The 71,378-nt window shown below is 44.9% G+C and overlaps 2 protein-coding genes across 2 annotated transcripts in view; one reads left to right on the forward strand and one right to left on the reverse strand.

Moving 5' to 3' along the window:
• The first annotated feature begins 10,357 nt into the window (after positions 1 to 10,357).
• Positions 10,358 to 60,196, forward strand: LOC139533655 (gamma-secretase-activating protein-like). The gene is made up of 31 exons (XM_071331886.1): positions 10,358 to 10,782; positions 10,922 to 10,992; positions 11,615 to 11,671; positions 11,977 to 12,046; positions 12,459 to 12,506; positions 13,059 to 13,147; positions 13,309 to 13,378; positions 13,533 to 13,582; positions 13,674 to 13,778; positions 14,627 to 14,683; positions 14,776 to 14,822; positions 14,959 to 15,047; positions 15,864 to 15,941; positions 16,087 to 16,170; positions 17,177 to 17,269; positions 21,441 to 21,582; positions 22,308 to 22,386; positions 23,087 to 23,156; positions 23,242 to 23,402; positions 23,860 to 23,994; positions 31,808 to 31,866; positions 32,258 to 32,289; positions 45,234 to 45,295; positions 48,304 to 48,399; positions 49,289 to 49,359; positions 49,629 to 49,723; positions 49,952 to 50,071; positions 52,902 to 52,963; positions 58,610 to 58,714; positions 58,835 to 58,931; positions 59,077 to 60,196. Exons 1-31 carry the CDS (start codon positions 10,695 to 10,697, stop codon positions 59,175 to 59,177), a joined length of 2,583 nt encoding a protein of 860 aa, XP_071187987.1. The 5' UTR covers positions 10,358 to 10,694; the 3' UTR covers positions 59,178 to 60,196.
• Positions 60,197 to 62,494: 2,298 nt separating this feature from the next.
• Positions 62,495 to 71,378, reverse strand: part of ccdc146 (coiled-coil domain containing 146) — an 87,783-nt gene continuing 78,899 nt past the window's right edge. The window contains exons 17-21 of the mRNA XM_071331890.1: positions 67,307 to 67,435; positions 66,911 to 67,048; positions 64,486 to 64,587; positions 63,621 to 63,767; positions 62,495 to 63,245 (exon numbers count right to left, since the gene is read on the reverse strand). Of these exons, the coding sequence (XP_071187991.1) occupies positions 63,045 to 63,245; positions 63,621 to 63,767; positions 64,486 to 64,587; positions 66,911 to 67,048; positions 67,307 to 67,435 (717 nt within the window). The 3' untranslated portion in view covers positions 62,495 to 63,044. The remainder of the gene's footprint in view (positions 63,246 to 63,620; positions 63,768 to 64,485; positions 64,588 to 66,910; positions 67,049 to 67,306; positions 67,436 to 71,378) is intronic.

A 71,378-nucleotide genomic window follows, 5' to 3' on the forward strand; every position in this document is an offset into this window, starting at 1 on the left:
GATCCTCCAGTAACATGGTTATGGTGTGTTGACAGACAGTGGTCTAGACTGATCCTCCAGTAACATGGTTATTGTGTGTTGACAGACAGTGGTCTAGACTGATCCTTCAGTAACATGGTTATTGTGTGTTGACAGACAGTGTCTAGACTGATCCTTCAGTAACATGGTTATTGTGTGTTGACAGACAGTGTCTAGACTGATCCCTCAGTAACATGGTTATTGTGTGTTGACAGACAGTGGTCTAGTTGAGCGAAACACATGACACAAGGCAACAACACATGTGCTTCTGCCCTACAGGCATTCAGGGACAGATGAACATGGTTATTGCGTGTTGACAGACAGTGGTCTAGTCTGATTCTACAACTTGATTGGAGTCCACCTGTGGTAAATTCAATTGATTGGACATGATTTGGAAAGGCACACACCTGTCTATATAAGGTCTCACAGGTGACAGTGCATGTCAGAGCAAAAACCAAGTCATGAGGTGGAAGGAATTGTCCGTAGAGCTCCTAAACAGGATTGTGTCGAGGCACAGATCTGGGGAATATGTCTGCAGCGTTGAAGGTCCCCAAGAATACAGTGGCCTCCATCATTCTTAAATGGAGGAAGTTTAGAACCACCAAGACTCTTTCAAGAGCTGGCCGCCTGGCCAAACTAACCAATCGGGGAAGAAGGGCCTTGGTCAGGGAGGTGACCAAGTCCCGATGGTCACTCTAGAGTTCCTCTGCGGGGATGTGAGAACCTTCCAGAAAGAAAACCATCTCTGCAGCACTCCAACAATCAGGCCTCCATAGTAGAGTGGCCAGACGGAAGCCACTCCTCAGTAAAAGGCACTTGGAGTTTGCCAAAAGACACCTAAAGACTCTCAGACCATGAGAAACAAGATTCTCTGGTCTGATGAAACCAAGATTGAACTCTTTGGCCTGAATGTCAAGCGTCACGTCTGGAGGAAGCCTGGCACCATCCCTACGGTGAAGCATGGTGGTGGCAGCATCATGCTGTGGGGATATTTTTCCGCGGCATGGACTGGGAGACTTGTCAGGATCGAGGGAAAGATGAACAGAGCAAAGTACAGAGAGATCCTTGATGAAAACCTGCTCCAGAGCGCTCAGGACCTCAGACTGGTACGAAGGTTCACCTTCCAACAGGACAACGATGCTAAGCACACAGCTAAGACAACGCAGGAGCGGCTTCGGGACAAGTCTCAGAATGTCCTTGAGTGGCTCAGCCAGAGCCCGGACTTGAACCCGATCGAACATCTCTGGAGAGACCTGAAAATAGCTGTGCCGCAATGATCCCCATCCAACCTGGCAGAGCCTGAGAGGATCTGCAGAGAACTCCCCAAATACAGGTGTGCTAGCTTGTAGCATCATACCCAAGAAGACTTGAGGCTGTAATCACTGCCAAAGGTGCTTCAATAAAGTACTGAGTAAAGGGTCTGAATACTTCTGTAAATCTGATATTACATTATTTATACATTTTTTCTCAAAAATTTCTAAAAACCTGTTTTTGCTTTGTCATTATGGGGTATCGTGTGTAGATTGATGAGGGGAAAAAACGATTTAATATTTTTTTTTAATAAGGCTGTAACGTAATTTATTTTTCTAAAAAGTCAAGGGGTCTGAATACTTTCCGAATGTACAGTATCAATATAAAAATGAATGACACTATTCATATCTAAATATACATCAATTACAATATACCTAAATACACATCAATTACAATATACGTATCTATATACACATCAATTACACTATACCTATATACACATCAATTACACTATACGTATCTAAATACACATCAATTACACTATACCTATATACACATCAATTACAATATACCTATATACACATCAATTACACTATACCTATATACACATCAATTACACTATACGTATCTAAATACACATCAATTACACTATATCTATATACACATCAATTACAATATACCTATATACACATCAATTACACTATACCTATATACACATCAATTACACTATACGTATCTATATACACATCAATTACACTATACCTAAATACACATCAATTACAATATACTTGCAGTACAAACATAGAGACATTCAATGTGTCAACGCAGAGACACATAGGGTTCAGAATGGGCTCTCTGTAAATTATATCGCTACCAGATACAGAAGACTGTAGGAATATCAATGGTCCTGGAACTATCAAAAGATAGAAGAACGGTCAGCAAAGAGATGGAATCGGCTGCAACACTCCTAACCTTCACTGAGTCCAGGTGCCTTGAGTTGACAGAGGCCTCTGGAACAGAATCCTTTCTTGGTCATATTTTGGAAACCTAAACAGCATGGGAGTTCATATTCACCCACACAAAGAATAGAAACAACATGGGAGTCCATATTCACCCACACAAAGAATAGAAACAACATGGGAGTCCATATTCACCCACACAAATAATAGAAACAGCATGGGAGTCCATATTCACCCACACAAAGAATAGAAACAACATGGGAGTCCATATTCACCCACACAAATAATAGAAACAACATGGGAGTCCATATTCACCCACACAAAGAATAGAAACAGCATGGGAGTCCATATTCACCCACACAAAGAATAGAAACAGCATGGGAGTCCATATTCACCCACACAAAGAATAGAAACAACATGGGAGTCCATATTCACCCACACAAATAATAGAAACAGCATGGGAGTCCATATTCACCCACACAAATAATAGAAACAACATGGGAGTCCATATTCACCCACACAAAGAATAGAAACAACATGGGAGTCCATATTCACCCACACAAAGAATAGAAACAACATGGGAGTCCATATTCACCCACACAAAGAACAGAAAGAGAATGGGAGTCCATATTCACCCACACAAAGAATAGAAACAGCATGGGAGTCCATATTCACCCACACAAATAATAGAAACAACATGGGAGTCTATATTCACCCACACAAAGAATAGAAACAACATGGGAGTCCATATTCACCCACACAAAGAATAGAAACAATATGGGAGTCCATATTCACCCACACAAAGAATAGAAACAACATGGGAGTCCATATTCACCCACACAAAGAATAGAAACAACATGGGAGTCCATATTCACCCACACAAAGACTAGAAACAGCATGGGAGTCCATATTCACCCACACAAAGAATAGAAACAACATGGGAGTCCATATTCACCCACACAAAGAATAGAAACAACATGGGAGTCCATATTCACCCACACAAAGAATAGAAACAGAATGGGATTCCATATTCACCTACACAAAGACTAGAAACAACATGGGAGTCCATATTCACCCACACAAAGACTAGAAACAACATGGGAGTCCATATTCACCCACACAAAGAAAGGAAACAACATGGGAGTCCATATTCACCCACACAAAGAATATAAACAGCATGGGAGTCCATATTCACCCACACAAAGAATAGAAACAGAATGGGAGTCCATATTCACCCACACAAAGAATAGAAACAGCATGGGAGTCCATATTCACCCACACAAAGAATAGAAACAGCATGGGAGTCCATATTCACCCACACAAAGAATAGAAACAGAATGGGAGTTCATATTCACCCACACAAATAATAGAAACAGCATGGGAGTCCATATTCACCCACACAAAGAATATAAACAGAGGGGTAGTGGGAGCGTGGGTGTGGATAGGGCTTAGGGAGGGGTGCTGTGGCTTATGTGGCAGTGGGTGCTGTGTGTGTGTGTGTGTGTGTGTGTGTGTGTGTGTGTGTGTGTGTGTGTGTGTGTGTGTGTGTGTGTGTGTGTGTGTGTGTGTGTGTGTGTGTGTGTGTGTGTGTGTGTGTGTGTGTGTGTGTGTGTGTGTGTGTGTGTGTGTGTGTGTGTGTGTGTGTGTGTGTGTGTGTGTGACACCCTCTATGTGACCCTCATCAACCCCTCAGACTCCAGGCTGCCTGTCTCTGTCTCTGTCCCAAATCATATGTCTGTTTCATTCTTTACTCTTTGATTTTCACCACACACACACACACACACACACACACAACAGGGGCCTGTCCACCACGACTGTCTCTCCCATTCTGCTGAGCGCCAGATGGAGGCGGTCGGACTCTCTGTCAGATTTAGAACCTCCACATAATTGCTGTCCCGGCCTGTATGTGTGAGAGCTGTGTGTGTGTGTGTGTGTGTGTGTATCTGTGTGTGTGTGTGTGTTTGTGACCTGTGTGTGCGTGTATCTGTGTGTGTGTTTGTGAGCCGTGTGTGTGTGTGTGTGTGTGTGTGTGTGTGTCTGTGTGTGAGTGTAGGGGGTAAGCATTGAGAGTTGTTATTAGTTCCACAATTCATCTTAAAAATGAAAAGCACTCCTCTCTCTCTATCTCTCTATCTCTCTCTCTCTCTCTTCTCTCTCTCTCTATCTCTCTATCTCTCTCCCTCTCTCTCTCTCTACTCCCTCTTTCAAAGGGACTATACACAGCATCCAGTCAGTGATTGGGCAGAGGGCACATAGGGCCTTAATCAAAAAGTAGTGCACTATATAGGGAATAGTGTGCCATTGTAGATGCTGCCACAGACTATCCTGTCTTCGGGAAGCGCTGTCTGGTCGGCTGCAGCAGTGTTGTCCCTGGGTTAGCTGCTGTTAAGCTGTGACTCACCAACCTCATCTGGGGTGTGTTGGTCTCTGGGTCAGAGAAGACTTTGGTCTCTCTAGTCTTCTATGTCCAGTGAACACACATCTGCTTGAAATGCAGTGACGGGAGATTTTGGTTTTCATTAAACTGAGCAATATTTTCATAACATTCAACAGAGGTTGAATGAAAGGTCAAGTACATGTTATGAATGACAACTATAAAGATCTATATTTACATCTTAAATGGCATCCTATTCCCTAAATAGCATCCTATTCCCTAAATGGCATCCTATTCCCTAAATGGCATCCTATTCCCTAAATGGCATCCTATTCCCTAAATAGCATCCTATTCCCTAAATGGCATCCTATTCCCTAAATGGCATCCTATTCCCTGAATGGCACCCTATTACCTAAATAGCATCCTATTCCCTAAATAGCATCCTATTCCCTAAATCGCATCCTATTCCCTAAATGGCATCCTATTCCCTGAATGGCATCCTATTCCCTAAATGGCATCCTATTCCCTAAATAGCATCCTATTCCCTAAATGGCATCCTATTCCCTAAATGGCATCCTATTCCCTAAATGGCATCCTATTCCCTAAATAGCATCCTATTCCCTAAATGGCATCCTATTCCCTAAATGGCATCCTATTCCCTGAATGGCATCCTATTCCCTACATAGCATCATATCCCCTAAATGGCAACCTATCCCTAAATGGCACCCTATTCCCTAAATGGCATCCTATTCCCTAAATGGCATCCTATTACCTAAATGGCATCCTATTCCCTAAATGGCATCCTATTCCCTAAATGGCATCCTATTCCCTAAATGGCATCCTATTCCCTAAATGGCATCCTATTCGCTAAATGGCATCCTATTCCCTAAATGGCATCCTATTCCCTAAATGGCATCCTATTACCTAAATGGCATCCTATTCCCTAAATGGCATCCTATTCCCTAAATGGCATCCTATTCCCTAAATGGCATCCTATTCCCTAAATGGCATCCTATTCGCTAAATGGCATCCTATTCCCTAAATGGCATCCTATTCGCTAAATGGCATCCTATTCCCTAAATGGCATCCTATTCCCTAAATGGCATCCTATTCCCTAAATGGCATCCTATTCCCTAAATGGCATCCTATTCCCTAAATGGCATCCTATTCCCTAAATGGGACCCTATTCCCTAAATGGCATCCTATTCCCTAAATGGCATCCTATTCCCTAAATGGCATCCTATTCCCTAAATAGCATCCTATTCCCTAAATGGCATCCTATTCCCTAAATGGCATCCTATTCCCTAAATGGCATCCTATTCCCTAAATAGCATCCTATTCCCTAAATGGCATCCTATTCCCTAAATGGCATCCTATTCCCTGAATGGCATCCTATTCCCTACATAGCATCATATCCCCTAAATGGCAACCTATCCCTAAATGGCACCCTATTCCCTAAATGGCATCCTATTCCCTAAATGGCATCCTATTACCTAAATGGCATCCTATTCCCTAAATGGCATCCTATTCCCTAAATGGCATCCTATTCCCTAAATGGCATCCTATTCCCTAAATGGCATCCTATTCGCTAAATGGCATCCTATTCCCTAAATGGCATCCTATTCCCTAAATGGCATCCTATTACCTAAATGGCATCCTATTCCCTAAATGGCATCCTATTCCCTAAATGGCATCCTATTCCCTAAATGGCATCCTATTCCCTAAATGGCATCCTATTCGCTAAATGGCATCCTATTCCCTAAATGGCATCCTATTCGCTAAATGGCATCCTATTCCCTAAATGGCATCCTATTCCCTAAATGGCATCCTATTCCCTAAATGGCATCCTATTCCCTAAATGGCATCCTATTCCCTAAATGGCATCCTATTCCCTAAATGGGACCCTATTCCCTAAATGGCATCCTATTCCCTAAATGGCATCCTATTCCCTAAATGGCATCCTATTCCCTAAATGGCATCCTATTCCCTAAATGGCATCCTATTCCCTAAATAGCATCCTATTCCTTATACAGACAGGGATGTATCAAAGCCTGAAACACACTGGTCTGGTATGAAGGCTTGGCGGAAGGAAACTCACACTGACAGTATGTCCAGTCATAGTTACATTCAAATAAATTCCCTCCTAATGAGGACATTGACTCACAAAACCTACATGTAGGGGGCACTCAACATTCCCCACGTGCACAGTGAGTACCTGTCATAACTGAGTCACAGCAGCTCAACAATAGAATGGAGCCATGTCAAATGCAGGTACAGTACATTGTAGATCCACTCACCATCACTAGTATACACTGTAGATACACTTCCACACAAGCTGATCCTAGACCTGTGCCTACAGGAAACTACAACAATGTACACTCCCAGGGCCATCTCTAGGACCTCCCAGGAAGCCAACTATACACCAGGAAGAGGATGCTAATTACCGTAAGATAATTGGACATTGTACGAGTCATGTTGATGGTAACTCAGTTATAATGTGTCCAGAGTCATGTTGATGGTAACTCAGTTATAATGTGTCTAGAGTCATGTTGATGGTAACTCAGTTATAATGTGTCTAGAGTCATGTTGATGGTAACTCAGTTATAATGTGTCTAGAGTCATGTTGATGGTAACTCAGTTATAATGTGTCTAGAGTCATGTTGATGGTAACTCAGTTATAATGTGTCTAGAGTCATGTTGATGGTAACTCAGTTAGAGTCATGTTGATGGTAACTCAGTTATAATGTGTCTAGAGTCATGTTGATGGTAACTCAGTTATAATGTGTCTAGAGTCATGTTGATGGTAACTCAGTTATAATGTGTCTAGACTCATGTTGATGGTAACTCAGTTATAATGTGTCTAGAGTCATGTTGATGGTAACTCAGTTAGAGTCATGTTGATGGTAACTCAGTTATAATGTGTCTAGAGTCATGTTGATGGTAACTCAGTTATAATGTGTCTAGAGTCATGTTGATGGTAACTCAGTTATAATCTGTCTAGAGTCATGTTGATGGTAACTCAGTTATAATGTGTCTAGAGTCATGTTGATGGTAACTCAGTTATAATGTGTCTAGAGTCATGTTGATGGTAACTCAGTTATAATGTGTCTAGAGTCATGTTGATGGTAACTCAGTTATAATGTGTCTAGAGTCATGTTGATGGTAACTCAGTTATAATGTGTCTAGAGTCATGTTGATGGTAACTCAGTTATAATGTGTCTAGAGTCATGTTGATGGTAACTCAGTTATAATGTGTCTAGAGTCATGTTGATGGTAACTCAGTTATAATGTGTCTAGAGTCATGTTGATGGTAACTCAGTTATAATGTGTCTAGAGTCATGTTGATGGTAACTCAGTTATAATGTGTCTAGAGTCATGTTGATGGTAACTCAGTTATAATGTGTCTAGAGTCATGTTGATGGTAACTCAGTTATAATGTGTCTAGAGTCATGTTGATGGTAACTCAGTTATAATGTGTCTAGAGTCATGTTGATGGTAACTCAGTTATAATGTGTCTAGAGTCATGTTGATGGTAACTCAGTTATAATGTGTCTAGAGTCATGTTGATGGTAACTCAGTTATAATGTGTCTAGAGTCATGTTGATGGTAACTCAGTTATAATGTGTCTAGAGTCATGTTGATGGTAACTCAGTTATAATGTGTCTAGAGTCATGTTGATGGTAACTCAGTTATAATGTGTCTAGAGTCATGTTGATGGTAACTCAGTTATAATGTGTCTAGAGTCATGTTGATGGTAACTCAGTTATAATGTGTCTAGAGTCATGTTGATGGTAACTCAGTTATAATGTGTCTAGAGTCATGTTGATGGTAACTCAGTTATAATCTGTCTAGAGTCATGTTGATGGTAACTGAGTTATAATGTGTCTAGAGTCATGTTGATGGTAACTCAGTTATAATGTGTCTAGAGTCATGTTGATGGTAACTCAGTTATAATGTGTCCAGAGTCATGTTGATGGTAACTCAGTTATAATGTGTCTAGAGTCATGTTGATGGTAACTCAGTTATAATGTGTCTAGAGTCATGTTGATGGTAACTCAGTTATAATGTGTCTAGACTCATGTTGATGGTAACTCAGTTATAATGTGTCTAGAGTCATGTTGATGGTAACTCAGTTATAATGTGTCTAGAGTCATGTTGATGGTAACTCAGTTATAATGTGTCTAGAGTCATGTTGATGGTAACTCAGTTATAATGTGTCTAGAGTCATGTTGATGGTAACTCAGTTATAATGTGTCTAGAGTCATGTTGATGGTAACTCAGTTATAATGTGTCTAGAGTCATGTTGATGGTAACTCAGTTATAATGTGTCTAGAGTCATGTTGATGGTAACTCAGTTATAATGTGTCTAGAGTCATGTTGATGGTAACTCAGTTATAATGTGTCTAGAGTCATGTTGATGGTAACTCAGTTATAATGTGTCTAGAGTCATGTTGATGGTAACTCAGTTATAATGTGTCTAGAGTCATGTTGATGGTAACTCAGTTATAATGTGTCTAGAGTCATGTTGATGGTAACTCAGTTATAATGTGTCTAGACTCATGTTGATGGTAACTCAGTTATAATGTGTCTAGACTCATGTTGATGGTAACTCAGTTATAATGTGTCTAGAGTCATGTTGATGGTAACTCAGTTATAATGTGTCTAGAGTCATGTTGATGGTAACTCAGTTATAATGTGTCTAGAGTCATGTTGATGGTAACTCAGTTATAATGTGTCTAGAGTCATGTTGATGGTAACTCAGTTATAATGTGTCTAGAGTCATGTTGATGGTAACTCAGTTATAATGTGTCTAGAGTCATGTTGATGGTAACTCAGTTATAATGTGTCTAGAGTCATGTTGATGGTAACTCAGTTATAATGTGTCTAGAGTCATGTTGATGGTAACTCAGTTATAATGTGTCTAGAGTCATGTTGATGGTAACTCAGTAGCTGTAGCTGATGCAATATCTAATCGTTTCCATTGTAAATGTCTACATAATATAGGATGCATGGTGCAGTAATAAACTGCTTTGATATGTCCCTACTAAGTGCTAGAGGATTCACTACAGACACCCTGGTTAGATTCCAGGCTGTATCACAACAGGCCGTGATTGAGAGTCCCACAGGGTGGCGCACAATTGGCCCAGCGTCGTCCGTGTTCGGCCGGTGTAGGCCGTCATTGTAAATAAGAATTTGTTCTTAACTGACTTGCCTACTTAAGGAAAGGTTAAATAATTAATTTTATTATAAAATAAGCTACTGTAGGTTCATTCAGAACAGTGTCCGACTCGCATTAGGTTTTCTGTACACTACCGCCACCGTGTGGGTACAAAGCTAGATTGCAGATTTATGAAAATTGAACTTGAGACAGTGCTGATATAACTAGCCTAATTTATTGTGAGGTAGTATTATATAGCGCTATGACTAGTAGACTCAATGGTCAATTAGGTAGCCATATCAATAATAGGATACAATGCATGACGGACACAAAGACACCAACATAGCAAAACGAATATAAAGTGGGCTATTGTGAAAGGTAAATAAATAGCCTTCTGTGTTTGTTTATGTTTTACCCTCTAGTGGTCGCACAGCACCTCCATTCTTTTATGTTTTATGTTGTCCATAATCAGGTGACACACAGCCCAGGCAGGCAGCAAAGGCGGTGAGATATTCTGATCCACCGGAGTGATCGCTTGTCCGGCCTATCAGAGCGGGCGTCTCCGCTGTCTGACCCGATAAGGGCGGGCTCTATGAACAGGGCGCAGTGAGCTGTGAAAATTGTTCCGTGTAAAGTTGAGTAAATTGCTGTATGGCTGCAGATCTCAAGGGAAGTGATTCCCTTTCAAATCACGCCTTCTGCTTTGTTTTCGGTGCGTTAAACACTGCTTAAACGGCTTCTGGACTATCGTCAAAACGTTATTTACAACTATCACATGATGCTGCATTATATGACAAGTTGTAACTTCAGGCTATCTGGCATCTTCCGGATAGTGTGAAATCGCGGAGGCTCTAATTGAAGGGGTTTCATCATAAGTGTTTGATGTTTAACAGACGTGGAAATCAGTAAGTTGTGGAGGAGGTCATCCGCACACATGTTGCAACTAAGCGCAACATTCGATTTGCAGCAGGATGTGGTGTCAAGTATATTTAAGAAAGAGGCGACTGTAGGAAGAATCAAAGGTAAGAGCTATCTGGTTGTGTCGCTCGACCGATATCCAAAACCTATACGTTGTGCCTTTACGCACAAGGTGACAATGTGTGACAAATACCATGATAGTAGTGACACATTTAATGGCAAAATGTATGTTTTCCTCTACAGAATACTCAGGGATCGTTGACACTCGGATCCTCAACATTGAAAGGGATGGAGGAGTCCTCTACTCCTGGAAAGTAAGTGGACACTGGGCAAGGGGCATTCACATAGCATTATAATGGGTAGGTCAAGCTGACGTTCCACACATAACCAATAGTGCGCTCTTCGGGACGTGGTGGGAACGTTCTCTCTGTCTAGGGTGCATCCCAATGGCACCCTATTCCCTATAGTGCAGCATCCCAATGGCACCCTATTCCCTATAGTGCACTACTTTTGACCTGGACCCATAGGGATCTGGTCAAAAGAAGTGCACTATGTAGGGGATATGGTGCCATTGGGACGTAGGCTCCAAATAGAAGCCCAAAGACTCATGACAGACCACTGCAGCTGAATAAGATACTGGTTAAAAGCTACTGGTTAAAAGCTACTGGTTAAGAGCTACTGGTTAAGAGCTACTGGTTAAGAGGCATTCCGTTTCTTTATAACATAGAGTTGTTCATAAAGTATCCTCAGACTGTGAGGGAGTGTTAAGCCCTGCATAGACAGCTGAGATGTCATGGGCATAAGTATAGGTCATTACACACACACACACACACACACACAACACACCACACACACCACACACCACACACACCACACACCACACACCACACAGTCATTATGAGCCGTAATGGCTTTCCTCCTCCTCTCATCTCTCAGGGGGCAACAGGGACCACCAGGATCGGGAAATACGACCCCAATACCAGACAGAATAAGGTAGAGCTTTCCTCTGTGTGTGTGTGTGTGTGACTGAGTGAGTGGGTGGGTGAGTATGTGTGTATATGCCAGCACATAGTCTTAATGGAATGTGAGGTTACTCCTGGTACACTGCCTGATCACCACCAGCTGTTTGTAGTGTTCATCATGGGCCCTAACCCCTCTCCCCTGTCCCCTTACCCCTCTCACCTCTCCCCTAACCCCTGTCCCCTGTCCCCTTACCCCTCTCACCTCTCCCCTGTCCCCTTTCCCCTCTCACTCTCCCCTAACCCCTCTCCCCTAACCCCTCTCCCCTCTCTTCACAGCTCCTCTACACATTTGACAAGCAGGTGTGTGTCAGCAGCTGTTCTCTGAATAAGGAGGAGACTCTGCTGGGTAAGGACCTGTTCATGGACTTAGAAATAGAATGCGTAGAACATAGAGATACATTAATTGTTCTATTGAATTCTATGGTGTAGAACAGATAAAGCTCTAGAATCCATGGTATTCTAATTCTATGTGACACATATGCGTAGTACAAAGACACACAGACAGTGAAACAAGGATCCTCACTAAGTGTTGAGCCAGTGTCTCCTCCGCTAGTGTGTCAGTGTTAGACTAGATACAGGTTTTCCTACATATAGCGTACTGACATTTCCAGTCCAAGATTGGGATCACCCCGTGGGAGTATCTTGTCATCACGAGAGAGGAACAATGTCTTGTGACTGAGCCGACAGCCAAGAGCCGTTGTATTGAAGTCCCTGAACCCACATCAACTCACATACTTGTCTTTTAATCTCATTTTTAGCGGTCAGTTTGGCACAGAGGACAAGAACAGAGGAGCGCCTCAGATCAGGTACCTGTCTCCCCTTGGCCCCCCCCCCCCCCCGCCCCCCACACACACCTCCCAACGCTGATACAGACAAACACAGAAGCTGAAGATTAGAGAAACGCAACTAGACAGATAACCATGTAAATCTACAGTGTGTTATGAAGAGGGAAGTGGTAAGCTGCTGATAACTAGCTCTCTGTTTCCCTCTGTTTCTCTCTGGTTCTCTCTGTTTCCCTCTGGTTCTCTCTGGTTCTCTCTGAGCCAATAGGGAGACAGACCTGTGGCTGTATTCACTACAACTCTAATAGTCAGATGGGTAACATTCAGGATGTTATTAAGTATCTATCCACACATGCACCACACGTTTTTAAGTGTTTCAAGTGTACTCTACACGACAGGTTCAAACTGTACACAACTATTGGCTGTATGCCGCACTATATCGTTCACCTGTATGTGTTGGAATGAGTAGCAGTTATCACACGGGCAGCACAGGTGGTGAAGCAGTTTTCTGCTGTTTCAGGTCAGTGAAGTTAATCATTACCATATATAACACCTTTCCCCTTGTTCTACTCCTAGTTTCAAAATGTCTGACCCTCCTCATTGAGATCCATCCCATTAACAACACTAAGGTCCTGAAGGCTGTCGACTGCCGGGTCAGAGTTCAGGTATAGAGCTGTATTGTTTTGTACTGGACCCTACTGTACTCTTATCAGGAACACCTATTACAATAAGCTTCCCCTCGGTTGTTATTACATTGATGTAACAATGTGCTATAACATGGTTATACTACAAAGAATGTTAACCAGTCATCTTTGGTTTCATGCAGTTCATCCATCCAGACACAGAGAGGGACTCAGTGCTGGAGAGTCACCTGCTGCTGGTAGCAGAAGATGGCTGTGAGTATCTGGGATGTGAAGTGGTGTTAAATCTCTGAGGGTCACAGCTTTTAACTATGATAGTACAAAGACATTAGATGACACTGTTTTCTGGAGAGTTTGTCTACTGGGCCTTCAGGGTTTAGGCTTTGAACTTTGACCTTTGACCTTTCAGATGTGGAGCAGCTCCATGTGATGCTGGTCAGACAAGAGGGTTACAGAGTGGTAAGAAACACTGTCACAGACTATAGAGAGCTGGAATGGAATGCAACTGTTCCATAGTGACATCACTTCCTGTTGACTGGTGTTCTAACAGGTGATGTTGAACCCAGAGTGTCTGGCCAAAGACAGGGTGGCAGAGGAGTTCAGCTGGGTCCAGTGGGACAGCCAGACACAGAGACTCTTCTACTTCACACACAGGGTAACATACCATATATACAGTACCAGTCAAAAGTTTGGACACACCTACTCATTCAAGGGTTTTTCTTTATTTTTACTATTTTCTACATTGTAGAATAATAGTGAAGACATCAACACTATGAAATAACACATATGGAATCATGTAGTAACCAAAAAAGTGTTAAACAAATCTAAATATATTTGAGATTTGAGATTCTTCAAAGTAGCCAGCCTTTGCCTTGATGACAGCTTTGCACTGTTGGCATTCTCTCAACCAGCTTCACCTGGAATGCTTTTCCAACAGTCTTGAAGGAGTTCCCACATATGTTGAGCACTTGTTGGCTGCTTTTCCTTCACTCTGTGGTCCAACTCATCCCAAACCATCTCAATTGGGTTGAGGTCAGGTGATTGTGGAGGCCAGGTCATCTGATGCAGCACTTCATCACTCTCCTTGATCAAATAGCCCTTACACAGCCTTGGGGTGTGTTGGGTCATTGTCCTGTTGAAAAACAAATGATAGTCCCCATTAAGCACAAACCAAAGTAGGGTGGCTACTTTAAAGAATCTCAAATATAAAATATATTTGGATTTGTTTAACACTTATTTGGTTACTACATGATTCCATATGTGTTATTTCATAGTTTTGATGTCTTCACTATTCTACAATGTAGAAAATACTAAAATAAAGAAAAACCCTTGAATGAGAAGGTGTGTCCAAACTTTTGACTGGTACTGTAGGTAACACACTGTAGGCTCTGATCTGGGCAACAACACCTTAACCTAATATGTTCTATTTCTTTTGAATTGTGAAGACGAATGCAGAAATTCCTCCTGATAATGCAATAATGACCTCCCTTCTTTCTCTGTCAGGAAAAAGCGGTGCTGAAATGTGTGCAATTCTGCCATGACCACAACTGTGAGACCTTGGTGAGACTAGCAGCAGAAATCATTTAATCATCAACACTTTATGGGTAGAGTTTCAGGTCAGGCTACTTAATGCTTCCCCCTCTTTCCGACAGTTTGAGCTTGAACTGGAGTTGCCCTCTAACCCTTTCACCTGTATGAGGTAAGAATGAAAAGTAAAATTAAATTAAATAAGATAACTTTTCAGCTAAACTGTGTATTTCCTGAAAACAGTTCATCAATATTCAGTCATTTCTAGTGATGCTGTATGGATATCTCCTTGTGTGTTTGACCCTCAGGTTTGTTAACCTGGGCTTTGACCATCACCAAGAGACACAGCATGAACGGGAGGAGATGAGGATGGTGGTGATCACCAATAAAACAGGCACGTTTTGGTTAAACATTAACTGATTCACCTCCATACTGTATTGATAATGAACTATGCTCAGAGAACATTCCTCTCTCATTGAGTTTGTCATGGCTTTGTGTTTGACATGGGACGTGAATGGAAACAGAGGGTAAGTGCTGTAGCTGCTCTGATCTCGATGAACTGGGTCACTCCTTGATCAATGGACAGTTCAGTTCACCACCAGCACAATCACACTCACTTCACAGAGCCCAGATTTATAGAACTTCTCAATTCTCCAGATTGCATTAGTCAAGCTGCACAATTGGAAATGCTGCAGGCTTCCCAATCGTAAAAATAATGAGTGTTTCTTTGAAAGGCCTATCAAATCTAAAGATGGTTGACGACGGCCCAGGGCCAGGATCACAATCACTTCACTGTGCTACTTATTCCAAATGACATTCAAGATTCAACCAATAAAACACTGTTGCTTTTAATAAGACCCCAATCAATACCACATTGTTAAAATGCTATCCTTCTGCTTCTTCTTCTGGTTCTGCTTCTTCTGGTTCTGCTTCTTCTTCTTCTTCTGGTTCTGCTTTTTCTGGTTCTGCTTTTGCTTCTTCTTCTGGTTCTGCTTCTTCTTCTTCTTCTGGTTCTGCTTCTTCTGGTTCTGCTTCTTCTTCTGGTTCTGCTTTTTCTGGTTCTGCTTCTTCTTCTTCTTCTGGTTCTGCTTCTTCTTCTTCTGGTTCTTCTTCTTCTGGTTCTTCTTCTTCTTCTTCTGGTTCTTCTTTGTATTCATCTGTTGTTAGAGTGTAATTGGTTGTTTTAATACCTGATCCTTACTGTTGATTGCAGGGAGTATGTGTGTGTGTTACAGCCAGCCTGCTTGTGCCGACCAGGAGATCACATACACCATAGTCCTGGTGCACAGAGGTTCAGTATTATACGTCTTACCATGTTGCATTAGTTCCATACATTATTCACAAATGACTAATTAAGTTCCGTCAGGGAAAATCCAAATTTCTTCTAAGTTTCAAGTTGTACATTGTAACCAACAGAGCCTCTCTGCCCTCTACAGGCTGCAGTAAAACATTCTCAGTGGCTCTGGATGGCACCCCTAGTCCATGTAGTACAGATCTCCTCCCTCTCTTCATCCCTATAGGTCAGTCAACACATCTGTCTCACAGACATCCTGTCAATCCTATCACAACCCCTTCAGTGCCTACTGGAACACTCCCACACAGCCCATCCCCCTTCAGTACCTGCTGGAACACTCCCACACAGCCTGTCCATCCTATCACAGCCCCTTAGAACCTGCTGGAACACTCTCACACAGCCCATCCATCCTATCACAACCCCTTAGAACCTGCTGGAACACTCCCACACAGCCCATCCATCCTATCACAGCCCCTTAGAACCTGCTGGAACACTCCCACACAGCCCATCCATCCTATCACAGCCCCTTCAGAACCTGCTGGAACACTCTCACACAGCCCATCCCCCTTCAGTACCTGCTGGAACACTCTCACACAGCCCATCCCCCTTCAGTACCTGCTGGAACACTCCCACACAGCCCATCCATCCTATCACAACCCCTTCAGTACCTGCTGGAACACTCCCACACAACCCATCCATCCCATCACAGCCCCTTCAGTACCTGCTGGAACACTCCCAGACAGCCCATCCCCCTTCAGTACCTGCTGGAACACTCCCAGACAGCCCATCCCCCTTCAGTACCTGCTGGAACACTCCCAGACAGCCCATCCCCCTTCAGTACCTGCTGGAACACTCCCATACAGCCCATCCATCCTATCACAGCCCCTTCAGTACCCACTGGAACACTCCCATACAGCCCATCCATCCTATCACTACCCCTTCAGTACCCACTGGAACACTCCCATACAGCCCATCCATCCTATCACAGCCCCTTCAGTACCCACTGGAACACTCCCACACAGCCGATCCATCCTATCACAGCCCCTGATAGTGGTACTTCTACTTGGCACTGAGGAAGTGGTTTTAGGAGTTATTTGTGATCAGATGTTTATTATTATTGTACAGTAGACATTTACATAAGAGAACAAACAAATAAACCAACCAAAAACATTTGAGGTCATTCCAAGATAGCTGATGAATATACGTAGACTAGCCTGCTGTTCTCTGCCCAGGTTACTACGTGGTAGTCTACCTGTCTGGTCACTTCCTGCACTGCATCAACACCAGACAACAGGAGCTGCTCTGCCACAGTCTCTTCCTCTCAGGTAAGGCTGGACCTGGGGCATGTTCATCAGGACACACCGTAGCCAATTGTTTTGCAATGGAAAAGCAAATGTAGTTTTTTTTTTACGGTTGAGATACCTCTGTGTTTCACTCCATTACGTGGCTATGAACACGACCCTGGTTACCAACACAAGTGGACTATATGAGGAATAGGGAGTCATCTGAGATGCAGCCCAAGTGTGTGTTTGTTAAACTGGCCTCAGTATAACTGTGTTACAGGTGTTGATGATGGCCTCAGTATAACTGTGTTGCAGGTGTTGATGATGGCCTCAGTATAACTGTGTTACAGGTGTTGATGCAGAGCCTCAGTGTAACTGTGTTGCAGGTGTTGATGCAGAGCCTCAGTATAACTGTGTTACAGGTGTTGATGAGGGCCTCAGTGTAACTGTGTTACAGGTGTTGATGCAGAGCCTCAGTGTAACTGTGTTACAGGTGTTGATGAGGGCCTCAGTGTAACTGTGTTACAGGTGTTGATGATGGCCTCAGTATAACTGTGTTACAGGTGTTGATGCAGAGCCTCAGTATAACTGTGTTACAGGTGATGATGATGGCCTCAGTATAACTGTGTTACAGGTGATGATGATGGCCTCAGTATAACTGTGTTACAGGTGTTGATGATGGCCTCAGTATAACTGTGTTACAGGTGTTGATGAGGGCCTCAGTGTAACTGTGTTACAGGTGTTGATGCAGAGCCTCAGTATAACTGTGTTACAGGTGTTGATGATGGCCTCAGTATAACTGGTACAGGTGTTGATGATGGCCTCAGTATAACTGTGTTACAGGTGTTGATGAGGGCCTCAGTATAACTGTGTTACAGGTGTTGATGCAGAGCCTCAGTGTAACTGTGTTACAGGTGTTGATGAGGGCCTCAGTATAACTGTGTTACAGGTGTTGATGAGGGCCTCAGTGTAACTGTGTTACAGGTGTTGATGCAGAGCCTCAGTGTAACTGTGTTACAGGTGTTGATGAGGGCCTCAGTATAACTGTGTTACAGGTGTTGATGATGGCCTCAGTATAACTGGTACAGGTGTTGATGATGGCCTCAGTATAACTGTGTTACAGGTGTTGATGAGGGCCTCAGTATAACTGTGTTACAGGTGTTGATGCAGAGCCTCAGTATAACTGTGTTACAGGTGTTGATGATGGCCTCAGTATAACTGTGTTACAGGTGTTGATGCAGAGCCTCAGTATAACTGTGTTACAGGTGATGATGATGGCCTCAGTATAACTGTGTTACAGGTGATGATGATGGCCTCAGTATAACTGTGTTACAGGTGTTGATGATGGCCTCAGTATAACTGTGTTACAGGTGTTGATGAGGGCCTCAGTATAACTGTGTTACAGGTGTTGATGATGGCCTCAGTATAACTGGTACAGGTGTTGATGATGGCCTCAGTATAACTGTGTTACAGGTGTTGATGAGGGCCTCAGTATAACTGTGTTACAGGTGTTGATGCAGAGCCTCAGTGTAACTGTGTTACAGGTGTTGATGAGGGCCTCAGTATAACTGTGTTACAGGTGTTGATGATGGCCTCAGTATAACTGGTACAGGTGTTGATGATGGCCTCAGTATAACTGTGTTACAGGTGTTGATGAGGGCCTCAGTATAACTGTGTTACAGGTGTTGATGCAGAGCCTCAGTGTAACTGTGTTACAGGTGTTGATGCAGAGCCTCAGTGTAACTGTGTTACAGGTGTTGATGAGGGCCTCAGTATAACTGTGTTACAGGTGTTGATGATGGCCTCAGTGTAACTGTGTTACAGGTGTTGATGCAGAGCCTCACTATAACTGTGTTACAGGTGTTGATGATGGCCTCAGTATAACTGGTACAGGTGTTGATGATGGCCTCAGTATAACTGGTACAGGTGTTGATGATGGCCTCAGTATAACTGGTACAGGTGTTGATGATGGCCTCAGTGTAACTGTGTTACAGGTGTTGATGCAGAGCCTCAGTGTAACTGTGTTACAGGTGTTGATGAGGGCCTCAGTATAACTGTGTTACAGGTGTTGATGATGGCCTCAGTGTAACTGTGTTACAGGTGTTGATGCAGAGCCTCACTATAACTGTGTTACAGGTGTTGATGATGGCCTCAGTATAACTGGTACAGGTGGGGATGATGGCCTCAGTATAACTGGTACAGGTGTTGATGATGGCCTCAGTATAACTGTGTTACAGGTGTTGATGATGGCCTCAGTATAACTGTGTTACAGGTGTTGATGATGGCCTCAGTATAACTGTGTTACAGGTGTTGATGATGGCCTCAGTATAACTGTGTTACAGGTGTTGATGATGGCCTCAGTGTAACTGTGTTGCAGGTGTTGATGCAGAGCCTCAGTGTAACTGTGTTACAGGTGTTGATGAGGGCCTCAGTATAACTGTGTTACAGGTGTTGATGATGGCCTCAGTATAACTGTGTTACAGGTGTTGATGATGGCCTCAGTATAACTGTGTTACAGGTGTTGATGATGGCCTCAGTGTAACTGTGTTACAGGTGTTGATGCAGAGCCTCAGTATAACTGTGTTACAGGTGTTGATGAGGGCCTCAGTGTAACTGTGTTACAGGTGTTGATGATGGCCTCAGTGTAACTGTGTTACAGGTGTTGATGAGGGCCTCAGTATAACTGTGTTACAGGTGTTGATGATGGCCTCAGTATAACTGTGTTACAGGTGTTGATGAGGGCCTCAGTATAACTGTGTTACAGGTGTTGATGCAGAGCCTCAGTATAACTGTGTTACAGGTGTTGATGATGGCCTCAGTATAACTGGTACAGGTGTTGATGAGGGCCTCAGTATAACTGTGTTACAGGTGTTGATGAGGGCCTCAGTATAACTGTGTTACAGGTGTTGATGATGGCCTCAGTATAACTGGTACAGGTGTTGATGAGGGCCTCAGTGTAACTGTGTTACAGGTGTTGATGAGGGCCTCAGTATAACTGTGTTACAGGTGTTGATGAGGGCCTCAGTGTAACTGTGTTACAGGTGTTGATGAGGGCCTCAGTATAACTGTGTTACAGGTGTTGATGAGGGCCTCAGTGTAACTGTGTTACAGGTGTTGATGAGGGCCTCAGTATAACTGTGTTGCAGGTGTTGATGAGGGCCTCAGTGTAACTGTGTTACAGGTGTTGATGCAGAGCCTCAGTATAACTGTGTTACAGGTGTTGATGAGGGCCTCAGTATAACTGGTACAGGTGTTGATGATGGCCTCAGTATAACTGTGTTACAGGTGTTGATGAGGGCCTCAGTGTAACTGTGTTACAGGTGTTGATGAGGGCCTCAGTGTAACTGTGTTGCAGGTGTTGTTGATGGCCTCAGTGTAACTGTGTTACAGGTGTTGATGAGGGCCTCAGTATAACTGTGTTACAGGTGTTGATGCAGAGCCTCAGTGTAACTGTGTTGCAGGTGTTGATGAGGGCCTCAGTGTAACTGTGTTACAGGTGTTGATGATGGCCTCAGTGTAACTGTGTTACAGGTGTTGATGATGGCCTCAGTATAACTGTGTTGCAGGTGTTGATGGCCTCAGTGTAACTGTGTTGCAGGTGTTGATGAGGGCCTCAGTATAACTGTGTTGCAGGTGTTGATGCAGAGCCTCAGTATAACTGTGTTACAGGTGTTGATGAGGGCCTCAGTATAACTGTGTTACAGGTGTTGATGATGGCCTCAGTATAACTGTGTTACAGGTGTTGATGATGGCCTCAGTATAACTGTGTTACAGGTGTTGATGGCCTCAGTATAACTGTGTTACAGGTGTTGATGGCCTCAGTATAACTGTGTTACAGGTGTTGATGGCCTCAGTATAACTGTGTTGCAGGTGTTGATGCAGAGCCTCAGTATAACTGTGTTACAGGTGTTGATGAGGGCCTCAGTATAACTGTGTTACAGGTGTTGATGATGGCCTCAGTATAACTGTGTTACAGGTGTTGATGGCCTCAGTATAACTGTGTTACAGGTGTTGATGGCCTCAGTATAACTGTGTTACAGGTGTTGATGGCCTCAGTATAACTGTGTTGCAGGTGTTGATGCAGAGCCTCAGTATAACTGTGTTACAGGTGTTGATGAGGGCCTCAGTATAACTGTGTTACAGGTGTTGATGAGGGCCTCAGTATAACTGTGTTACAGGTGTTGATGATGGCCTCAGTGTAACTGTGTTACAGGTGTTGATGCAGAGCTGGGTGTGTTGGGATCAGACAGTGTGGTGTTGTCTCTACCTGAGTCCTCTCTGCTGGACCTGAACACAGGCAGGATGTTCACTGTAGACCTCAACCCCTCCTTCCTAATGGACCTACTGCACTGCAGGTAGAATGGACTAGAATGGACTAGAATGGAGTAGAATGGAATGGAATGGAATGGAATGGAATAGAATGGAATAGAATGGAATAGAATGGACTAGAATGGAGTATAATAGAATGGAATAGAATGGAGTAGAATGGAATAGAATAGAATGGAGTAGAATAGAATAGAATGGAATGGAATGGAATAGAATAGAATGGAATAGAATAGAATGGAATAGAATAGAATAGAATAGAATAGAATAGAATAGAATAGAATAGAATAGAATGGAATGGAGTAGAATGGAATAGAATGGAGTAGAATAGAATGGAATGGAATAGAATGGAGTAGAATAGAATGGAATGGAATAGAATAGAATGGAATAGAATAGAGTAGAATGGAATAGAATGGAGTAGAATAGAATAGAATGGAATAGAATGGAGTAGAATAGAATGGAATAGAATAGAATGGAATAGAATAGAATGGAATAGAATGGAATAGAATGGAGTAGAATGGAATAGAATGGAGTAGAATAGAATAGAATGGAATAGAATGGAATAGAATAGAATAACATAGATACAATATAGCTCAATCCATTGTTGAATGGAAAATGGTCTTGAGTGTTGGAGTGTGTATTTCATGCTTACTGCATGTAGAAAGTACTGGAGCATTAGGTATTATAGTGATGCTACACTTCACACTCTGTGTATGTAGTATTCATGACGTCTGTGTGCTCTGTGCTGTAACCACAGTAGACCTGACGCTCAACGCCTGGCTGCCCTGCACTGTCTGCTGCTCTACATGGGACCCAACGCTGCACTACAACTGAAGGTAGGAGATGCAAGCAAAACCCCTGAGGACACTTTGCTCAGAGAGAGAGAGAGCAAGAGAGACACAGAGGGTGTTTAAAAATATATTATTTAACCAGGTAGGCTAGTTGAGAACAAGTTCTCATTTACAACTGTGACCTGGCCAAGATAAAGCAAAGCAGTGCGACACAAACAACAACACAGAGTTACACATGGAATAAACATGGAATGACCTCAGTCATCCAAACTTCCGAATACTGCCCCCTATCCCTAAAAAGTTTTAACTTGGCTTTCGAAGACCTTAGAAAGGCAGGGTAGGATAGATATAGGTCCGTAGCAGTTTGGGTCTAGAGTGTCTCCCCCTTTTGAAGAGTGTGAGAGATAGAGAGAGAGATGTTTTGGAGGGAGAAGTTCAGGACTGGGTTCTGACCATGAGTCAAGTTGTTTATAACAGAGAAAGTGCTGCACTTGAAATTTCCATCTGCAGTACTTGTTCTAAATGGTGTCTCTGTGGCCATGACAACTCACTAACACAGTTAGAGAGGTAACCCGTCTTAGAGGTCCACGAGGACGAGGCTGCTGTGGTTTTATCAATTCTGTGGAAGCCCCTTACATAACATGGCTTTATATATGTGTGGTAACACTGGAATTACTATAGTAACAATACCAAGATGTTGTTACATAGCATAGCACGGATATTACTTCATGCGTTTTCTCTGCAGATCATAGATTGGATCTGTGACAATGTCATGCCGTTCGACACCTTCGATCAAATTCAGGAATTTATTCTGGGTAAGTGGAACAAGACAATATCATCATTTTAAAATCTATTTTTGTGGTGTTTTATGTAAGAATCATCGTCTCCCTTCAACGACAGCGTCACTGTACAGGCTCGTCTATAAGAAGTGTCTCAGTCTGGATGAAGTCCTACCCTACTCCTCTGTGTTTGAGAAGAAGAAGGTACCGCAGGGTCTCGACCAGGTCCCTGGTGTCACCTGCACCACGGAGCTCCATGCTGAACCAGTGTTCAAAGGAAAGGTAAGATATCTGTCACACACTCTAGCTATTCAACTACCCGATCAGTCATGTGTCATATTTAGTGATTTATTTCCAGGTTAGACACTAGGGGGCAGACATGAGTGGGAAGCAGATCCAGTGCTCAGTAACAGATAAAGAATGCATATCTAATGAATTCAATGAAGAAGAGTTGTGTTGAAAGAAGGGACGTGATAATATTATATAAACTGGGCTATTTCCAATGAAATACCCAGTGATTATTCTGTAGATGGAGGCCTTCTTTAATTAAAGGCAAAACATGAACCATTTGTTACAATCAAGTGCATTGTATTTAATGTAATGCAGTAGGAACCCCATGTCATAAATCATTTTGTTTCCAAGGAGGTCTCAAGATGACCATAACAGATGGACTTGTTTTGCACAAACAGTAAAAGTAGTAAACATCTGGTGTTTACTAGATGGTAATGTTTCGCTGCAGGTCAGGAGTCAACAGGGCTTTTGGGAAGAGCTGCAGTGGAGCACAGAAAAGATGAAGTACTTTGAGGCGGTTCCAAACCCACGATACAGAGCATCTCAGAACCTGCCAGACTGGACCAAGCTGCTCACTACCCTGGTGAGTTCTGTTCAGACCTAGAAATATGTAGCAGCATTGGTGAGTTCACACATATTAGAGGATCAAACTGAAGATCCAGAAACTCTAACAGTCTGCTAGACTGGACCACGCTGCTAACTACCCTGGTGAGTTCACACAGAGAGACTGGACTATAGAGGATCTCTGGGAGCTCAGTGCACCACAGGAACCATGGTCTCTCTCTCTGATCCCAAGCTTTATACTGCAGCTAGCAGTAGGACAGTATGGAACCATGGTCTCTCTCTCTGATCCCAAGCTTTATACTGCAGCTAGCAGTAGGACAGTATAGAACCATGGTCTCTCTCTGATCCCAAGCTTTATACTGCAGCTAGCAGTAGGACAGTATGGAACCACGGTCTCTCTGTCTGATCCCAAGCTTTATACTGCAGCTAGCAGTAGGACAGTATGGAACCACGGTCTCTCTGTCTGATCCCAAGCTTTATACTGCAGCTAGCAGTAGGACAGTATGGAACCATGGTCTCTCTGTCTGATCCCAAGCTTTATACTGCAGCTAGCAGTAGGACAGTATAGAACCATGGTCTCTCTCTCTGATCCCAAGCTTTATACTGCAGCTAGCAGTAGGACAGTATGGAACCATGGTCTCTGTCTGATCCCAAGCTTTATACTGCAGCTAGCAGTAGGACAGTATAGAACCATGGTCTCTCTCTCTGATCCCAAGCTTTATACTGCAGCTAGCAGTAGGACAGTATGAAAACATTCATCATTTCCAATTCCTGACATATTCTCTTATAGAACCACTTCAACAGGTTCCTAGCGTTTAAGAGCGTTGGGTCAGTAACCGAAAGGTCGCTGGCTCGAATCCCTGAGACAAATCTGTTGATGTTTCCTTGAGCAAGGCAATGAACCCTAATTGCTCTTGTAAGTTGCTCTGGATAAGAGCATCTGCTAAATCAGTGATTCCCAACCAGGGCTACTAGGACCCTGGGGGCACTTGGACTATCCACAGGGGTACTTGAGAAGACTCATGACACCATAGGTCTACTGGTAACATCCACATGAGGGGGTACTGCGGGCAGAGCAACATTTAGCTGTTGGTACAGTAACAGGTTGGGAACCACTGTGCTAAATGACTAACATGGACATGTAAAATGTAGTACAGTATACCTTCATAAGAGGAAGTCAGAGAACACATTCTACCCTCTGTCTGTTCCAGAAGTTAGAGAACACATTCCTCCCTCTGTCTGTTCCAGAAGTTAGAGAACACATTCCTCCCTCTGTCTGTTCCAGAAGTTAGAGAACACGTTCCTCCCTCTGTCTGTTCCAGAAGTTAGAGAACACGTTCTACCCTCTGTCTGTTCCAGAAGTTAGAGAACACGTTCCTCCCTCTGTCTGTTCCAGAAGTCAGAGAACACGTTCCTCCCTCTGTCTGTTCCAGAAGTCAGAGAACATGTTCCTCCCTCTGTCTGTTCCAGAAGTTAGAGAACACGTTCCTCCCTCTGTCTGTTCCAGAAGTTAGAGAACACGTTCCTCCCTCTGTCTGTTCCAGAAGTTAGAGAACACATTCCTCCCTCTGTCTGTTCCAGAAGTTAGAGAACACGTTCCTCCCTCTGTCTGTTTCAGAAGTTAGAGAACACATTCTTCCCTCTGTCTGTTCCAGAAGTCAGAGAACATGTTCCTCCCTCTGTATGTTCCAGAAGTTAGAGAACACGTTCTTCCCTCTGTCTGTTCCAGAAGTCAGAGAACATGTTCCTCCCTCTGTCTGTTCCAGAAGTCAGAGAACATGTTCCTCCCTCTGTCTGTTCCAGAAGTCAGAGAACATGTTCCTCCCTCTGTCTGTTCCAGAAGTTAGAGAACACGTTCCTCCCTCTGTCTGTTTCAGAAGTTAGAGAACACATTCTTCCCTCTGTCTGTTCCAGAAGTCAGAGAACATGTTCCTCCCTCTGTCTGTTCCAGAAGTCAGAGAACATGTTCCTCCCTCTGTCTGTTCCAGAAGTTAGAGAACACGTTCTACCCTCTGTCTGTTCCAGAAGTTAGAGAACACATTCTTCCCTCTGTCTGTTCCAGAAGTCAGAGAACATGTTCCTCCCTCTGTCTGTTCCAGAAGTTAGAGAACACATTCCTCCCTCTGTCTGTTCCAGAAGTTAGAGAACACGTTCCTCCCTCTGTCTGTTCCAGAAGTTAGAGAACACGTTCCTCCCTCTGTCTGTTCCAGAAGTTAGAGAACACGTTCCTCCCTCTGTCTGTTCCAGAAGTTAGAGAACACGTTCCTCCCTCTGTCTGTTCCAGAAGTTAGAGAACACATTCCTCCCTCTGTCTGTTCCAGAAGTTAGAGAACACGTTCCTCCCTCTGTCTGTTCCAGAAGTTAGAGAACACGTTCCTCCCTCTGTCTGTTCCAGAAGTTAGAGAACACGTTCTACCCTCTGTCTGTTCCAGAAGTTAGAGAACACGTTCCTCCCTCTGTCTGTTCCAGAAGTCAGAGAACACGTTCCTCCCTCTGTCTGTTCCAGAAGTCAGAGAACATGTTCCTCCCTCTGTCTGTTCCAGAAGTTAGAGAACACGTTCCTCCCTCTGTCTGTTCCAGAAGTTAGAGAACACATTCCTCCCTCTGTCTGTTCCAGAAGTTAGAGAACACATTCCTCCCTCTGTCTGTTCCAGAAGTTAGAGAACACATTCCTCCCTCTGTCTGTTCCAGAAGTTAGAGAACACGTTCTACCCTCTGTCTGTTCCAGAAGTTAGAGAACACGTTCCTCCCTCTGTCTGTTCCAGAAGTCAGAGAACACGTTCCTCCCTCTGTCTGTTCCAGAAGTTAGAGAACACGTTCCTCCCTCTGTCTGTTCCAGAAGTCAGAGAACACGTTCCTCCCTCTGTCTGTTCCAGAAGTCAGAGAACATGTTCCTCCCTCTGTCTGTTCCAGAAGTTAGAGAACACGTTCCTCCCTCTGTCTGTTCCAGAAGTTAGAGAACACATTCCTCCCTCTGTCTGTTCCAGAAGTCAGAGAACATGTTCCTCCCTCTGTCTGTTCCAGAAGTTAGAGAACACGTTCCTCCCTCTGTCTGTTTCAGAAGTTAGAGAACACATTCTTCCCTCTGTCTGTTCCAGAAGTCAGAGAACATGTTCCTCCCTCTGTCTGTTCCAGAAGTTAGAGAACACATTCTTCCCTCTGTCTGTTCCAGAAGTCAGAGAACACGTTCCTCCCTCTGTCTGTTCCAGAAGTTAGAGAACACATTCCTCCCTCTGTCTGTTCCAGAAGTTAGAGAACACATTCCTCCCTCTGTCTGTTCCAGAAGTTAGAGAACACATTCCTCCCTCTGTCTGTTCCAGAAGTTAGAGAACATGTTCCTCCCTCTGTCTGTTCCAGAAGTTAGAGAACACGTTCCTCCCTCTGTCTGTTCCAGAAGTTAGAGAACACGTTCCTCCCTCTGTCTGTTCCAGAAGTTAGAGAACACGTTCCTCCCTCTGTCTGTTCCAGAAGTTAGAGAACACATTCCTCCCTCTGTCTGTTCCAGAAGTTAGAGAACACATTCCTCCCTCTGTCTGTTCCAGAAGTTAGAGAACACGTTCCTCCCTCTGTCTGTTCCAGAAGTTAGAGAACACGTTCCTCCCTCTGTCTGTTTCAGAAGTTAGAGAACACGTTCTTCCCTCTGTCTGTTCCAGAAGTCAGAGAACATGTTCCTCCCTCTGTCTGTTCCAGAAGTTAGAGAACACGTTCTTCCCTCTGTCTGTTCCAGAAGTCAGAGAACATGTTCCTCCCTCTGTCTGTTCCAGAAGTCAGAGAACATGTTCCTCCCTCTGTCTGTTCCAGAAGTCAGAGAACATGTTCCTCCCTCTGTCTGTTCCAGAAGTTAGAGAACACGTTCCTCCCTCTGTCTGTTTCAGAAGTTAGAGAACACATTCTTCCCTCTGTCTGTTCCAGAAGTCAGAGAATATGTTCCTCCCTCTGTCTGTTCCAGAAGTTAGAGAACACATTCTTCCCTCTGTCTGTTCCAGAAGTCAGAGAACATGTTCCTCCCTCTGTCTGTTCCAGAAGTTAGAGAACACATTCCTCCCTCTGTCTGTTCCAGAAGTTAGAGAACACGTTCCTCCCTCTGTCTGTTCCAGAAGTTAGAGAACACGTTCCTCCCTCTGTCTGTTCCAGAAGTTAGAGAACACGTTCCTCCCTCTGTCTGTTCCAGAAGTTAGAGAACACGTTCCTCCCTCTGTCTGTTCCAGAAGTTAGAGAACACGTTCCTCCCTCTGTCTGTTCCAGAAGTTAGAGAACACGTTCCTCCCTCTGTCTGTTCCAGAAGTTAGAGAACACGTTCCTCCCTCTGTCTGTTCCAGAAGTTAGAGAACACGTTCTACCCTCTGTCTGTTCCAGAAGTTAGAGAACACGTTCCTCCCTCTGTCTGTTCCAGAAGTCAGAGAACATGTTCCTCCCTCTGTCTGTTCCAGAAGTTAGAGAACACGTTCCTCCCTCTGTCTATTCCAGAAGTTAGAGAACACATTCCTCCCTCTGTCTGTTCCAGAAGTTAGAGAACACATTCCTCCCTCTGTCTGTTCCAGAAGTTAGAGAACACATTCCTCCCTCTGTCTGTTCCAGAAGTTAGAGAACACGTTCTACCCTCTGTCTGTTCCAGAAGTTAGAGAACACGTTCCTCCCTCTGTCTGTTCCAGAAGTCAGAGAACACGTTCCTCCCTCTGTCTGTTCCAGAAGTTAGAGAACACGTTCCTCCCTCTGTCTGTTCCAGAAGTCAGAGAACACGTTCCTCCCTCTGTCTGTTCCAGAAGTCAGAGAACATGTTCCTCCCTCTGTCTGTTCCAGAAGTTAGAGAACACGTTCCTCCCTCTGTCTGTTCCAGAAGTTAGAGAACACGTTCCTCCCTCTGTCTGTTCCAGAAGTCAGAGAACATGTTCCTCCCTCTGTCTGTTCCAGAAGTTAGAGAACACGTTCCTCCCTCTGTCTGTTTCAGAAGTTAGAGAACACATTCTTCCCTCTGTCTGTTCCAGAAGTCAGAGAACACGTTCCTCCCTCTGTCTGTTCCAGAAGTTAGAGAACACATTCTTCCCTCTGTCTGTTCCAGAAGTCAGAGAACATGTTCCTCCCTCTGTCTGTTCCAGAAGTTAGAGAACACATTCCTCCCTCTGTCTGTTCCAGAAGTTAGAGAACACATTCCTCCCTCTGTCTGTTCCAGAAGTTAGAGAACACATTCCTCCCTCTGTCTGTTCCAGAAGTTAGAGAACATGTTCCTCCCTCTGTCTGTTCCAGAAGTTAGAGAACACGTTCCTCCCTCTGTCTGTTCCAGAAGTTAGAGAACACGTTCCTCCCTCTGTCTGTTCCAGAAGTTAGAGAACACGTTCCTCCCTCTGTCTGTTCCAGAAGTTAGAGAACACGTTCCTCCCTCTGTCTGTTCCAGAAGTTAGAGAACACATTCCTCCCTCTGTCTGTTCCAGAAGTTAGAGAACACGTTCCTCCCTCTGTCTGTTTCAGAAGTTAGAGAACACATTCTTCCCTCTGTCTGTTCCAGAAGTCAGAGAACATGTTCCTCCCTCTGTCTGTTCCAGAAGTTAGAGAACACGTTCTTCCCTCTGTCTGTTCCAGAAGTCAGAGAACATGTTCCTCCCTCTGTCTGTTCCAGAAGTCAGAGAACATGTTCCTCCCTCTGTCTGTTCCAGAAGTCAGAGAACATGTTCCTCCCTCTGTCTGTTCCAGAAGTTAGAGAACACGTTCCTCCCTCTGTCTGTTTCAGAAGTCAGAGAATATGTTCCTCCCTCTGTCTGTTCCAGAAGTTAGAGAACACGTTCTTCCCTCTGTCTGTTCCAGAAGTCAGAGAACATGTTCCTCCCTCTGTCTGTTCCAGAAGTTAGAGAACACATTCCTCCCTCTGTCTGTTCCAGAAGTTAGAGAACACGTTCCTCCCTCTGTCTGTTCCAGAAGTTAGAGAACACGTTCCTCCCTCTGTCTGTTCCAGAAGTTAGAGAACACGTTCCTCCCTCTGTCTGTTCCAGAAGTTAGAGAACACGTTCCTCCCTCTGTCTGTTCCAGAAGTTAGAGAACACGTTCCTCCCTCTGTCTGTTCCAGAAGTTAGAGAACACATTCCTCCCTCTGTCTGTTCCAGAAGTTAGAGAACACGTTCCTCCCTCTGTCTGTTCCAGAAGTTAGAGAACACGTTCCTCCCTCTGTCTGTTCCAGAAGTTAGAGAACACGTTCTACCCTCTGTCTGTTCCAGAAGTTAGAGAACACGTTCCTCCCTCTGTCTGTTCCAGAAGTCAGAGAACATGTTCCTCCCTCTGTCTGTTCCAGAAGTTAGAGAACACGTTCCTCCCTCTGTCTGTTCCAGAAGTCAGAGAACACGTTCCTCCCTCTGTCTGTTCCAGAAGTTAGAGAACACGTTCCTCCCTCTGTCTGTTCCAGAAGTCAGAGAACACGTTCCTCCCTCTGTCTGTTCCAGAAGTCAGAGAACATGTTCCTCCCTCTGTCTGTTCCAGAAGTTAGAGAACACGTTCCTCCCTCTGTCTGTTCCAGAAGTTAGAGAACACATTCCTCCCTCTGTCTGTTCCAGAAGTTAGAGAACACATTCCTCCCTCTGTCTGTTCCAGAAGTTAGAGAACACATTCCTCCCTCTGTCTGTTCCAGAAGTTAGAGAACACGTTCTACCCTCTGTCTGTTCCAGAAGTTAGAGAACACGTTCCTCCCTCTGTCTGTTCCAGAAGTCAGAGAACACGTTCCTCCCTCTGTCTGTTCCAGAAGTTAGAGAACACGTTCCTCCCTCTGTCTGTTCCAGAAGTCAGAGAACACGTTCCTCCCTCTGTCTGTTCCAGAAGTCAGAGAACATGTTCCTCCCTCTGTCTGTTCCAGAAGTCAGAGAACACGTTCCTCCCTCTGTCTGTTCCAGAAGTTAGAGAACACGTTCCTCCCTCTGTCTGTTCCAGAAGTTAGAGAATACATTCCTCCCTCTGTCTGTTCCAGAAGTTAGAGAACACATTCCTCCCTCTGTCTGTTCCAGAAGTTAGAGAACACGTTCTACCCTCTGTCTGTTCCAGAAGTTAGAGAACACGTTCCTCCCTCTGTCTGTTCCAGAAGTCAGAGAACACGTTCCTCCCTCTGTCTGTTCCAGAAGTCAGAGAACATGTTCCTCCCTCTGTCTGTTCCAGAAGTTAGAGAACACGTTCCTCCCTCTGTCTGTTCCAGAAGTTAGAGAACACATTCCTCCCTCTGTCTGTTCCAGAAGTTAGAGAACACATTCCTCCCTCTGTCTGTTCCAGAAGTTAGAGAACACGTTCTACCCTCTGTCTGTTCCAGAAGTTAGAGAACACGTTCTACCCTCTGTCTGTTCCAGAAGTTAGAGAACATGTTCCTCCCTCTGTTTGTTCCAGAAGTTAGAGAACACGTTCTACCCTCTGTCTGTTCCAGAAGTCAGAGAACACGTTCCTCCCTCTGTCTGTTCCAGAAGTCAGAGAACACGTTCCTCCCTCTGTCTGTTCCAGAAGTTAGAGAACACGTTCCTCCCTCTGTCTGTTCCAGAAGTCAGAGAACATGTTCCTCCCTCTGTCTGTTCCAGAAGTCAGAGAACATGTTCCTCCCTCTGTTTGTTCCAGAAGTTAGAGAACATGTTCCTCCCTCTGTCTGTTCCAGAAGTTAGAGAACACATTCCTCCCTCTGTCTGTTCCAGAAGTCAGAGAACATGTTCCTCCCTCTGTCTGTTCCAGAAGTCAGAGAACATGTTCCTCCCTCTGTTTGTTCCAGAAGTTAGAGAACATGTTCCTCCCTCTGTCTGTTCCAGAAGTTAGAGAACATGTTCCTCCCTCTGTTTGTTCCAGAAGTTAGAGAACATGTTCCTCCCTCTCTGTTTCAGAAGTCAGAGAACAAGAAGGCTTCTAACTATCTGCGTCACATTGAGGAGAACACTAAACAGTAGGTGGAGAACCGAAGAGCGAGAGTCTCTTGTGTGTTGCAGAATGTTGTGTGTGTTGGAGGAAGCGTGTTGGTGGGGTACAGGGGGAACTTGACTATTGAAAGCACAGAGAGACAAACTCACAGGGATCAATGACATTGATAGATATTAACACACAGGGATCAATAACACTGATAGATATTAACACACAGGGATGAATAACACTGATAGATATTAACACACAGGGATCAATAATACTGATAGATATTAACACACAGAGATCAATAACACTGATACATATTAACACACAGGGATCAATAACACTGATAGATAATAACACTCAAACATACAGACAGTTTCCACTTAAAAGTCAAGTAAGTCATAATCTGATATTTCCTCTGTTATTTTCAGAGTTCTGTCGATGGTGGACAGCTGGAATCTTGGTAAGATGTCACATTCTAAAAGTCACTATCAATTAATGTTAGTAGAAGGAATGTAATAAACCTTGTCTCTCTAGGAATGTGTCTCTCTAGGAAGTAAGAAACCTCGTCTCTCTAGGAATGTAAGAAACCTCGTCTCTCTAGGAATGTAAGAAACCTCGTCTCTCTAGGAATGTGAGAAACCTCGTCTCTCTAGGAATGTAATAAACCTTGTCTCTCTAGGAATGTAAGAAACCTCGTCTCTCTAGGAATGTAAGAAACCTTGTCTCTCTAGGAATGTAAGAAACCTCGTCTCTCTAGGAATGTAAGAAACCTTGTCTCTAGGAATGTAAGAAACCTCGTCTCTCTAGGAATGTAATAAACCTCGTCTCTCTAGGAATGTAAGACACCTTGTCTCTCTAGGAATGTAATAAACCTTGTCTCTCTAGGAATGTAAGAAACCTCGTCTCTCTAGGAATGTAAGAAACCTTGTCTCTCTAGGAATGTAAGAAACCTCGTCTCTCTAGGAATGTAAGAAACCTTGTCTCTCTAGGAATGTAAGACACCTTGTCTCTCTAGGAATGTAATAAACCTTGTCTCTCTAGGAATGTAAGAAACCTTGTCTCTCTAGGAATGTAAGAAACCTTGTCTCTCTAGGAATGTAAGAAACCTTGTCTCTCTAGGAATGTAAGAAACCTTGTCTCTCTAGGAATGTAAGAAACCTTGTCTCTCTAGGAATGTAAGAAACCTTGTCTCTCTAGGAATGTAAGAAACCTCGTCTCTCTAGGAATGTAAGAAACCTCGTCTCTCTAGGAATGTAAGAAACCTCGTCTCTCTAGGAATGTAAGAAACCTTGTCTCTCTAGGAATGTAAGAAACCTTGTCTCTAGGAATGTAAGAAACCTCGTCTCTCTAGGAATGTAAGAAACCTCGTCTCTCTAGGAATGTAAGAAACCTCGTCTCTCTAGGAATGTAAGAAACCTTGTCTCTCTAGGAATGTAAGAAACCTCGTCTCTCTAGGAATGTAAGAAACCTTGTCTCTAGGAATGTAATAAACCTCGTCTCTCTAGGAATGTAAGAAACCTCGTCTCTAGGAATGTAAGAAACCTCGTCTCTCTAGGAATGTAAGAAACCTCGTCTCTCTAGGAATGTAAGAAACCTCGTCTCTCTAGGAATGTAAGAGACCTTGTCTCTCTAGGAATGTTAGACACCTCGTCTCTCTAGGAATGTGAGAAACCTTGTCTCTAGGAATGTGAGACACCTTGTCTCTCTAGGAATGTAAGAAACCTCGTCTCTAGGAATGTAAGAAACCTCGTCTCTCTAGGAATGTGAGAAACCTTGTCTCTCTAGGAATGTAAGAGACCTTGTCTCTCTAGGAATGTAAGAAACCTTGTCTCTCTAGGAATGTGAGACACCTTGTCTCTCTAGGAATGTAAGAAACCTCGTCTCTAGGAATGTAAGAAACCTCGTCTCTCTAGGAATGTAAGAAACCTCGTCTCTCTAGGAATGTAAGAAACCTCGTCTCTCTAGGAATGTGAGACACCTTGTCTCTCTAGGAATGTAAGAGACCTTGTCTCTCTAGGAATGTAAGAAACCTCGTCTCTCTAGGAATGTAAGAAACCTTGTCTCTCTAGGAATGTAAGAAACCTCGTCTCTCTAGGAATGTGAGACACCTTGTCTCTCTAGGAATGTAAGAAACCTTGTCTCTCTAGGAATGTAAGAAACCTCGTCTCTCTAGGAATGTGAGAAACCTTGTCTCTCTAGGAATGTAAGAGACCTCGTCTCTCTAGGAATGTAAGAAACCTTGTCTCTCTAGGATTGTAAGAAACCTCGTCTCTCTAGGAATGTGAGAAACCTTGTCTCTCTAGGAATGTAAGACACCTTGTCTCTCTAGGAATGTGAGAAACCTTGTCTCTCTAGGAATGTAAGAAACCTCGTCTCTCTAGGAATGTAAGAAACCTCGTCTCTCTAGGAATGTAAGAAACCTCGTCTCTCTAGGAATGTGAGACACCTTGTCTCTCTAGGAATGTAAGAGACCTTGTCTCTCTAGGAATGTAAGAAACCTCGTCTCTCTAGGAATGTAAGAAACCTTGTCTCTCTAGGAATGTAAGAAACCTCGTCTCTCTAGGAATGTGAGACACCTTGTCTCTCTAGGAATGTAAGAAACCTTGTCTCTCTAGGAATGTAAGAAACCTCGTCTCTCTAGGAATGTGAGAAACCTTGTCTCTCTAGGAATGTAAGAGACCTCGTCTCTCTAGGAATGTAAGAAACCTTGTCTCTCTAGGATTGTAAGAAACCTCGTCTCTCTAGGAATGTGAGAAACCTTGTCTCTCTAGGAATGTAAGACACCTTGTCTCTCTAGGAATGTGAGAAACCTTGTCTCTCTAGGAATGTGAGAAACCTCGTCTCTCTAGGAATGTAAGAAACCTCGTCTCTCTAGGAATGTGAGAAACCTCGTCTCTCTAGGAATGTAAGAAACCTCGTCTCTCTAGGAATGTGAGAAACCTCGTCTCTCTAGGAATGTAAGAAACCTCGTCTCTCTAGGAATGTGAGAAACCTTGTCTCTCTAGGAATGTAAGAAACCTCGTCTCTCTAGGAATGTGAGAAACCTCGTCTCTCTAGGAATGTAAGAAACCTCGTCTCTCTAGGAATGTAAGAAACCTCGTCTCTCTAGGAATGTAAGAAACCTCGTCTCTCTAGGAATGTAAGAAACCTTGTCTCTCTAGGAATGTTAGACACCTCGTCTCTCTAGGAATGTAAGAGACCTTGTCTCTCTAGGAATGTTAGACACCTCGTCTCTCTAGGAATGTGAGACACCTCGTCTCTCTAGGAATGTGAGAAACCTTGTCTCTCTAGGAATGTAAGACACCTTGTCTCTCTAGGAATGTAAGAAACCTCGTCTCTCTAGGAATGTAAGAAACCTTGTCTCTCTAGGAATGTAAGACACCTCGTCTCTCTAGGAATGTAAGAAACCTCGTCTCTCTAGGAATGTAAGAGACCTTGTCTCTAGGAATGTAAGAAACCTTGTCTCTCTAGGAATGTAAGAAACCTCGTCTCTCTAGGAATGTAAGAAACCTCGTCTCTCTAGGAATGTAAGAAACCTCGTCTCTCTAGGAATGTAAGAAACCTCGTCTCTCTAGGAATGTAAGACACCTCGTCTCTCTAGGAATGTAAGACACCTTGTCTCTAGGAATGTAAGAAACCTTGTCTCTAGGAATGTAAGAAACCTTGTCTCTCTAGGAATGTAAGAAACCTTGTCTCTCTAGGAATGTAAGAAACCTTGTCTCTCTAGGAATGTAAGAAACCTCGTCTCTCTAGGAATGTAAGAAACCTCGTCTCTCTAGGAATGTAAGAAACCTCGTCTCTAGGAATGTAAGAAACCTCGTCTCTAGGAATGTAAGAAACCTTGTCTCTCTAGGAATGTAAGAAACCTTGTCTCTAGGAATGTAAGAAACCTTGTCTCTAGGAATGTAAGAAACCTCGTCTCTCTAGGAATGTAAGAAACCTCGTCTCTCTAGGAATGTAAGAAACCTCGTCTCTCTAGGAATGTAAGAAACCTCGTCTCTCTAGGAATGTAAGAAACCTTGTCTCTCTAGGAATGTTAGACACCTCGTCTCTCTAGGAATGTAAGAGACCTTGTCTCTCTAGGAATGTTAGACACCTCGTCTCTCTAGGAATGTGAGACACCTCGTCTCTCTAGGAATGTGAGAAACCTTGTCTCTCTAGGAATGTAAGACACCTTGTCTCTCTAGGAATGTAAGAAACCTCGTCTCTCTAGGAATGTAAGAAACCTTGTCTCTCTAGGAATGTAAGACACCTCGTCTCTCTAGGAATGTAAGAAACCTCGTCTCTCTAGGAATGTAAGAGACCTTGTCTCTAGGAATGTAAGAAACCTTGTCTCTCTAGGAATGTAAGAAACCTCGTCTCTCTAGGAATGTAAGAAACCTCGTCTCTCTAGGAATGTAAGAAACCTCGTCTCTCTAGGAATGTAAGAAACCTCGTCTCTCTAGGAATGTAAGACACCTCGTCTCTCTAGGAATGTAAGACACCTTGTCTCTAGGAATGTAAGAAACCTTGTCTCTAGGAATGTAAGAAACCTTGTCTCTCTAGGAATGTAAGAAACCTTGTCTCTCTAGGAATGTAAGAAACCTTGTCTCTCTAGGAATGTAAGAAACCTCGTCTCTCTAGGAATGTAAGAAACCTCGTCTCTCTAGGAATGTAAGAAACCTCGTCTCTAGGAATGTAAGAAACCTCGTCTCTAGGAATGTAAGAAACCTTGTCTCTCTAGGAATGTAAGAAACCTTGTCTCTAGGAATGTAAGAAACCTTGTCTCTAGGAATGTAAGAAACCTCGTCTCTAGGAATGTAAGAAACCTTGTCTCTCTAGGAATGTAAGAAACCTCGTCTCTAGGAATGTAAGAAACCTCGTCTCTAGGAATGTAAGAAACCTTGTCTCTCTAGGAATGTAAGAAACTTTGTCTCTAGGAATATAAGAAACCTTGTCTCTCTAGGAATGTAAGAAACCTTGTCTCTCTAGGAATGTAAGAAACCTTGTCTCTAGGAATGTAAGAAACCTTGTCTCTCTAGGAATGTAAGAAACCTCGTCTCTCTAGGAATGTAAGAAACCTTGTCTCTCTAGGAATGTAAGAAACCTCGTCTCTCTAGGAATGTAAGAAACCTTGTCTCTCTAGGAATGTGAGAAACCTCGTCTCTCTAGGATTGTAAGAAACCTCGTCTCTCTAGGAATGTAAGACACCTTGTCTCTCTAGGAATGTGAGAAACCTTGTCTCTCTAGGAATGTAAGACACCTTGTCTCTCTAGGAATGTGAGAAACCTTGTGTCTCTAGGAATGTAAGAAACCTTGTCTCTCTAGGAATGTGAGAAACCTCGTCTCTCTAGGAATGTGAGAAACCTTGTGTCTCTAGGAATGTAAGAAACCTTGTCTCTCTAGGAATGTGAGAAACCTTGTGTCTCTAGGAATGTGAGAAACCTTGTGTCTCTAGGATTGTGAGAAACCTTGTGTCTCTAGGATTGTAAGAAACCTCGTCTCTCTAGGAATGTGAGAAACCTTGTGTCTCTAGGAATGTAAGAAACCTTGTCTCTCTAGGAATGTAAGAAACCTTGTCTCTCTAGGAATGTGAGAAACCTTGTCTCTAGGAATGTAAGACACCTTGTCTCTCTAGGAATGTGAGAAACCTTGTCTCTCTAGGAATGTGAGAAACCTTGTCTCTCTAGAAATGTAAGAAACCTTGTCTCTCTAGGAATGTAAGACACCTTGTCTCTCTGGGAATGTGAGAAACCTTGTCTCTCTAGGAATGTGAGAAACCTTGTCTCTCTAGGAATGTAAGACACCTTGTCTCTCTAGGAATGTGAGAAACCTTGTCTCTAGGAATGTAAGACACCTTGTCTCTCTAGGAATGTGAGAAACCTTGTCTCTCTAGGAATGTAAGAAACCTTGTCTCTCTAGGAATGTAAGAAACCTCGTCTCTCTAGGAATGTGAGAAACCTTGTCTCTCTAGGAATGTAAGAAACCTCGTCTCTCTAGGAATGTGAGAAACCTTGTCTCTCTAGGAATGTGAGAGACCTTGTCTCTCTAGGAATGTGAGAGACCTTGTCTCTCTAGGAATGTGAGAAACCTTGTCTCTCTAGGAATGTGAGAAACCTTGTCTCTCTAGGAATGTGAGAAACCTTGTCTCTCTAGGAATGTAAGAAACCTCGTCTCTCTAGGAATGTGAGAAACCTTGTCTCTCTAGGAATGTGAGAGACCTTGTCTCTCTAGGAATGTAAGACACCTTGTCTCTCTAGGAATGTGAGAAACCTTGTCTCTCTAGGAATGTGAGAAACCTTGTCTCTCTAGAAATGTAAGAAACCTTGTCTCTCTAGGAATGTAAGACACCTTGTCTCTCTAGGAATGTGAGAAACCTTGTCTCTCTAGGAATGTGAGAAACCTTGTCTCTCTAGGAATGTAAGACACCTTGTCTCTCTAGGAATGTGAGAAACCTTGTCTCTAGGAATGTAAGACACCTTGTCTCTCTAGGAATGTGAGAAACCTTGTCTCTCTAGGAATGTAAGAAACCTTGTCTCTCTAGGAATGTAAGAAACCTCGTCTCTCTAGGAATGTGAGAAACCTTGTCTCTCTAGGAATGTGAGAGACCTTGTCTCTCTAGGAATGTGAGAAACCTCGTCTCTCTAGGAATGTAAGAAACCTTGTCTCTAGGAATGTAAGAAACCTCGTCTCTCTAGAAATGTAAGAAACCTTGTCTCTAGGAATGTGAGAAACCTTGTCTCTCTAGGAATGTGAGAGACCTTGTCTCTCTAGGAATGTGAGAAACCTCGTCTCTCTAGGAATGTAAGAAACCTTGTCTCTCTAGGAATGTGAGACACCTCGTCTCTAGGAATGTGAGAAACCTCGTCTCTCTAGGAATGTGAGAAACCTTGTCTCTCTAGGAATGTAAGAAACCTCGTCTCTAGGAATGTGAGAGACCTTGTCTCTCTAGGAATGTAAGAGACCTTGTCTCTCTAGGAATGTAAGAAACCTTGTCTCTCTAGGAATGTAAGAGACCTTGTCTCTCTAGGAATGTAAGAAACCTCGTCTCTAGGAATGTGAGAGACCTTGTCTCTCTAGGAATGTAAGAAACCTCGTCTCTCTAGGAATGTAAGAAACCTTGTCTCTTTAGGAATGTAAGAGACCTTGTCTCTCTAGGAATGTGAGAAACCTCGTCTCTCTAGGAATGTGAGAAACCTCGTCTCTCTAGGAATGTGAGAAACCTCGTCTCTCTAGGAATGTGAGAAACCTCGTCTCTCTAGGAATGTAAGAAACCTTGTCTCTAGGAATGTAAGAAACCTTGTCTCTCTAGGAATGTAAGAAACCTTGTCTCTCTAGGAATGTAAGAAACCTCGTCTCTCTAGGAATGTAAGAAACCTCGTCTCTCTAGGAATGTGAGAAACCTCGTCTCTCTAGGAATGTAAGAAACCTTGTCTCTAGGAATGTGAGAAACCTTGTCTCTAGGAATGTGAGAAACCTTGTCTCTCTAGGAATGTGAGAGACCTTGTCTCTCTAGGAATGTGAGAAACCTCGTCTCTCTAGGAATGTAAGAAACCTTGTCTCTAGGAATGTAAGACACCTTGTCTCTCTAGGAATGTGAGAAACCTTGTCTCTCTAGGAATGTGAGAAACCTTGTCTCTCTAGGAATGTAAGACACCTTGTCTCTCTAGGAATGTGAGAAACCTTGTCTCTAGGAATGTAAGACACCTTGTCTCTCTAGGAATGTGAGAAACCTTGTCTCTCTAGGAATGTAAGAAACCTTGTCTCTCTAGGAATGTAAGAAACCTCGTCTCTCTAGGAATGTGAGAAACCTTGTCTCTCTAGGAATGTAAGAAACCTCGTCTCTCTAGGAATGTGAGAAACCTTGTCTCTCTAGGAATGTGAGAGACCTTGTCTCTCTAGGAATGTGAGAGACCTTGTCTCTCTAGGAATGTGAGAAACCTTGTCTCTCTAGGAATGTGAGAAACCTTGTCTCTCTAGGAATGTGAGAAACCTTGTCTCTCTAGGAATGTAAGAAACCTCGTCTCTCTAGGAATGTGAGAAACCTTGTCTCTCTAGGAATGTGAGAGACCTTGTCTCTCTAGGAATGTAAGACACCTTGTCTCTCTAGGAATGTGAGAAACCTTGTCTCTCTAGGAATGTGAGAAACCTTGTCTCTCTAGAAATGTAAGAAACCTTGTCTCTCTAGGAATGTAAGACACCTTGTCTCTCTAGGAATGTGAGAAACCTTGTCTCTCTAGGAATGTGAGAAACCTTGTCTCTCTAGGAATGTAAGACACCTTGTCTCTCTAGGAATGTGAGAAACCTTGTCTCTAGGAATGTAAGACACCTTGTCTCTCTAGGAATGTGAGAAACCTTGTCTCTCTAGGAATGTAAGAAACCTTGTCTCTCTAGGAATGTAAGAAACCTCGTCTCTCTAGGAATGTGAGAAACCTTGTCTCTCTAGGAATGTGAGAGACCTTGTCTCTCTAGGAATGTGAGAAACCTCGTCTCTCTAGGAATGTAAGAAACCTTGTCTCTAGGAATGTAAGAAACCTCGTCTCTCTAGAAATGTAAGAAACCTTGTCTCTAGGAATGTGAGAAACCTTGTCTCTCTAGGAATGTGAGAGACCTTGTCTCTCTAGGAATGTGAGAAACCTCGTCTCTCTAGGAATGTAAGAAACCTTGTCTCTCTAGGAATGTGAGACACCTCGTCTCTAGGAATGTGAGAAACCTCGTCTCTCTAGGAATGTGAGAAACCTTGTCTCTCTAGGAATGTAAGAAACCTCGTCTCTAGGAATGTGAGAGACCTTGTCTCTCTAGGAATGTAAGAGACCTTGTCTCTCTAGGAATGTAAGAAACCTTGTCTCTCTAGGAATGTAAGAGACCTTGTCTCTCTAGGAATGTAAGAAACCTCGTCTCTAGGAATGTGAGAGACCTTGTCTCTCTAGGAATGTAAGAAACCTCGTCTCTCTAGGAATGTAAGAAACCTTGTCTCTTTAGGAATGTAAGAGACCTTGTCTCTCTAGGAATGTGAGAGACCTCGTCTCTCTAGGAATGTGAGAAACCTCGTCTCTCTAGGAATGTGAGAAACCTCGTCTCTCTAGGAATGTGAGAAACCTCGTCTCTCTAGGAATGTAAGAAACCTTGTCTCTAGGAATGTAAGAAACCTTGTCTCTCTAGGAATGTAAGAAACCTTGTCTCTCTAGGAATGTAAGAAACCTCGTCTCTCTAGGAATGTAAGAAACCTCGTCTCTCTAGGAATGTGAGAAACCTCGTCTCTCTAGGAATGTAAGAAACCTTGTCTCTAGGAATGTGAGAAACCTTGTCTCTCTAGGAATGTGAGAGACCTTGTCTCTCTAGGAATGTGAGAAACCTCGTCTCTCTAGGAATGTAAGAAACCTTGTCTCTAGGAATGTAAGAAACCTCGTCTCTCTAGAAATGTAAGAAACCTTGTCTCTAGGAATGTGAGAAACCTTGTGTCTCTAGGAATGTGAGAAACCTTGTGTCTCTAGGATTGTGAGAAACCTTGTGTCTCTAGGATTGTAAGAAACCTTGTCTCTCTAGAAATGTGAGAAACCTTGTCTCTCTAGGAATGTAAGAGACCTTGTCTCTCTAGGAATGTGAGAAACCTCGTCTCTCTAGGAATGTAAGAAACCTTGTCTCTCTAGGAATGTGAGACACCTCGTCTCTAGGAATGTGAGAAACCTCGTCTCTCTAGGAATGTGAGAAACCTTGTCTCTCTAGGAATGTAAGAAACCTCGTCTCTAGGAATGTGAGAGACCTTGTCTCTCTAGGAATGTAAGAGACCTTGTCTCTCTAGGAATGTAAGAAACCTTGTCTCTCTAGGAATGTAAGAGACCTTGTCTCTCTAGGAATGTAAGAAACCTCGTCTCTAGGAATGTGAGAGACCTTGTCTCTCTAGGAATGTAAGAAACCTCGTCTCTCTAGGAATGTAAGAAACCTTGTCTCTTTAGGAATGTAAGAGACCTTGTCTCTCTAGGAATGTGAGAAACCTCGTCTCTCTAGGAATGTGAGAAACCTCGTCTCTCTAGGAATGTGAGAAACCTCGTCTCTCTAGGAATGTGAGAAACCTCGTCTCTCTAGGAATGTAAGAAACCTTGTCTCTAGGAATGTAAGAAACCTTGTCTCTCTAGGAATGTAAGAAACCTTGTCTCTCTAGGAATGTAAGAAACCTCGTCTCTCTAGGAATGTAAGAAACCTCGTCTCTCTAGGAATGTGAGAAACCTCGTCTCTCTAGGAATGTAAGAAACCTTGTCTCTAGGAATGTGAGAAACCTTGTCTCTCTAGGAATGTAAGAAACCTCGTCTCTCTAGGAATGTAAGAAACCTTGTCTCTAGGAATGTAAGAAACCTTGTCTCTCTAGAAATGTGAGAAACCTTGTCTCTCTAGGAATGTAAGAGACCTTGTCTCTCTAGGAATGTGAGAAACCTTGTCTCTCTAGGAATGTGAGAAACCTCGTCTCTCTAGGAATGTGAGAAACCTCGTCTCTCTAGGAATGTGAGAAACCTTGTCTCTCTAGGAATGTAAGAAACCTTGTCTCTCTAGGAATGTGAGAAACCTTGTCTCTCTAGAAATGTAAGAAACCTCGTCTCTCTAGGAATGTAAGAAACCTTGTCTCTAGGAATGTAAGAAACCTCGTCTCTCTAGAAATGTAAGAAACCTTGTCTCTAGGAATGTGAGAGACCTTGTCTCTCTAGGAATGTAAGAAACCTCGTCTCTCTAGGAATGTAAGAAACCTTGTCTCTAGGAATGTAAGAAACCTTGTCTCTCTAGAAATGTGAGAAACCTTGTCTCTCTAGGAATGTAAGAGACCTTGTCTCTCTAGGAATGTGAGAAACCTTGTCTCTCTAGGAATGTGAGAAACCTCGTCTCTCTAGGAATGTGAGAAACCTCGTCTCTCTAGGAATGTAAGAAACCTTGTCTCTCTAGGAATGTGAGACACCTCGTCTCTAGGAATGTGAGAAACCTCGTCTCTCTAGGAATGTGAGAAACCTTGTCTCTCTAGGAATGTAAGAAACCTCGTCTCTAGGAATGTGAGACCTTGTCTCTCTAGGAATGTAAGAGACCTTGTCTCTCTAGGAATGTAAGAAACCTTGTCTCTCTAGGAATGTAAGAGACCTTGTCTCTCTAGGAATGTAAGAAACCTCGTCTCTAGGAATGTGAGAGACCTTGTCTCTCTAGGAATGTAAGAAACCTCGTCTCTCTAGGAATGTAAGAAACCTTGTCTCTCTAGAAATGTGAGAAACCTTGTCTCTCTAGGAATGTAAGAAACCTTGTCTCTCTAGGAATGTAAGAGACCTTGTCTCTCTAGGAATGTGAGAAACCTCATCTCTCTAGGAATGTGAGAAACCTCGTCTCTCTAGGAATGTGAGAAACCTCGTCTCTCTAGGAATGTGAGAAACCTCGTCTCTCTAGGAATGTAAGAAACCTTGTCTCTAGGAATGTAAGAAACCTTGTCTCTCTAGGAATGTAAGAAACCTTGTCTCTCTAGGAATGTAAGAAACCTCGTCTCTCTAGGAATGTAAGAAACCTCGTCTCTCTAGGAATGTGAGAAACCTCGTCTCTCTAGGAATGTAAGAAACCTTGTCTCTAGGAATGTGAGAAACCTTGTCTCTAGGAATGTGAGAAACCTCGTCTCTCTAGGAATGTAAGAAACCTCGTCTCTCTAGGAATGTAAGACACCTTGTCTCTCTAGGAATGTGAGAAACCTCGTCTCTCTAGGAATGTAAGAAACCTCGTCTCTCTAGGAATGTAAGAAACCTCGTCTCTCTAGGAATGTAAGAAACCTCGTCTCTCTAGGAATGTAAGAAACCTTGTCTCTAGGAATGTGAGAAACCTTGTCTCTAGGAATGTAAGAAACCTTGTCTCTCTAGGAATGTAAGAAACCTTGTCTCTCTAGGAATGTGAGAAACCTTGTCTCTCTAGGAATGTGAGACACCTTGTCTCTCTAGGAATGTAAGAGACCTTGTCTCTCTAGGAATGTGAGACACCTTGTCTCTCTAGAAATGTGAGACACCTTGTCTCTCTAGGAATGTGAGACACCTTGTCTCTCTAGGAATGTGAGACACCTTGTCTCTCTAGACCTTGGTATTGGTCCTTTGGCTATGAAGCTGTTATTATGATTATTATTCATAGAATAACACTGTTATATTAAGACGCTGGCAGGTCATTTAACGTGAGCTCATTTACCCTTGACTACAGATAGGAAATATTTTCTGCTTCAGTTAAAGAAATCCCCCAACTTGAGTTTCAGGGTCACATACTTGAGTCCACTGGAGAACATCGCTCTCGGAGCCCACAGTTGTTGATGATTTATCATTCAGGGAGAGAGAGAAAAGAGGGGAAGAATGCCACATGGTTATATAAGAATGGGAGGAGAAGGGCGTCTCTCTCGCTTTCTTCCTTTCTCCCTCTCTCTCTCTTTTTTTCTCCTCTCCTTCACTGCTTCCTGACCCCAGTGCAAATGTGGTAGCTCAACCACGAGATTGAACATCGCTCTACCTCAACCTCACATGGGCCACGCTCGGACAATACACACCCTCACTCTCTGTCACACACACTGCTCTCTCGCTCAGAACTGCAGTTCTGAAATACATTAAAAAGCGTGAAGACTTCTGCCTGAAGCCCATACACGTCACAGCGTACATGTTGGACCCCAAGTATGCTGGCAAGAGCATCCTGTCTGGTGCAGAGATCAACAAGGCCTATGGTGTCATCACTACCGTGTCTCACCACCTTGGCCTGGATGAGGGCAAGGTTCTTGGCAGTCTGGCGAAGTACACTTCCAAGCAAGGGCTTTGGGATGGAGATGCAATATGGCAGTCGTGCCAACATATCTCATCAGCCACCTGATGGAAAGGACTTTGTGGATCTGAGGCTCTTTTCCCTGTTGCCTCCATCATCCTCCAAATCCCACCATCAGCCGCCTCAGAGCGCAACTGGTCCTTGTTTGGGAACACACACACCAAAGCACACAACAGGCTGACCAATACCAGGGTTGAACAATAGGTGGCCATCCGTGCAAATTTGAGGCTTTTTGAGCCTGACAACGAGCCATCCTCAACCAGATTGGAAAGTGACAGTGAAGATGAGGCCTCGGAGTCTGATGTTCAAGAGGTGGACATTGAGGAGGTCCAGGGAGAAGACATGGAAGGCTGAGAGGAAGACAACCAAAGCTTTAGTTTCTTTAGTATTAATTTGCATATATTCCTGTTAATTCCCATATATTCCCATTAATTCCCATGGAAAGTTTCCACCTCTGAATATTCCCCAAAATGTGCAACCCTATTCACTCATCTCTCTTAAATCATTAGGCAATCCTCTTCCTCGTCCTGACTCATGACTGTTTGTTTTGCCTGATGTTCAACTCTTTGAGATGTCATGAAAAGTCTAAATAGACGGTGTTATGGTTTTCCTCTGCAGATCAGGAAGTGGTTCCGTTGTTCCAGGAGGAGGATAGCCAGCAGAGGGCGCTCATAGGCCTGGTGAGTCAGAGGATACAGCAGCCATCAGACTCTGGGTGGAAGGTGCCCTCGGGCACAGACAGATCTAGGATCAGCTTACCCTCCCCAGATCCTAATCTTAACCATTAGGGGGGGAAATGTTAAACTGATCTTAGATCAGTGTCAGCACTGTTTTAGTGCTGGGTTGGAATGCAGGCTTGTCCAGCTTACCAAGACCAAGGTTCATCAGGGCAGGCAGTTAGCTGACAACACACACACAATGATAAAAATAGTTGTCCCTTTTCCATCCTGACATTGCAGTCTATTCCCAGGAGTTTTTAGCCTTACAGCAGTAACTATTTCCATCCTGAAATTGCTGTCCCTGAGGTTTAGGTGACGTTAGCTTTTCAGCAGGGTAACTATTCTACCTATCCCCCGTTGTAAAACACTAGGGTAGCTGTGGTCCTCTCAGCATCACCCAGCAGGGTAACTATTCTACCTATCCCCAGTTGTAAAACACTAGGGTAGATGTGGTCCTCTCAGCATCACCCAGCAGGGTAACTATTCTACCTATCCCCCGTTGTAAAACACTAGGGTAGCTGTGGTCCTCTCAGCATCACCCAGCAGGGTAACTATTCTACCTATCCCCCGTTGTAAAACACTAGGGTAGATGTGGTCCTCTCAGCATCACCCAGCAGTGTAACTATTCTACCTATCCCCCGTTGTAAAACACTAGGGTAGCTGTGGTCCTCTCAGCATCACCCAGCAGGGTAACTATTCTACCTATCCCCCGTTGTAAAACACTAGTGTAGATGTGGTCCTCAGCATCACCCAGCAGGGTAACTATTCTACCTATCCCCCGTTGTAAAACACTAGGGTAGATGTGGTCCTCTCAGCATCACCCAGCAGGGTAACTATTCTACCTATCCCCAGTTGTAAAACACTAGGGTAGATGTGGTCCTCTCAGCATCACCCAGCAGGGTAACTATTCTACCTATCCCCCGTTGTAAAACACTAGGGTAGATGTGGTCCTCTCAGCATCACCCAGCAGGGTAACTATTCTACCTATCCCCCGTTGTAAAACACTAGGGTAGCTGTGGTCCTCTCAGCATCACCCAGCAGGGTAACTATTCTACCTATCCCCCGTTGTAAAACACTAGGGTAGATGTGGTCCTCTCAGCATCACCCAGCAGTGTAACTATTCTACCTATCCCTCGTTGTAAAACACTAGGGTAGCTGTGGTCCTCTCAGCATCACCCAGCAGGGTAACTATTCTACCTATCCCCCGTTGTAAAACACTAGTGTAGATGTGGTCCTCAGCATCACCCAGCAGGGTAACTATTCTACCTATCCCCCGTTGTAAAACACTAGGGTAGATGTGGTCCTCTCAGCATCACCCAGCAGGGTAACTATTCTACCTATCCCCAGTTGTAAAACACTAGGGTAGATGTGGTCCTCTCAGCATCACCCAGCAGGGTAACTATTCTACCTATCCCCCGTTGTAAAACACTAGGGTAGATGTGGTCCTCTCAGCATCACCCAGCAGGGTAACTATTCTACCTATCCCCCGTTGTAAAACACTAGGGTAGATGTGGTCCTCTCAGCATCACCCAGCAGGGTAACTATTCTACCTATCCCCCGTTGTAAAACACTAGGGTAGATGTGGTCCTCTCAGCATCACCCAGCAGGGTAACTATTCTTAGACCCGTCAGCTCTGCTCCCAGCAGGCTATTCCATCTGCAGGTCAGATAGGTCTCCTGCTCCAGGAGTGTGTATCTGCAGTGTGTGTGTGTGTATCTGCAGTGTGTGTGTGTGTATCTGCAGTGTGTGTGTGTGTACCTGCAGTGTGTGTGTGTGTACCTGCAGTGTGTGTACCTGCAGTGTGTGTGTGTGTGTACCTGCAGTGTGTGTGTGTGTACCTGCAGTGTGTGTGTGTACCTGCAGAGTGTGTGTGTGTGTGTGTGTGTACCTGCAATGTGTGTGTGTGTACCTGCAGAGTGTGTGTGTGTGTGTGTGTGTGTACCTGCAGAGTGTGTGTGTGTACCTGCAGTGTGTGTACCTACCTGCAGTGTGTACCTGCAGTGTGTACCTGCAGTGTGTATGTGTGTGTGTACCTGCAGTGTGTGTGTGTGTGTGTATATGTGTACCTACAATGTGTGTGTGTGTGTGTACATACAGTGTGTGTGTGTGGTGGTGTGTACCTGCAGTTTGTGTGTGTGTGTGTACCTACCTGCAGTGTGTGTATGTACGTCCCAGTAGGCTCCTGCTCCACTCTCCTTCCTGTTAATAAGAATGTAGGACACTGTTAGAGGAACAGGAAAACAGAGGAGCAGGGAAACAGAGGAGCAGGGAAACAGAGGAGCAGGGAAACAGAGGAGCAGGGAAACAGAGGAGCAGGGAAACAGAGGAGCAGGGAAACAGAGGAGCAGGGAAACAGAGGAGCAGGGAAACAGAGGAGCAGGGAAACAGAGGAGCAGGGAAACAGGAAAACAGAGGAGCAGGGAAACAGAGAGGCAGGGAAACAGAGGAGCAGGGAAACAGAGGAGCAGGGAAACAGAGGAGCAGGGAAACAGAGGAGCAGGGAAACAGAGGAGCAGGGAAACAGAGGAGCAAGGAAACAGAGGAGCAGGGAAACAGAGGAGCAGGGAAACAGAGGAGCAGGGAAACAGAGGAGCAGGGAAACAGAGGAGCAGGGAAACAGAGGAGCAGGGGAGCAGGGAAACAGAGGAGCAGGGAAACAGAGGAGCAGGGAAACAGAGGAGCAGGGAAACAGAGGAGCAGGGAAACAGAGGAGCAGGGAAACAGAGGAGCAGGGAAACAGAGGAGCAGGGAAACAGAGGAGCAGGGAAACAGAGGCAGGGGAGCAGGGAAACAGAGGAGCAGGGAAACAGAGGGGCAGGGAAACAGAGGAGCAGGGAAACAGAGGAGCAGGGAAACAGAGGAAACAGGAAAAACAGAGGAAACAGAGAAACATCAAGGGAAGCACACACACAGACACACACACACAGACAGACAGACACCTTCAATGTGAAGTGTTGTGTTTCCCATAGATGGTGGACAAGCTGAGAGAGCACCTCAACAGACACCTGCCTCGTCTGGGGAAGAAGAAGATCGACGTGCTGGTGGTGAACTACGTGGCCAAGCTGGTGTGTGTAGTTATTCTACAGTGTATTACCCAAACACTGTTTTCATTGTTTTTGCGGTTACAGAAAGAAAGGCCTGAGACAGACAGATTGTAGTTGAGAAATGACAATAACCATTATCCTCCAATACATGTATTTCCTCCTGTGGAAGACAGATCTACTTCCCACAGTTCACAGCTCAGTTATGACGTCAGAGAGGCTCTGTACGGTACACATAGATATCACTGACTGAAGAACACCCTGAACATGGAAATAATGTACTCCATATCAGGAAGACACAAGCCGTTCCATAAAGTGTGTGTGAGTGTGAGATTGTGTGTCGGGATGTAAATGTGGTGGTGTTTCTTCCTGTTATTGCAGTAAGAGAGAGAGGGGAAGAGGATGTGAGTAGTCATGCTTGGTCAGTCACAGTGTGTGTTAGTCAGCTAGTGGTGTGTGTGTGTGTCAGTTGGCTAGCGGTGTGTGTGTGTGTGTGTGTGTTAGTTGGCTAGCGGTGTGTGTGTGTGTGTGTGTGTTAGTTGGCTAGCGGTGTGTGTGTGTGTTAGTCGGCTAGCGGTGTGTGTGTGTCGGGATGTAATGGGTGTGAAAGTGGCAGTGTATAAATAAATCATAGTAACACCTGTTTCTCTTGCTACGTGTTGGACGGACTACTATTCATTTGATGCTCAATAGAGAAAATAGGAAGTGTTACAGTGTGTGAAACTGTAGAAATAGGAAGTGAATGTGAAACGTTTTAAAAGTGGTCTTATCATGTAACATTTGAGTAAATCAGAAGTTTAAATTCTCAGCATTCATCCCTGACCTCTTTTCTGTGTGTGTGTTTGTGCTTGTTTGGTGTGTGTGTGTGTGTGTGTGTGTGTGTGTTTGGTGTGTGTGTGTTTGGTGTGTGTAGCTGGAGCTGATCAGACGCATGCTGGAGTCTGTGTGGCTGAAGTACAAACTGGGGCCTTTGGTGCTGTGCTTGTAAGTTGCTCCCTGTGTTAGTGTGTGTTTAGTTTGTGTTAGTGTGTGTGTGTTTAGTTAGTTAGTGTGTGTGTGTGTTAGTCTATTATTGTGTGTTTTGTTTGTGTGTGATTAGTTTGTGTGTGTGTGTTTAGTTTGTGTTAGTGTGTGTGTTAGTCTATTATTGTGTGTGTGTGTGTGTTTTAGTTTGTGTTAGTGTGTGTGTGTGTGTGTCTACAGTGTGTATGTAAGTCCTGTTCCATTGATGTTTACTCTCCTATCTGCTGTAGAAAGCAGCAGGGGAGCTCAGCGGAGTGGGCAGTGTTTCACGTGATGTGTCGGATACTGGAGGCTACAAAGACTCTGTGTCTCCCCCTCCCTCCTGGTAAGAAGAACCCTGTTTAATCTCCTCAAAATAACACTGTTTATTCATGTATTTTACCTTGTTCAACCTTCTCGAAATAACCAAGGCGTTAAATTAACTTTAACCTCCCTGTCCAGTGTCTCAAAATAACAAAGCACTTCAACAGAGCTCATAGAGAGCCTGCCTCTACAATATTAAATAAATATTCAAGCAAATGGCATCTGACGTGGTGTTGCTGTGTGTCTGCAGGGTATCACACTCTGCTGTCCGTGTTGGGGGTTCGCTGTCTCCCCAGACACACCTTCCTGCAGTACGTTGACCATGGTGTGCTGCTGCTCACTGAGACCTTCGTCTCACGACTCATGACAGGTTCACGCTGCACTACACACACACACACACACACACACACACACACACACACACACACACAGGGCTATAGACACACAATATGTACATATACCCTGTATATACACACCATTTATCAGATTGGCATGATTCAGTTATTGTGCCATAATGTAATTTCTCAGTAATTACTACAGGAAGGTGTGTCCTCATGAACACTGAGTCAGAGAGCTGGCAATACAGTTCTGTACTTTTCCACAGTAAGCTGGAACCTCTTAGATTCATTACTGTCTGACTTACAGTGTAACCGCGTCTGCCTCCTCCATGCTTCAATACAGATTACTACTGTAACCGCGTTTGCCTCTTCCATGCTTCAATACAGATTAATACTGTAACCGCGTCTGACTCCTTCATGCTTCAATACAGATTAATACTGTAACCGCGTCTGACTCCTCCATGCTTCAATACAGATTAATACTGTAACCGCGTCTGACTCCTCCATGCTTCAATACAGATTAATACTGTAACTGTGTCGAAAGTGGGTTTTGGTCAAAAGTAGTGCACTATATCAGGAATAGTGTGGCATTTGGGACGTACACCTAGAGGTCAATCTAATCTGAGGACACTAACAGCAATAGCTCAGTCACAAAATGTAAGATGCCGCTCTGTTCATTGATTTATCATGGTCACTGTAACTGTCAAAAAGCCTTTGAGTTATAGGTCTGGGAGTTCAGTGTGAAGGTGACATTACAACGTTAGAAAGATACAGTACACACACACACACACACACACACACACACACACACACACACACACACAATATGAAGTACATGTTCATCAAAGTTTATACAACAGGTGGGTCTAATCCTGAATGATGATAGGTTAAAACCACATTCCAGCCGGTGTCTCTTTCACAAATGACCACCGGCTAAATGTTTGACGTTGAAATGGAAGGATGTTAAACTCTTCCTTAGTGACAGTTTTGAAGTCAACAACTTGTTTTCTTCTCTGCTAGCCAGCCCTCGAAGCAACGCACATCGCAGTTTGTATTCTTAACTGTGTTTTTTTTCGTTGCGGCTTTTCTCTCTGTCATTCAGTGTCGCCCAAATCTGAGAAGATCTAAATAGCTATATGTTCCTCTCATCCATTTTAGTTTTAGCAACAACAACAAAGTGTCGATTTAGCTCGTCAACTGGAAACAGTTGTGTATGTTGCTATGACAACCAGCTCAATTTGTTGTCTGTCTAGTTCGGACACATTCACTTTTTATGAGAATGTAGAGAAAAAAAACAATTAAGAAAAGGAAGGAGAGACTGACAGCAAGTTTTTATACAAATCTCTGCTGTTGAAAACCAAATGCCACTCTATAAGAAATGGGAGATAATGTCTTGATGCTTTTTATAGTGGAGATCAAGTTGATACATTTCCTGGCAGGGTTGATGAGACAGTCATAATGAGCTAATGAGGCATGATTCCGCCTGGCATAGAACATGTGCTCTCTCGTTAGGAGAGTGCTTCATAGTTTCATCATAGTGTTTGATAGTTTTTGCAACTGCACTTGAAGAAACATTAAAAGTTCTTTAAATTTCCCGGATTGACGGACCTTCATGTCTTAAAGTAATGATGGACTGTCGTTTCTCTTTGCTTATTTGAGCTGTTCTCGCCATAATATGGAGTTGGTATTTTACCAAATAGGGCTATCTTCTGTATACCACCCCTACCTTGTCACAACACAACTAATTGGCTGGTACTGTAGTTGGAGCGAGGGACTGGAGCGAGGGACTGGAGCGAGGGACTGGAGCGAGGGACTGGAGCGAGGGACTGGCGAGAGGGACTGGAGCGAGGGACTGGAGCGAGGGACTGGAGCGAGGGACTGGAGAGAGGGACTGGAGCGAGGGACTGGAGAGAGGGACTGGGTTGTGTAGATGTTGCACAGTGTAGTGTTTACCAAGACAATGATCATGGAATGTAAGCGCTAGAAGGCCAAGTGCCAGTACCTCTCCCACCCACAGTCCTGCAGGGTTTCATCCCTGTTAGACACACGCTCAGACTACACATGCCCTCATCCCTCATCAGGCTTGAATTGCAACAATACCTCCATTCATATCTTCATATCTATAGTTGTTTATTTACAAAGATATTCTCGTGTTATTGCTATAGCCAAACAGTTTGCTTCAGAGAATCTAAATGTCTTGAGTTACACTCTTGTAATACAAAGGTCACCGAGTACAAACCCTCCCTGACAGTCAGTACCTGGTAAGAAGAATGGTGCAATGCCTACAGCCCGAGATACCCGTTCATGCTTGGACAGGTTTCTCAAACACTTGCATTGACATCTCAATCTTTTAAGATATCCCATTACAATACAGTCTTGTATTAAGATGTTATAATACCCAAACAGTGGGATGTTAGTGTGGAAACAGGAACACGGACTCTTTTTGTACCGGGGAACAATCAGAAGGCAATACTAGAGACTGTTTCATGCTTGGCCAGTTTCAGTACAGTTTATATCACAGCTCTTCCCCAGGGGACAAACAAAACAATCTCTGAAGATGAAAGCAAAGTACAAAACATGTTTTCAGTATTTCGTCTAGACGGTGATAAGGAAAATGTTAGAATTCTGGGGAATAAGTTCTGTGTAAGAAAGTGGCAAAATTAATTGGTGTAATTGCCCTTAAAGTCTTTTGAATAATGTAGTAGTTAGATATGGTTGATAATGTTTGATATGGACTTGACCTTGGTGTTTTTCACACTCCCAGAAAGTCTTCCTGGGACAATAGAAACAGTATCACTGAAGATGAAAGGTTTCGATGATTTTAAGTTCATTAAAAAACGGTCTATTTTTCCTCTTGTGTAGATCTAGACAACAGTGATGCCAACGAGGAGCTGAAGTTCAGCGTTCTGAAGAGACTACCGGAGGTAAAAGTTTCTCTCAAAGGTGTTAATTGCATCGTGTAGTTGCTGATGTTTGTTACTTCCAGCTGTCTAAGCAGTGGAATGTGATTTTTGTTTTTAGCCAATCAGAGAATTCTTGGACTGTTGTTGCAGCCAAGAGAGGAAGTGGAGAAGGTACAACAGAGAAACAAAGCATTCCTTCTGCTGTTCATTCTCATAAGGGGGGATCCCGACCCGAGTTAAGCGCACGTAAATGGAACGTAATTCCCTTTAGATGCACTTCTCTCTATGCGTATTCTGACCTCGGTTTTGTTTGGGGTGGAGGTTAGAGCGTGGCGGAGGTGTCTACAGATACGTCGTATTCTGACCTCGGTTTTGTTTGGGGTGGAGGTTAGAGCGTGGCGGAGGTGTCTACAGTCGTATTCTGACCTTGGTTTTGTTTGGGGTGGAGGTTAGAGCGTGGCGGAGGTGTCTACAGTCGTATTCTGACCTCGGTTTTGTTTGGGGTGGAGGTTAGAGCGTGGCGGAGGTGTCTACAGATACGTCGTATTCTGACCTTGGTTTTGTTTGGGGTGGAGGTTAGAGCGTGGCGGAGGTGTCTACAGTCGTATTCTGACCTCGGTTTTGTTTGGGGTGGAGGTTAGAGCGTGGCGGAGGTGTCTACAGATACGTCGTATTCTGACCTCGGTTTTGTTTGGGGTGGAGGTTAGAGCGTGGCGGAGGTGTCTACAGATACGTCGTATTCTGACCTCGGTTTTGTTTGGGGTGGAGGTTAGAGCGTGGCGGAGGTGTCTACAGTCGTATTCTGACCTCGGTTTTGTTTGGGGTGGAGGTTAGAGCGTGGCGGAGGTGTCTACAGATACGTCGTATTCTGACCTCGGTTTTGTTTGGGGTGGAGGTTAGAGCGTGGCGGAGGTGTCTACAGATACGTCGTATTCTAACCTCGGTTTTGAACATCTTAGGCTCCAACATGCAGGACGAAGGGAAATAAAATAATGAGAATGGTAATAAAACAATAGAAATGGCACTATATACATTATAACTGTGGCAGTGATGAATAATACATGTCCATTGGGGTGGAGGCAGAGTAAAGACTGTTGAGGAGGTGGGGGAATGACTGCAGACGAGCAGAGTAAAGACTGTTGAGGAGGTGGGGGGAATGACTGCAGGGGAGCAGAGTAAAGACTGTTGAGGAGGAGGGGGAATGACTGCAGAGTAAAGACTGTTGAGGAGGTGGGGAAATGACTGCAGACGAGCAGAGTAAAGACTGTTGAGGAGGTGGGGAGAATGACTGCAGGGGAACAGAGTAAAGACTGTTGAGGAGGTGGGGGGAATGACTGCAGGGGAGCAGAGTAAAGACTGTTGAGGAGGAGGGGGAATGACTGCAGAGGAGCAGAGTAAAGACTGTTGAGGAGGTGGGGAAATGACTGCAGGGGAGCAGAGTAAAGACTGTTGAGGAGGTGGGGGAATGACTGCAGGGGAGCAGAGTAAAGACTGTTGAGGAGGTGGGGGGAATGACTGCAGGGGAACAGAGTAAAGACTGTTGAGGAGGAGGGGGAATGACTGCAGGGGAGCAGAGTAAAGACTGTTGAGGAGGAGGAGGAATGACTGCAGGGGAGCAGAGTAAAGACTGTTGAGGAGGAGGGGGAATGACTGCAGGGGAGCAGAGTAAAGACTGTTGAGGAGGTGGGGGAATGACTGCAGGGGAGCAGAGTAAAGACTGTTGAGGAGGAGGGGGAATGACTGCAGGGGAGCAGAGTAAAGACTGTTGAGGAGGTGGGGGGAATGACTGCAGGGGAACAGAGTAAAGACTGTTGAGGAGGAGGGGGAATGACTGCAGGGGAACAGAGTAAAGACTGTTGAGGAGGTGGGGGGGATGACTGCAGGGGAGCAGAGTAAAGACTGTTGAGGAGGTGGGGGGAATGACTGCAGGGGAGCAGAGTAAAGACTGTTGAGGAGGAGGGGGAATGACTGCAGGGGAGCAGAGTAAAGACTGTTGAGGAGGTGGGGGGAATGACTGCAGGGGAGCAGAGTAAAGACTGTTGAGGAGGTGGGGGAATGACTGCAGGGGAGCAGAGTAAAGACTGTTGAGGAGGAGGGGGAATGACTGCAGGGGAGCAGAGTAAAGACTGTTGAGGAGGTAGGGGAATGACTGCAGGGGAACAGAGTAAAGACTGTTGAGGAGGTGGGGGAATGACTGCAGGGGAGCAGAGTAAAGACTGTTGAGGAGGTGGGGGAATGACTGCAGGGGAACAGAGTAAAGACTGTTGAGGAGGAGGGGGAATGACTGCAGGGGAGCAGAGTAAAGACTGTTGAGGAGGTGGGGGGAATGACTGCAGGGGAGCAGAGTAAAGACTGTTGAGGAGGAGGGGGAATGACTGCAGGGGAGCAGAGTAAAGACTGTTGAGGAGGTGGGGGGAATGACTGCAGGGGAGCAGAGTAAAGACTGTTGAGGAGATGGGGGGAATGACTGCAGGGGAGCAGAGTAAAGACTGTTGAGGAGGAGGGGGAATGACTGCAGGGGAGCAGAGTAAAGACTGTTGAGGAGGTGGGGGGAATGACTGCAGGGGAGCAGAGTAAAGACTGTTGAGGAGGGGGGGGAATGACTGCAGGGGAGCAGAGTAAAGACTGTTGAGGAGGAGGGGGAATGACTGCAGGGGAGCAGAGTAAAGACTGTTGAGGAGGTGGGGGGAATGACTGCAGGGGAGCAGAGTAAAGACTGTTGAGGAGGTGGGGGAATGACTGCAGGGGAGCAGAGTAAAGACTGTTGAGGAGGAGGGGGAATGACTGCAGGGGAGCAGAGTAAAGACTGTTGAGGAGGTGGGGGAATGACTGCAGGGGAACAGAGTAAAGACTGTTGAGGAGGTGGGGGAATGACTGCAGGGGAGCAGAGTAAAGACTGTTGAGGAGGTGGGGGAATGACTGCAGGGGAACAGAGTAAAGACTGTTGAGGAGGAGGGGGAATGACTGCAGGGGAGCAGAGTAAAGACTGTTGAGGAGGTGGGGGGAATGACTGCAGGGGAGCAGAGTAAAGACTGTTGAGGAGGAGGGGGAATGACTGCAGGGGAGCAGAGTAAAGACTGTTGAGGAGGTGGGGGGAATGACTGCAGGGGAGCAGAGTAAAGACTGTTGAGGAGGGGGGGGGGAATGACTGCAGGGGATCAGAGTAAAGACTGTTGAGGAGGGGGGGAATGACTGCAGGGGAGCAGAGTAAAGACTGTTGAGGAGGTGGGGGGAATGACTGCAGGGGAGCAGAGTATAGACTGTTGAGGAGGTGGGGGGAATGACTGCAGGGGAGCAGAGTAAAGACTGTTGAGGAGGTGGGGGGAATGACTGCAGGGAAGCAGAGTAAAGACTGTTGAGGAGGTGGGGGGAATGACTGCAGGGGAGCAGAGTAAAGACTGTTGAGGAGGTGGGGGGAATGACTGCAGGGGAGCAGCATGATCATTGAGGGGGTGTGGGGACCAAGTGAAATCAAATCAATAAAAATGATTAATAAAAATGAATTACAATTATAATATACATATTAACAACTGCAACAGTGATGAATGTCGTTGGGGTGGGGGCAGAGTAAAAGTCAGTTGGGGGGGTGGGTGGGAAATGTCCATAGGGGGAGTAGCGGGGGGGGGGCAGGTAGCTGACTAGTGGTGGCTATTTAGCAGCCTGATGGTCTCAGGGCAGAAGCTATTGGCCAGTCTGTTTGTTTTTGTCATGATGCTCCTGTACTGCCCGCGTCTGAGTGATTGAAGTGGGGAGAAAAGGGCGTGGCTCGGGTGGCTGAGGTCCTTGATGATCTTCTTGGCCTTCCTGAGACACCTGGTGGTGTAGGTGTCCTGCGGGTCAAGCAGTGTGCCCCCAATGGTGCGTTCGGCTGCACTTATCACCCTCTGAAGTGCCTTGCGGTCCGCGGCGGTGGAGTTGCCGCAGCAGGCTGTGGAGTTGCCGCAGCAGGCTGTGATGCAGCTCGACAGTATGCTCTCGATGGTGCTCCTATAGAACTCTCTGAGCGCCCTCAGGGGTTGAACTTCGGCCTGTCCCTATTCTACACTTTTTTCACCTTCCAATATTTCATACATTGAATCAAACCACTGTATTTTTTATTCATAAATACATTTTGTGAGTAAAGGCTCTCCACACCGGTTGGTTTATGATTCATACATACTTTCCTAAGACTAAAATGTGTCTAAATAATGTAACAGATCAGAGTATTTTTAAATCTACCCGTTGAAACGGAGATGGAGATGCATAGATGTCTTTCTTCCATTGATCCCTGTTGTCTGAACCCGTTCTCTCCATCTAGTCTGTCAACAGAATTAGAATTAAGGGTACACCGTATTTAAAGGGATGGCTTAAGCCGGGTGTACACTACAGTATTTTGGCCCTGATTTAGCTGTCCCAGACACGTTTTTGAGATCGGAGACAAAATCCCCAGAAGAAGCCAGTGAGATGACGTTGTTTCGCAGGATGTGTAGACTCTCGAGAAGGAGCGGTGACTACTACTAGTATGTGTTTGTACTTGCCTTCAAAGCCAAAGTGCGCCTCCAAGTTGGTTTGAAATCGTTACAGCTCTGAAGCTCACAAGCAATGTTATTCAATTCAAAATGTTGGCTTGATATTTCAACTCTGTATGGCAAGAGTGAATGTCTGACTGAAAATGTTTGAGGCTGCTTTGAGCCACAGCTCATTGTAGCTACGTTAAATCTAATCACATCATTTAGTGTGCACCACTAGGTTGGCAAGACAACAAAAAAACAACAGGAAAGATGGTGGTTTAATGTGAGGTTTAGTGATGTTAGGATTTTGAAAGTCGTGTAGTGTACATCCGGCTTTAAGAGAAATGTACTGAAAACCATATTGGCTTTAAGAGAAATGTACTGAAAACCATATTGGCTTTAAGAGAAATGTATTGAAAACCATATTGGCTTTAAGAGAAATGTACTGAAAACCATATTGGCTTTAAGAGAAATGTACTGAAAACCATATTGGCTTTAAGAGAAATGTACTGAAAAACATATTGGCTTTAAGAGAAATGTATTGAAAACCATATTGGCTTTAAGAGAAATGTACTGAAAACCATATTGGCTTTAAGAGAAATGTACTGAAAACCATATTGGCTTTAAGAGAAATGTACTGAAAACCATATTGGCTTTAAGAGAAATGTACTGAAAAACATATTGGCTTTAAGAGAAATGTACTGAAAACCATATTGGCTTTAAGAGAAATGTACTGAAAACCATATTGGCTTTAAGAGAAATGTACTGAAAACCATATTGGCTTTAAGAGAAATGTACTGAAAACCATATTGGCTTTAAGAGAAATGTACTGAAAACCATATTGGCTTTAAGAGAAGTGTACTGAAAACCATATTGAATGAAAACTCCACGAGAAAATCTGTTGGCCAGCAAGTGGGAGGGTTTTCATCGGTTGAATTACATGCGCAAGGTAAACACGCTTGCAAAGCCCGTTACGCACCTGCATAAGGTAAGTCTGAATAGCAACTACTGAGAAGTGCGTAGGAAAGGCGTCATTCCCTAAGTCGGAATCGGGCCCATAGCGAATAGCGACTCATTTACCAGTCAACATGATAGGTTTTACACAGGCTGAGAAACTTCTGTTGAAGGCCTGGTGATAGAGGACATGGGGTAACTAGATAACTGTTGTTACTTCCAGCGCATGGAGCAGAGGATCTGTCACCTGTGGGATCACCCCATCAGTTCAGCCTGTATCTCCAGAGACTATGTCAGAGGCCTGCTGGAGAAACACGCCAAAACCAAAGTAACACTGTCTTATTCAGCTTCGACTAATCAACTGTACAATCACCAATTCAATATCACCAAGAGCAGGAAGTAAATACTGCTGGGCTTGATTAGTTAGATGGTTTGTCTGTTGTTCCAGGGTTCTATGTTCATGGAGAGAGACGAGCCTGGCTTCAGGTCTGAGTTCCTGCCTCTCACCTTCCTGACCAAAATTCTGTTGGATGTGGAAGATCGAGGTATTTATTCAGAGAATGTTTCTCTTGTCTCTACAAGTGAAACTAGCTTATTAAACAGCCAAGCCAAACTGTGTGTGTGTACTGTGTGTGTACACTGTGTGTGTGTACTGTGGGTGTCTGATGGTGTGTCTATTCTGTGCTGCAGCTCTGAACCCTTTTGAGGAGCAGGAGAATGTGGATGCCAGGTTTGTGGAGGAGACGGCTCTGAAACAGACTCTGATCCTGCTGGGCTTCCAGGACAAGTGAGGGAGGGAGAGACAGAGAGGTGGAGGGAGGTGAAGAAAGAGGGGGAGCAGGTCAAGGCTCCAAGTTTTCACTCAACACTCCATATTCCACTAGTACTCAGAGAGCGGGGACTGTGTGAGAGAGCGGGGACTGTGTGAGAGAGCGGGGACTGTGTCAGAGAGCGGGGACTGTGTCAGAGAGCGGGGACCGTGTCAGAGAGCGGGGACCGTGTGAGAGAGGGGGACCGTGTGAGAGAGGGGGACCGTGTGAGAGAGGGGGACCGTGTGAGAGAGGGGGACCGTGTGAGAGAGGGGGACCGTGTGAGAGAGGGGGGACCGTGTGAGAGAGGGGGGACCGTGTGAGAGAGGGGGGACCGTGTGAGAGAGGGGGGACCGTGTGAGAGAGGGGGGACCGTGTGAGAGAGGGGGGACCGTGTGAGAGAGCGGGGACCTTCTGAGAGAGCGGGGACCTTCTGAGAGAGCGGGGACCGTGTCAGAGAGCGGGGACCGTGTGAGAGAGCGGGGACCGTGTGAGAGAGCGGGGACCGTGTGAGAGAGCGGGGACCGTGTCAGAGAGCGGGGACCGTGTCAGAGAGCGGGGACCGCGTCAGAGAACGGGGACTGTTTGAAATTACACTTTAAATGATGATTACTCAACGTTCCAGTACATGAGAATCTATGAAAAGACATTAGATTCTGATGAACAATGGGTCTGGTGACAATAGTCATCGGTTAAGCATTCCTTTGACAGATTTATATTTGTGCCCTCTCTGCCTGTTGCTCAACCCTCCCACACAGACCAGATGGATGAGGCTCTTACAGTAAGAAGGGAAGTTCTCTGAATTACCACAACACGTAGTCCTGTATGATGTCTGTACATTTCCATTTCAGAGGAACTGATGCAGGGTTAGATTTCAGGAATAACACAGTGATTTGGGGTGGAATCCAGGAAATGCGTTGGATCAGGTACAATAATAAACTGGAAAAGGGATTTTTGTTGTCATGTTTACACGTGTAAAGCCATATTGTATCAATGAAACTCTAAATAAAATATTTGTTTGCATGTTTCTAACAACTGTCTGTCTTCGTTCAATAAGACTGCTCATGACAGCCGTGGCAGCGTCACATTGACACTATTCCCCATGACTCATACAGTGACATTAAGGGACAGATAAGTCAACCATAAATAAGTATATTATCCCATGCTAATGTTAGCCACTCTGCTGCAGTGTGGATTGTTATGGTTGAGACAGTCAGAGACACACCCTGTTAGCTGAGGGAACAGACGGAGACCTGGCTGACTCCACAGATACAGTCGCTCAGGAAATGAACAGGCGTTCTACACCATATCTGATGTCACTGGTTTGGACGCTTCCACAAATCAGAACACCAGGCACACTTCTCCAAAAGCCAAACTTTGATTCTCAGAATCGCAGAGCTCACTCACACATACAAACACACACTTACCACACACCACACTCACCACACATGCACACACACACACACACACTTACCACACACTCACCGCACACACTTACCACACACACCACACTCACCACACACACACTCACCGCACACACTCACCACACACACACGCGCACACACTCGACACACACACTTACCACACACACCACACTCACAAACACACACTCACAGCACACACTCACCACACACACACACACACGCACACACTCATCACCACATACTGACAGTCCCACTCCACTTTCTCTTCCTCCTTCAGCAGAAATGTAAAGACTGATCAGTGAAATCCCTCTGAAAGGTTCTCTGTGAGGTTACTGGAGGAGGGTAAATAGAAACAGCTACAGTATCGCCAGTAAGACCTCGTGCCTCTGACTTCAGCAGAAATCCAACCCAGATGCATGGCACGCTCCCTGCTCCGCTTCTCAGGAAGGAACAAGGACCAAGACAGCAGACGAGGTTAAAATATACCTGCTGTTTAATGAGCTGTGTTGAGAATCTAAAGGCCCTATGATGATTGGCTGCTACACTCCTAGATGATAAATATTCTCCTGTCCCTGGTAACCCGAGTATCTCATATGGACTGCTATTAGTGCCAACAGAAATTTAACTGAATTAAATGTTGATTAAATGTATATTGACACTCATGTCACAGATAGATCTAGGTGGGTTAGACGTAGTAGTAGCAGGGTTTGGTCCAGGTCTACAGTATATCTCAATATGTTTGGTCCAGGTCTACAGTATATCTCAATATGTTTGGTCCAGGTCTACAGTATATATCAATGGGTTTGGTCCAGGTCTATATTTCAATGGGTTTGGTCCAGGTCTATATCTCAATGGGTTTGGTCCAGGTCTACAGTATATTTCAATGGGTTTGGTCCAGGTCTATATTTCAATGGGTTTGGTCCAGGTCTATATTTCAATGGGTTTGGTCCAGGTCTATGTCTCAATGGGTTTGGTCCAGGTCTATATTTCAATGGGTTTGGTCCAGGTCTATATTTCAATGGGTTTGGTCCAGGTTTATATCTCAATGGGTTTGGTCCAGGTCTATATTTCAATGGGTTTGGTCCAGGTCTATGTCTCAATGGGTTTGGTCCAGGTCTATATTTCAATGGGTTTGGTCCAGGTCTATATTTCAATGGGTTTGGACCAGGTCTATATCTCAATGGGTTTGGTCCAGGTCTATATTTCAATGGGTTTGGGTCCAGGTCTATATCTCAATGGGTTTGGTCCAGGTCTATATCTCAATGGGTTTGGTTCAGGTCTATATCTCAATGGGTTTGGTCCAGGTCTATATTTCAATGGGTTTGGTCCAGGTCTATATTTCAATGGGTTTGGTCCAGGTCTATATCTCAATGGGTTTGGTCCAGGTCTATATTTCAATGGGTTTGGTCCAGGTCTATATTTCAATGGGTTTGGTCCAGGTCTATATCTCAATGGGTTTGGTCCAGGTCTATATTTCAATGGGTTTGGACCAGGTCTATATCTCAATGGGTTTGGTCCAGGTCTATATTTCAATGGGTTTGGGTCCAGGTCTATATCTCAATGGGTTTGGTCCAGGTCTATATCTCAATGGGTTTGGTTCAGGTCTATATCTCAATGGGTTTGGTCCAGGTCTATATTTCAATGGGTTTGGACCAGGTCTATATCTCAATGGGTTTGGTCCAGGTCTATATTTCAATGGGTTTGGGTCCAGGTCTATATTTCAATGGGTTTGGTCCAGGTCTATATCTCAATGGGTTTGGTCCAGGTCTATATTTCAATGGGTTTGGTCCAGGTCTATATCTCAATGGGTTTGGTCCAGGTCTATATTTCAATGGGTTTGGTCCAGGTCTATATCTCAATGGGTTTGGTTCAGGTCTATATCTCAATGGGTTTGGTCCAGGTCTATATCTCAATGGGTTTGGTCCAGGTCTATATTTCAATGGGTTTGGACCAGGTCTATATCTCACTGGGTTTGGTTCAGGTCTATATCTCAATGGGTTTGGTCCAGGTCTATATTTCAATGGGTTTGGACCAGGTCTATATCTCACTGGGTTTGGTTCAGGTCTATATCTCAATAGGTTTGATCCAGGTCTACAGTATATCTCAATGGGTTTGGTCCAGGTCTATATCTCAATGGGTTTGGTCCAGGTCTATATCTCAATGGGTTTGGTCCAGGTCTATATTTCAATGGGTTTGGACCAGGTCTATATCTCACTGGGTTTGGTTCAGGTCTATATCTCAATAGGTTTGATCCAGGTCTACAGTATATCTCAATGGGTTTGGTCCAGGTCTATATCTCAATGGGTTTGGTCCAGGTCTATATCTCAATGGGTTTGGTCCAGGTCTATATTTCAATGGGTTTGGTCCAGGTCTATATTTCAATGGGTTTGGTCCAGGTCTATATTTCAATGGGTTTGGTCCAGGTCTATATCTCAATGGGTTTTGGTTCAGGCTTGCGAATGTGTCTGATGTTGGTGCCGGGCTCGGAGGGTTTGAAGGGGGCCAGGGCTCCGTAGGGCTTGGGCAGGGGCAGGGTGTCCCCCAGGGGGATGTAGGCATTGGGTCGGGGCTCGGCCGTGGTGTACACCCCACTAGGGAGCTGGGACCTCTCCTCCTCCTCCACCAGCTGTAACAGAGGAGAGAATCCAGGTCCTCAACATAGTATACCATATACTGGTATTTAACTCATGGTATACTGTACAACTAAAAGAGTATCTAGAAATGTACTCGAGAGAATTGGGTTCAATGTCCTGAAAGTTGCAGATAGAAATACCATGAATAGAGCTGACAAGATTTCTCATTCTCTACATGTCAGAGAGGCACGTCTATTCTACATACAACTGTTCTATCTGATTGCCAGACAGTCAAAGTGTTAAATGCAGTGTTAACTTATCAGTGTAGAAGTACAAAAGTTCAGCATCAAGTTCAACATGTATGAATTCCTCCATTCATGATCCATAATTGAAAGTCCTGTGGTAGAGGGCCATGGAGGGAGACTGACCCTGTCTTTCTCCTGCTGGTCGGCCCGTCTGCGCTGCTCATCCCGGAGGATGTGTTGACACTCCAGCTCCAGGTCTTCAGAGGGGGGCAGGCCCTGGTCCAGGCGCCGGTGGCAGGTGTCCAGGAACAGCTCCCTCTCCTTCAGCTCCTGACAGGGGTGGGATCAACACAACATGGAATGTCAGGAAGAGGAAGATTATTAGGAGGATGTTTGTGATTGGGTAGATCGATGTAGGGGAAGAGGATGATGTCGTAAAAGCAGGACATCCTTAGACTTGATCTTAGCCTGGTCCCAGTTTGCTACAGGGATCTACAGTATAATTCTTAGACTTGATCTTAGCCTGGTCCCAGTTGGCTACAGAGATCTACAGTATAATTCTTAGACTTGACCTTAGCCTGGTCCCAGTTGGCTACAGGGATCTACAGTATAATTCTTAGACTTGACCTTAGCCTGGTCCCAGTTGGCTACAGAGATCTATAGTATAATTCTTAGACTTGACCTTAGCCTGGTCCCAGTTGGCTACAGAGATCTACAGTATAATCCTTAGACTTGACCTTAGCCTGGTCCCAGTTGGCTACAGGGATCTACAGTATAATTCTTAGACTTGATCTTAGCCTGGTCCCAGTTGGCTACAGGGATCTACAGTATAATTCTTAGACTTGACCTTAGCCTGGTCCTAGTTGGCTACAGGGATCTACAGTATAATTCTTAGACTTGACCTTAGCCTGGTCCCAGTTGGCTACAGAGATCTACAGTATAATTCTTAGACTTGACCTTAGCCTGGTCCTAGTTGGCTACAGGGATCTACAGTATGGGTCCACCAGACTAGGAAATGCTGGTTAATCTAACAGAGTCTCCTATTTACCTGCTGCAGGGTCATGGCGCTGGCTTGGCGCATCGACAACTCAGACACCACGGCCATCATCCTCCTGGTTGACTCCTTGATACGGCCCTGCAACTCATTCACCTGAGAGAGAGGAGAGAGGGGATTGGTTAACGCACAGACAGCCTGACAGACTGACAGATAGACAGCCAGACTGACGTGATATTTGAAAAGACAGAGTTTCTCTAGCCGGCGGGGTAGTTGGGAACATGTTCTACTAGCCTGGTCTGAACAGTACTAGTCTGGTCTGAACTTTCTCTAGCCGGCGGGGTAGTTGGGAACATGTTCTACTAGCCTGGTCTGAACTGTACTAGCCCCTTAATTTCCATCCCTGCCTCCAACACACAACATGTATATACTCAGACACACTCAGTCACCCAATAATGCACTCAAATGAATATCTAACATCCTCCAGATCAAACGAATATCTAACATCCTCCAGATCAAACTGATATCTAACATCCTCCAGATCAAACTGATATCTAACATCCTCCAGATCAAACTGATATCTAACATCCTCCAGATCAAACTGATATCTAACATCCTCCAGATCAAACTGATATCTAACATCCTCCAGATCAAACTGATATCTAACATCCTCCAAATCAAACTGATATCTAACATCCTCCAGATCAAACTGATATCTAACATCCTCCAGATCAAACTGATATCTAACATCCTCCAGATCAAACTGATATCTAACATCCTCCAGATCAAACTGATATCTAACATCCTCCAAATCAAACTGATATCTAACATCCTCCAGATCAAACTGATATCTAACATCCTCCAGATCAAACTGATATCTAACATCCTCCAGATCAAACTAACATCCTCCAGATCAAACTAATATCTAACATCCTCCAGATCAAACTGATATCTAACATCCTCCAGATCAAACTGATATCTAACATCCTCCAGATCAAACTAACATCCTCCAGATCAAACTGATATCTAACATCCTCCAGATCAAACTAATATCTAACATCCTCCAGATCAAACTGATATCTAACATCCTCCAGATCAAACTAATATCTAACATCCTCCAGATCAAACTGATATCTAACATCCTCCAGATCAAACTAACATCCTCCAGATCAAACTGATATCTAACATCCTCCAGATCAAACTGATAACTAACATCCTCCAGATCAAACTGATATCTAACATCCTCCAGATCAAACTAACATCCTCCAGATCAAACTGATAACTAACATCCTCCAGATCAAACTGATATCTAACATCCTCCAGATCAAACTGATATCTAACATCCTCCAGATCAAACTGATATCTAACATCCTCCAGATCAAACTAACATCCTCCAGATCAAACTGATATCTAACATCCTCCAGATCAAACTAACATCCTCCAGATCAAACTGATATCTAACATCCTCCAGATCAAACTAATATCTAACATCCTCCAGATCAAACTGATATCTAACATCCTCCAGATCAAACTGATATCTAACATCCTCCAGATCAAACTGATATCTAACATCCTCCAGATCAAACTGATATCTAACATCCTCCAAATCAAACTAACATCCTCCAGATCAAACTGATATCTAACATCCTCCAGATCAAACTGATATCTAACATCCTCCAGATCCCAGAGCCTCAGCTTGGCATGCTGGCTGATGGGGCCCAGTGAGGTTATCTAAGCGTGCTGAGAGGATTTGCCTCAGAGTGCACAGCAACTTTGTCTCATTGGCTGTGTGTGTGTAACATGACTCATTGGCTGTGTGTGTGTTAGGGAGCGTGTGTCTTTGTGAGGCTGTGTGTGTGTGTAACATGACTCATTGGCTGTGTGTGTGTTAGGGAGCGTGTGTCTTTGTGAGGCTGTGTGTGTGTAACATGGCTCATTAACTCATTGAGATAACTAACAGCCTTGGCCTGGTGGGCAGGTGATACTCCATCCAGGAGACACTGGGCTGGGCCCTGCAGGGAGCTGGGGTGAGAGGGGAGTCAGTCTGCTAGGCAGCACCAGGCACATGGAGACACCACGCTCCAAGATCCTCTACCCCCACTGTGAGTGTATGAATGGATGAGTTTGGCAGGAGATGCCTTCTTGCTTCCTGTGTGTGTCTGTGTGTGTGTGTGTGTGTGTGTGTGTGTGTGTGTCTGTGTGTGTGTACACCCTCTAGGCTGCCTCTTGTGTGTGTGTGTGTGTGTGTGTGTGTGTGTACACCCTCTAGGCTGCCTCTTGTGTGTGTGTGTGTGTGTGTGTGTGTGTACACCCTCTAGGCTGCCTCTTGTGTGTGTGTGTGTGTACACCCTCTAGGCAGCCTCCTGTGTGTGTGTGTGTGTGTGTGTGTGTGTGTGTGTGTGTGTGTGTGTGTGTGTGTGTGTGTGTGTGTGTGTGTGTGTGTGTGTGTGTGTGTGTGTGTGTGTGTGTGTGTGTGTACCTTCTTAGCTAGCTGCAGTGTGTCCTGCTTGCCGTTCTCGGCCTTAGCTCTGATTCGCTGAGAAAGCCGGGTCACCTGCTCAAACACCAAGTCCTTCTCCAGGAGCAGCTCTTCCCTCTCCGCCAAGCCAACCTCCAACTGAACACACACACACACATACACCCATTAACCCACATTAACATGAGACAGCTTCAACCTCAATCAATTATAACGAAGAGATATGATTAATTGGTGGCATTCTTGATTGATGACTTCACCTTCCCTCAAGAAAGAAAAGTGGCATAGTTTGTGTTCTTAGTCTCCTTCAGATAGACAGACCGTTTAGACTCAGACCAACCCACTGTTCTGAAATCTGCCTGCATGACTGTAAAGCAGCTTCACTACTGTAGGCTTTACCTGTTCTATCTTCTGGATGAGTTCAACTGGAGATGGGTCGTTCCCCTCCAGCTCTCTGGCCCTGTTCTCCTGTCCTGGATCCTCCAAGGCCTTCTCTAGTTCCAACATACGCTCCTTACACTCTGACAGCTACAGGACAGGAGAGGGAAGAGAGGAGACAGAAGAGAGGAGAAGAGAGAAGAGATGAGAGGAGAGAAGAGAGGAGAAGAGAGGAGAGAAGAGATGAGGAGAGAAGAGAGGAGAGAAGAAGAGAGGAGAGAAGAGATGAGAGGAGAAGAGAGGAGAGAAGAAGAGAGGAGAGGAGAAGAGAGGAGAAGAGGTGAGAGGAGAGAAGAGAGGAGAAGAGAGGAGAAGAGAGAAGAGAGGAGATGAGATAAGTCGACTTTTATTATCCATGAGGATATTCAGAGACCAGTGGAGGCCGCTGAGGGGAGGACGGCTCATAATAATGTCTGGAACGGAGCTAATGGAATGGCATCGAACACTTGGAAACCATGGAAACCATGTGTTTGATGTATTTGACACCATTCCACTGATTCCGGTCCAGTCATTACCACGAGCCTGTCCTCCCCAATTAAGGTGCCACCAACCTCCTGTGTCAGAGACCAACTCGACCTCACAATCATCTAAATAGTGTTGGGATGATGTGTCAGACAACACCATGATAGAAGTCGATATGGTTTGTTTCAGCATGACGAGCAGCTTAACAGATACACTAGGCTTCCTTTCCTGGTAACCATTATATCCTCAATTAGCATTCATAGGGTTTGTTTCTGCATGATTTGCAGGTTAATGTGAGTTGCAGGTTAATAATGTGTAGGTTTCCTATCCTGGTAACCATTATATCATTTCTCATTATTCACAGAATTACTGTAATTCAGCTGTTGACCCCAGAATGGAGATTTGGGATGTGCAGATCTTTCACACAGCCATGGTTTCTACACATGTCCGTGCATGGAGCTCCACGCCACGCCACGCCACGCCACGTCACGCCACGCCATGGTATGAATGAACCCGTCGGGAGACATATCACCTCCCTCTCCTTTTGCGTGTGTGATGCCCATTCTTTTCCAGTTGAAGCTTTCTAATGAAGCAGAGCTGATTGGGAGGAGAAGAGGTCAACAGACAGGAAGAGAAGCTCCTTCTCTTCTTCTCTTCTGCCTTTAATGAAGGAGAGATGATCCTAGCAGGTCTGTGACAGGACGAGCGTAGCTGCATGACTCCTGTTTAACACCATACACCTCACATGATCAACCTCATGGAGTCCAGTGGAAGTGAGCACGCTCAGAGACTCACAGTTCCTCTGTCTCCAGTGTCTTCGTGTGATGTGATGTAATGTGTACGTGTTCTAAGCAACATCCTCCATGTACTCTAACAACGGAATGAGATTTTGAAATGCCTCTGCTATTCATAATCAAACTCTGATGGACTAAAAGACGACTGTACTGTAGCCTGAGACCACCCTCAGAGAGAGAGACCGAGAGGAGAGAGAGACAGAGAAAAAGAGGGAGAGTGCGTGAGAGAACAAGAGAATGTGCGAGTGAGAGATTGGATCTGAGACCTACATTACATTAGAGGCAGATGATTTACTATGTGATTGAATCACTCTGCACACCACCCTCACATCAGTCACATCAGTCAGAGAGAGAGACAGAGCTGCATGCTGAGGCCCATACTGGAGGACGTCACTGTCTCACTTCCTGACTGGCTGACAGTGACTGACTGTCTGGTTGGCTAACTGTCTCACTGCCTGATTGACTGTCTGGTTGGCTAACTGTCTCACTGCCTGATTGACTGTCTGGTTGGTTAACTGTCTCAGTGCCTGACTGACTGTCTGGTTGGCTAACTGTCTCAATGCCTGACTGACTGTCTGGTTGGTTAACCGTCTCAGTGCCTGACTGTCTGGTTGGCTAACTGTCTCAATGCCTGACTGACTGTCTGGTTGGTTAACCGTCTCAGTGCCTGACTGTCTGGTTGGCTAACCGTCTCACTGCCTGACTGACTGTCTGGTTGGCCAACTGTCTCACTGCCTGTCTGACTGTCTCTGTACTGTAAAACCCCCATGCTCTCAGAGCACTGATAAACCAGGGCAGCTCTGTACTGTAAAACCCTTACCCCCTCAGAGCACTGATAAACCAGGGCAGCTCTGTACTGTAAAACCCCCACCCCCTCAGAGCACTGATAAACCAGGGCAGCTCTGTACTGTAAAACCCCCACGCTCTCAGAGCACTGATAAACCAGGGCAGCTCTGTACTGTAAAACCCCCACCCCCTCAGAGCACTGATAAACCAGGGCAGCTCTGTACTGTAAAACCCCCACCCCCTCAGAGCACTGATAAACCAGGGCAGCTCTGTACTGTAAAACCCCCACCCCCTCAGAGCACTGATAAACCAGGGCAGCTCTGTACTGTAAAACCCCCACCCCCTCAGAGCACTGATAAACCAGGGCAGCTCTGTACTGTAAAACCCCCACCCCCTCAGAGCACTGATAAACCAGGGCAGCCTGTACTGTAAAACCCCCACCCCCTCAGAGCACTGATAAACCAGGGCAGCTCTGTACTGTAAAACCCCCACCCCCTCAGAGCACTGATAAACCAGGGCAGCTCTGTACTGTAAAACCCCCACCCCCCCAGAGCACTGATAAACCAGGGCAGCGCTGTACTGTAAAACCCCCACCCCCCCAGAGCACTGATAAACCAGGGCAGCTCTGTACTGTAAAACCCCCACCCCCTCAGAGCACTGATAAACCAGGGCATCTCTGTACTGTAAAACCCCCACCCCCTCAGAGCACTGATAAACCAGGGCAGCTCTGTACTGTAAAACCCCCACCCCCTCAGAGCACTGATAAACCAGGGCAGCTCTGTACTGTAAAACCCCCACCCCCTCAGAGCACTGATAAACCAGGGCAGCTCTGTACTGTAAAACACCCACCCCCTCAGAGCACTGATAAACCAGGGCAGCTCTGTACTGTAAAACCCCCACCCCCTCAGAGCACTGATAAACCAGAGCATCGCTGTACTGTAAAACCCCCACCCCCTCAGAGCACTGATAAACCAGGGCAGCTCTGTACTGTAAAACACCCACCCCCTCAGAGCACTGATAAACCAGGGCAGCGCTGTACTGTAAAACCCCCACCCCCTCAGAGCACTGATAAACCAGGGCAGCTCTGTACTGTAAAACCCCCACCCCATCAGAGCACTGATAAACCAGGGCAGCTCTGTACTGTAAAACCCCCACCCCCTCAGAGCACTGATAAACCAGGGCAGCTCTGTACTGTAAAACCCCCACCCCCTCAGAGCACTGATAAACCAGAGCATCTCTGTACTGTAAAACCCCCACCCCCTCAGAGCACTGATAAACCAGGGCAGCTCTGTACTGTAAAACCCCCACCCCCTCAGAGCACTGATAAACCAGGGCAGCTCTGTACTGTAAAACCCCCACCCCCTCAGAGCACTGATAAACCAGGACAGCTCTGTACTGTAAAACCCCCACCCCCTCAGAGCACTGATAAACCAGGGCAGCTCTGTACTGTAAAACCCCCATGCTCTCAGAGCACTGATAAACCAGGGCAGCTCTGTACTGTAAAACCCCCACCCCCTCAGAGCACTGATAAACCAGGGCAGCTCTGTACTGTAAAACCCCCACCCCCTCAGAGCACTGATAAACCAGGGCAGCTCTGTACTGTAAAACCCCCACCCCCTCAGAGCACTGATAAACCAGGGCAGCTCTGTACTGTAAAACCCCCACCCCCTCAGAGCACTGATAAACCAGGGCAGCTCTGTACTGTAAAACCCCCACCCCCTCAGAGCACTGATAAACCAGGGCAGCTCTGTACTGTAAAACCCCCACCCCCTCAGAGCACTGATAAACCAGGGCAGCTCTGTACTGTAAAACCCCCACCCCCTCAGAGCACTGATAAACCAGGGCAGCTCTGTACTGTAAAACCCCCACCCCCCCAGAGCACTGATAAACCAGGGCAGCGCTGTACTGTAAAACCCCCACCCCCCCAGAGCACTGATAAACCAGGGCAGCTCTGTACTGTAAAACCCCCACCCCCTCAGAGCACTGATAAA

The sequence above is a fragment of the Salvelinus alpinus genome, chromosome 11, assembly GCF_045679555.1.
Source record: "Salvelinus alpinus chromosome 11, SLU_Salpinus.1, whole genome shotgun sequence".
Lineage (NCBI taxonomy): Eukaryota > Metazoa > Chordata > Actinopteri > Salmoniformes > Salmonidae > Salvelinus > Salvelinus alpinus.

Bases quoted from the DNA above. Each gene is read 5' to 3' on its own strand.
- LOC139533655 (XM_071331886.1), top strand. From the start codon at position 10,695: ATGTTGCAACTAAGCGCAACATTCGATTTGCAGCAGGATGTGGTGTCA. The intron at 13,779-14,626 runs GTAACATACCAT...TTTCTCTGTCAG, and splicing joins TCTTCTACTTCACACACAGG to GAAAAAGCGGTGCTGAAATG. The intron at 50,072-52,901 runs GTTCACGCTGCA...CCTCTTGTGTAG, and splicing joins CGTCTCACGACTCATGACAG to ATCTAGACAACAGTGATGCC.